General features: G+C 42.0%; 1 protein-coding gene across 12 annotated transcripts; it reads left to right on the top strand.

Moving 5' to 3' along the window:
• Nucleotides 1–425: 425 nt before the first annotated feature.
• On the top strand, nucleotides 426–48,510 carry LOC113520470 (dystrophin, isoforms A/C/F/G/H-like). 12 transcript variants are annotated; one of them, XM_052899458.1, is made up of 31 exons: nucleotides 426–554; nucleotides 5,544–5,750; nucleotides 25,152–25,213; nucleotides 27,125–27,217; nucleotides 27,831–27,969; nucleotides 28,573–28,694; nucleotides 29,374–29,572; nucleotides 29,781–29,929; nucleotides 30,009–30,424; nucleotides 31,437–31,609; nucleotides 31,915–32,081; nucleotides 32,184–32,498; nucleotides 32,683–32,961; nucleotides 33,124–33,271; nucleotides 33,355–34,095; nucleotides 34,462–34,604; nucleotides 34,705–35,092; nucleotides 35,219–35,348; nucleotides 35,430–35,574; nucleotides 36,317–36,469; nucleotides 36,553–37,008; nucleotides 39,802–40,272; nucleotides 40,976–42,217; nucleotides 42,605–42,829; nucleotides 44,092–44,310; nucleotides 44,432–44,560; nucleotides 44,732–45,079; nucleotides 45,568–45,699; nucleotides 45,782–45,957; nucleotides 46,637–46,930; nucleotides 47,583–48,510. In XM_052899458.1, exons 2-31 carry the CDS (start codon nucleotides 5,630–5,632, stop codon nucleotides 47,989–47,991), a joined length of 8,184 nt encoding a protein of 2,727 aa, XP_052755418.1. In that variant the 5' UTR covers nucleotides 426–554; nucleotides 5,544–5,629; the 3' UTR covers nucleotides 47,992–48,510. The 12 variants fall into 12 exon arrangements, with proteins under 12 accessions (XP_052755418.1, XP_052755417.1, XP_052755408.1 ...); XM_052899457.1 differs by having other exon boundaries at nucleotides 5,325–5,750; XM_052899448.1 differs by having other exon boundaries at nucleotides 5,318–5,750.
• Nucleotides 48,511–55,086: the final 6,576 nt, after the last annotated feature.

The following is a 55,086-nucleotide window of genomic DNA, read 5'->3' as shown; positions in this document are numbered from 1 at the left end:
AACCAGACAATTAAGATCCCAGTGTATAGACATAGAAAAACAAATGATGATACTTAGAATTAGTACAGCCATACTAGAGCCAATTTTGAAAAGTTTACTTCGTAAATTATTTCAACTGAGCATCGAACACTGGGCCTTTTTTACGCAAAGTAACATGCACACTACTGTGCCTCAAGTTAATTAACTAACAGAAGTAGCATCTGCTTTGATCAGATTCTAACCGTACTGCATTCTAAATGTGGATGCATCGATAACTAATAAATGACTACCTATTAGTGTCATTGTGTGTATGTAATGAATTGGTCGACTGATAACGAATAATAATAATAACAGATAAATGAATAAAAGCTGCACCTGTGACGTGTTTGGTGCTTTAATTATCAAAATAATGCTTATCGATAGCCGGCTGTTTTGTTTGACAGTCGCTAGTTGCACAGTCAACCGTTGAGACGTAATTTCGCGCGCTCCGAACACGACGCGCCGCGGACTTCGCGCCGTTCGCGCGCATTTGACAATTGACTGTGCATGCACACAAATTATTACCAGTGAAATAGGTATTATGATTGTTTCACGATAAATAACATGTTGTGTCAGTGATAAAAGGAATTTATTGGTTTGTTCGTCCATATCTAGGCCAGCAGTGCCAGTTCCTGATTAGATAACGTTATAGCCCTTACTTATTTTTGTGTTTTAATCGATGTTTTAAGTGTGCGCAATAATACTTTTTCTAAGTATTTTTTATACAAAATTTAAAAATACTAATATCCTAATATAATACATTGTTATGATGATATACGTCACAAATCAAAATATCAAAATAATTTACTACAGAATTCGGCGCAATTATTTTGAGAAACATTTGCACCGATTTCTGAGGTTCTTTTTTTTATGGGCGCAAATAGTAACCCGGCCTGCACTAACGGGATACGTTGGCGGAACACCAGTGAAGGGTGATCGATGAGAACGAAAACATGATAGTTTCCAGGGAGAAACGCGAGGAGGTCGACCTGGTTGGGTATATTGCTAGCAATGGGATTCTCAGTCTCCATTATTAACAATCCGTCCCCCCCCCCCCACAATTTCTGAGGGTCAGTGGCCACCTTATGAGCCCAGAATTTTTCTATCCGAAAAATGAGCCTGTTCATTACTGTTAATAATGTCTAATTGTTAGAACAAATACAAAGTTGCTGCTAATCTTGCGGATTTCCGTAAAAAGCTGTCATATGAATAAATGGTAATCATGAAGTTTTAAAGATCCTATTATGAAATAGATTAATATATTATCACGTCATATAGGGATTTATTATACAACTCGTAGTCCCGAATTTTGGCATTACTTAAAATGTAAATTGGAGCTAAATATACAGGAAAAGTCCATACTATCTAGAAGAATATTATATGGACATTTGTTACATAAGAGAGAGCCTCAAGAGTTATTTTTCAATGGAGCTTTTAAAACTACGATGTGAAATCTACAATATACAAATATATAATAAAAAAAATATGTGTGCAAGGAAAAATAAAAACGCCGCAATAAACTTTTAGTAACCAGAATAAATTTTCATGCTTCTTACTTTGGAAATTACAGGCTTCCATACAACCATTGACCTTAATTTACACTTAATCGCGAGCGAAGCCGCAGGTAACAGCTAGAATAATATAATATAAATACCTGCCGCGTGTAATAAGTCGTGTCTGTAGTTGTGTCAGTGTTTATGGTTGTAATTTCAGTAAGTACGTAGTCAGGTACAGTGTACAGTGTAGGTACGAGTACAGCGAGTCCGCAGCTAGCGAGGTGATTGCTTTGTTATGAAACCATGAACTTCACGCTTATTCTCATTTGCCTCACAAATCGATGCTACAATTACTGCCTAACTATATTTATAATTTGAAATTTAAAACCATTTGTTATTTTAACGAAATGTCTAAAATATGTGCTCTGTTTTTAATAGAGATATAAACGTACACACACAAATATATGAATATTTAATACAGATACCTACTCAAAGTGAACATTCCAGTTTTTTTTTTGCTACATTTTATTATAGAATAGGTAGAATGCTTTTAGCCGAATTTTGATTTATGAAGTAAGATTAGACATTTTTTACTGTCAGTATTTTTGTTACATTTACGATGAAGTAAAAAATTGGGATAAATAATTATGTAAAAGATATGAGAAATTGTGAAATAACATAATTGCTCCTTATTAGTGTACAATCATAAGAATAATAATGAATGATTCACCTTCCATAGACCAAGGTTCAAACTCCCACATGATCATCATCAACATATCAACCTTGAAATGTCCACTGCTGAACATAAATTTCCCCCTTGGGGGGTTTTGCCAGTAGTTGCCACGATTGGCAGGCGGATTCGCAATCGCAGTTTGGCTTTAGAGATGTTTTAAGTCCCCAACCTTCACATAATGCAAATATTGGTATAAATACGATTCTCTATTTACGTATAAGAAGTATGCTTTTACACAAAAAAATGCAAGAAAATATGTCTGTCACTTATCTAGACCAAAATAGGGAGTACAAGCACTAGTCAATTAGCGACAAGACGGTGCTGCGGTATTTTTTTTAAATTTATAATGGTTGAGTATTTCAGTGGTGTAGCGAGTGGCTAAGATATGTGATAAGAGCGAATTGCACGACGGCTACTAAAATGAGATAACAGTAATTTGTAAGTACAGTGTGCATATCATACATACGTAGGACGAGGGATTACTTTACTCTTTGCGTAACATTGTGTTGTGGTCTCGTCGCTGGCGGCGCGGCGCGGCGGGTCAACCTCACCGTTGCCACACGGGCATATGTTGCGCGTTTGTATAACAACATCTGCACTCTAAAGGACACTGCACTTTTATTGCGACCTGTAATTGGTCTCTAATAATAAAACATGAAATAACGTTATCTATTGTAGATTATTTATAAGCTGCATTTTGCCGATTAGCGGCAAGTGACATGAATGACCGTGGATTAGTCTCTCACAGATCCATCTCATCATCCACAGATATGAGAAGCGAGGACTGTTTTAATGATAAGTAGGAGAAATTATGTTATCTTATTTCGTAAATAATTTAATATTAATCGCCCATATCTGGCCTAGACTATAATAATAAAGATTAAAAGAGATTGTTTATTGTTACGCCTAGACTAAATGACGAATACTTGATATTGAGTTTGATAGACAGATAATCTGCTGAGCGCTCAACTCCAACAGAAATGAAATATGTATTTGGCTTCATCGGGTGCGGTGTTTATCTGGTAGGTACATGTGTTGTTGACCAACTTGATAAATATGGACGTTAAAAGTTTCATGATTATCTGAGTAAAATAAGTAATTAATCAGATACATAGGCATCTAGGTATTGGATATAAAAATAGACTCCTTTTCAACTTAGAATCCCTTTTCTCCTTTAGAGACTATATTTATTTATTTTACTCTTTATGACACTAAAATCATAGAAATAAACAATGACATATAAACAATTCAACGGAAATACAGTAGCATGACATACAGGTTAAAATATACATATAAAGGTACAACAGGCGGTCTTATCGCTAGGGATAATTATGATTTTTTTCCGTACCTCTTTTCTCATGCATAGGAATAAACTAAAAGGAATCATAAAAAAGGTTAGTTATTTAGTTAAAACTTCAATAATCTAAGCTTAGCGATGATGAGTCAATAGGTACATCAGACAAGACTTATCTCTTGAAGAATATTAGATAGATTAATGTTCGTATACTGAGAAGTGAGAGTTGAAAATAAACGGAAAATGTCAGTTAAACATAGGCCCGGGTGCGCGCGTACTGAATATTGCGTCACGTTATGTTGTGAGAGCTTGCGACTATTGTCGTGACGTCGCGCGTCGCAGGCGCAGCGCGCGCGCACCGCCGCGGTCGCCGGCCGGCGCGGCGGCGCGGCGGAGGCCTACGCGAGCGACGACGCACCACCGCACCTGGGCCGAGCTGAGTAGTCTAAGAATGTTGTTCCACCGTGCCCGAGTCAGCCTGCTTGACCCTGTCCTATTTTATTTGTTCATTGCACTGACTACTGAATATTGGATGAATAAGATGGTTTAAACAGCACTAGGTAACTGAATGGTACATGTTTTAAATTAAATTTATGAATGAACCATCAGAAATAAAAAAAATTGGTTTCAATTTTTTTTTTTTATAAAATATATATGCTCACGGCTATTAATATTGTTTATTCTACTAAAACATACAGTAATAATAATAATTACAAACAATGCCAGCTGTATTCGCAGCCTCAAACCACACAGATATAGTCAAAGAAATTATTGGACTGAAGTTGCGGTGAACGAGCATTCAATTTGATTCGTAAATATTTCACGACGCACGTTTGAATCTGACGTAGCATACGTTAACATAGATTGGTAGCATAAAAGTAGTATGTCGGTATCTATCGGATTAATTTAATTCGTTAACGGACATTACCATCATTGGAACCCAGAAAATTTAGGCAAAAATTAAATTAGTAGGCATATCAATTTGTCTGATAATGTCAGATACCTGCTTTCATATGAGTTTTATCCATTTAGTTAGAGTACTTTATTACAGCCACGAAAACACAGCTGACAGGAAGAGTTGCAACGTAACATATGAACTCATACAGTATTTTCCTCTACGAGCACTAAAATAAAGACTTATAGTAATTTAATAATAGGGAACAAGTTATACTTGTGTAGATGTACAAAACCCGTGGGGTCTAGAAGTATCTACGTCAGAACAAGAAATTAAGGTTTTCTAGATGTTCAAAACATAAGTTTTGAATTTTTGAGTCAGATTACAACAAATTGTATAGTTACATATTAGTGTATTACTATTCGTGGGATAGGTAAATAGGTAGATGTGGCTGCCGCAGTTTGCGAACCGCGGACACAAGTGGGTTGCATCGCGGGCGGAACACGCGCCCTCACCTATGGATTCAAAGCCAGTTGTCAAGGTGAACTGCATACCTAAAAATAACCGCGATAGCAAAGTAATGGCCTAGGTGCGTGTCGTGTGCGCACCGCACCGCACCGCACCGCTCGCCGGCGAAAGTCTCGTGTTTTTGTATATTATCGCTACACGATCATTCTGTCGCGGTCAATAAGATACCCTTCACTGGCTTAGATGATCAGCTAGGCTCGACCTGTATCAGAATTCAATGCCGAAACTCTTTAAGTCTTTGAAGTCACTTGATAAACTAATATCTGCCAGTGCCCAGGTTCCCTTAGTATATATTTTATTTACAAATTTTTACATAATAGACTGTTAAATGAGTATACAATACTGACACATAGTTGCTAGGAATTCAAACCGAACAAAAACATCGAAACCGTTTATGTTATTGATATGTGGGTTAAACACGTCAATGCTGATGAATATTCAATACACTGAGTGAACATAGTGAAACGACGCACGCGCTATCTCTCTGCGCAAATTCTGTGGTGTGTGCAATGCGGTGCAGTGCAGTAGTGCAGTGTTTCTGAGTGTACTGTGACGAGATGCTCACAGGGCAGCTCGCAGGTGACTGGTGACGGAGGACCGGAGAGGCTGAGGGAAGGAGACAAGCACAGCGCCGTGTAGCAGCAGCAAGTCCTAGAGGAGAGGAGATGCAGTCGGGCTCCCCGCTGCTGGCGCACGCGCAGCGCAAGATTACATGGGTGGTGGAGGTGGGAGAAGTGCCCCACTACGCATACACACCGTACGAGAAACATGTCAACCACAGCAAATGTAAGTTCGTAAGAAAATATTATAATAATTAAAAATTATGACTAAGAGTTGTTATTGCCGATTATGTTTAAAAATTCCTAAGAAATTCTTTAGCCCTCATTCACTCTAGTGCTAATATTGGTGGGTACTTAATCTCCAATAGTGGGACGTTCAATTGTAACTAAAAAAAACATGCACAGGCACTAGGTAGTATGATATCTCTAAACTTTTAACATTGTAAAATCGGGCCTTATCGAGCGGTTTGCTAGCGCCATCTATGGCACATGTAAAGAATTTATACAAAGGGGTCGATTCTGAGGTACCATTTCTCTAAATTTATATCTAATATTTTAATTTGATAATTTTACGAAATGACTATTTTATGGACGATCACAAATTAAAATTATATTAATATTGACTTTATCTACATATTAGAAATTTAGTTCATATTGGTTCTTACAATAAAATTTATCTGCGATATCGAATTGAAATTGTTAGGAAATGTTTAGAGAATTGGCGCCTCAGTATCGAGCCCAATGTTTCTGAGACACTTAAAAGCCAATACGTTAGTTTTTTTATTTAAATGCCGATATCAATTTATACACTTTTTTTTATACAACTTAGAATGGCAAACAAGCTGACGGCCCACCTGATGGAAAGTGGTAACCGTCGCCTATAAACATGAGCAGTACCATGGACATAACAGAGTATACTGTTTCGCCAATGATACCCCCATGCGTTGCCATTCCTGAAGCCTCAGGTGTTATTCCTCTGTACCCAGTAAATTCACGCCATACCCCACCCTTCAAACCTAAACACAGTCATACAAACACAACTGCTTCACGGTTGAAACACGAATGGGACAGAGGTACCCAAGCAATCGACTTTTGTACAAAGTCTCCCTGTGGTACATTATCTTTAAACATTTATAAATCTGCAGAGAACTTTATCACATTTATTTTGTAACGTCATCTATTGTCAAGTTAGAGCGATACTCTATTTGACAAATAGATGGCTTCGGAATATGAGTTTTGAGGAATTATGCACTGAACAAACTTATGCTGTGAAAATTTTATAGAATTTTGACTTTGTTATGGTTTTATTTTACCTGCACTACGCATGCGTAAAAAGAAAATAAAAATAAGAGAATAAATCCAATAGGTAATATGAATGACTGTGCTCTATTACCTTACCCAATTGTTCGCAAGTCGAAATATTTTAATTATTTTAAGGGAATTGTTATTAAAGGGATCCTTCTTTTGCACTCCCTTGGAAATCATCGTGTTATCGGTATGCACTGGCTGGATACCAGGTAGTGATAATAGGTGAGGATAAAGTAAAGGTATACAGACCATCCTGACAAATTCATCAAGAATTAAGAATGATGATTTCCAGGATGCTCTACGTCTACCAATAGTACTAGTCTAACTGGACGAGAGATTATTAGTAATGGAGCCACTAGTCCCCATAGATAGTGGTATACCCCTTCAAATCGATGTATCTGTGGTCCCTTTCTGTAAACCGTGTGTGGTTAATTCTTGCTGAATGGGACATGAACATGAAGTTGACTTTATCGATAAACAAAGCCTTATTCACATCCACGAGAGTATAGGTACGGTTTAATTTAGGTTTCAAAAAATAAATAGACCTTTAACGTTTACCACATGAGATTTTTATTATTATTTTCAATATATTCCTATATTATTATAGTATTATATACTCTTGTTAGAAATTTTAATATCGCGTTGTGGGGGGAATGAGATTGTTAGTAATGGAGACTGAGAATCCCATTGCTAGCAATATACCCAACCAGGTCGACCTCCTCGCGGTTCCCCTTGGAAACTATTATGGTTAATTCCTGATGAATTCATCATGTTGGGCTAACTGGCCTGTTTTCATTTTCATCGATCACCCTTCACTGGTGCTCCGCCAGCGTATACCGGTAGCGCAGGTGAAGCTGCCATTCCATTTTCATCCAACAAAAATAAAATATCGCGTTGTAGCACAGACACACACACACATATACACACATACTAAAATAACAACTCCATCTAGTGGTCAACCTGAGGAGTATTTCTGTTGTTTCCATGGTTATTAGAATTTTACTCAATACGGATTATACAATCCACACAGCTTCATCCTCCACAAGTGGACCGCCATTGTATACTGTTAATATAATATAAGCGGGAGCACCATTTCATTTACATTAATTAAACAAAAACCAGGAGACCTCATGACCGAGAATTCCTTCCCTTCTTTATATGTACCTACGTGTATGCACCAGTACTCCGCAGTAAATTATCAATAACAGTATAATATTTTCTTAAATAATTTAATATTTTGTTCAACATAAAAGCGTGTAGTCGCTTCATCATGGCAAAACTAGTCATTTTGTTTTATAAACTACTGAATTAATTTTGATATATTTCTATGGAACAGATTGGTTCCAAAGTATATCCTTTCAAATAAAGAAAAAAGAATTTTCCAAGTCGGTTTGTAAATGGCGGAGTTCTGAGGTAACAAACATAAAAAAGAACCGAATTGATAAATACCTCCTTTTTTGATGTTGGTTAACAACATGCATTCGGCCATGACTGATTATTTCAATCATTGGATTTGTAAATGGAAATTAACAAAATAGATGAGAATATAAAAAAAAAAAATCAATAACTGGTTAGTTGATTATACTTTCAGATACTTTCATATTTTATTTTATTCCACTACCATTAGTATACATGTGAGTATCAATATTTGATACTGAGGACTGATTTAATAAATAAATATAATAATTGTAATCAAGTAATCAATGATACGGACTTTCTAATATAAACATCTAAATCAATAAAATTTTCGATAACTTGAAATTACTTCAATTGTTTATTTCGAATATCGCGCGCCGGTATCAAAACTTGTGTCATCGAACTTTAGAATGTTGCTAGATGAAATTTTTTATTGCTAAATTAGCAATATATAACAAGTTTAGCACTGAAAAAGAAAAGTCACATTTTTAATCGACTTCAAAAAGGAGGAGTTTCTATGTTCAACTATATATTTTTCTATTTAGCTCACCAATTTCCCCGTCAATTGTTCGATTTTGAAAATTATTTTTGTATTCGAAAGAATATTACTTCTCCTGAGGAAGAGTCATCAAGTCAGGATTTGATGATGGGATTTCAGAGAAATCAAGAGTAATCCTCAAATTTTATAGGCACATACATATTTGGTGTTGCATATTTTTTCAAAACTTATTCAGATACTTTGCATTTGGTAGCATTATTTCATGTTGTTAAGCGAATGATGGAAGGAACAACTTCTTAATGATTAGGAGTTAGATTTTTTTATATATACGTACATACATACGTACGTACGTAAGCACGTAACGTCCATTAGTTGTTGTACTCCTTTAGGTTATTCAGATGAGATAATGATGTAAGTCTTGACTCTATTATATTATAAACACGTATAAAGACCTTTTCTTAAGCTCTTTCAAGTTATTTGGCTAGTTAATAAAACACCTGCTTTATGATATTACTAGCTACCTACAGAGAGCATGATGTTACTAGAAAAGAGTATATTCCTTTTTAAAAGACCGGCAGCATACCTGCAATGCCGCTGGTGTTGTGGGTGATCATGGGCGGCGGTAGTCACTTACCATCAGGTGAGCCGCATGCTCGTTTGCCTCCTGTGTTGTAAAAAAAAAAGCTACCTGCTCCGGCTTTTACGGGGCAATATTTGTTTGTGTAATCTTTAAACTATTCGACACATTTTAGTAAGGCTAGTAGTTTGGCTGGTGGGAAAGTACTGCACTAATATTTTTTAAGAAACTTGATGTCGCGAAATACAAATCTTAGGCCTTTATTTTAAACCGTTCAGGCAGAGCACGCCATGTTATGGAATTCTGAAAAATATTTCCTTAGTCCAATTTACTTTATATGAGAAAGAAACAATCTTGTAAACAAACAACTTAAAATTAATATTTGAAGCCTATATTAAGTTAATTTTTATTCACTTATAGAATATTGAAGTTCGAATTCAAAATCATCACCATTCAAATACATTTTTTCACAAGCTTTGTCAAATTGTTTGATTCCATTGGATCTGAAATGTTATTGACTTAGACTGCTGATTGGACTGCTGGATTTGAAATGTTATTATCTGCTTAGAAAAATTCTCAAGAAACTCAATAGCTACTCTTTTAAATCTTAGTTAACAATATTTGCTTATTTAAATGTATTATGTTTAAAATGGTCATATATTCCGTAAATGCTCAGACTAACAACATGGACAGTTGTTCGTTCAGTTCATCATCCTAATAATTTGAAAGATAAATTAGATAGTAAGGTCTAAAGTAAAGGTAATCTTAATACATTTTATTGACGTTATTAGAGAACTAACAAAAATATAGTTTATTTTATTTTTAATAAATTGTAGCATTTAATTTCATTTAGAGTTAGCAACACTGAATCTGTCACTTGTGTTTAGTTTCGGTACTAAGTTGCTGTCTGATCGTCATAATGTTTTCCACGCTTTCTGTTAATATTCCTTTTTCGTGATATTTCTTGTGCTTAAAAGTGAATGAATTATTTAGTGATCGCTATCAGAGTGTGTCTGATGGATTGTTCTCACTAATTTTAGTTCTAAAAAGTTTGGATAAACTTTGTGCTTGGGAGTGGCGATTTGTGAGTGTGTGCGTGTTGTCATGTCTCAGAAGAACTTTTTATGCTTAACTTTAACTTGATTGGGAAAGAGTCTGGATATTTATTGAAAAAATGGAGCCGAGCATCGTCGGTAAGTACGCTGGAGGGGTGGTACCGGCCCCCGCTGTTAAGTAATTACTTAAATAAAAGTGTATTGCGCCAAGACCTTGAGTGGCGATCTACGAATCGACATGATGTGTTTTAAGTTAATGATGCAACGATTCGGGGCCGCGGCGACTCCCGCGCCGAGCCGCCGCCGTCGCCGTCGCCCCACACCGATGCCTTTATTTATGAGGGCGATTAAAATTCCCATATTACACCGTTGACACTATCTTATCGCTCGCTCTGTACACACTGTTGATAAAACTGAAATCCGTACCGAATTTACTCTCACCATCATGTTCATCGGTTACTTAATCATTTTGTTATATTAAACCAGAAGCTACTTAATAATACATGATTTTGAAACTAAGTTTAAAACAATTACGGTATAATTAAGATTTTTTTTTAATATTATAAATAAATAAATATATTTCTATTGAAGTATATATTTTAAATATAATTTTAGATTAGAATTTTTTTGAAGTCTGCTGGTCAGTTTGGTACAGAAAGCCTTATGAACAATTTAGTTTACTATTCCTTCTGGGAAGGAACTGCAGTGTTTAAAACTTTTTTTTTATTATAATCTTATATAGGCATAGGCACCCAGTAGTCCATTTTATATAGTTGTAATTTTTAATTGAATTTTTTTTATCATATACATATAAAAATTATAAAATCTCAAAAATAATCAAATACTTAAATATCTCAACTGCCCTACAGTTTACTGTTAGACACTTCTATTATGCAGTTTCAAGCTTCAAATAAGCATAGCTGAATAGTGTTATGTGAATGAATATTAATTGTATTTTATACCTATCTGCCTGGCTTTGTATGGATGCAAATATATGATGTACATAAAAACTTATCATAAACACAAAATGATAGTGAAGCTTATATCAAAATTCATTATTATAGTTTAGAAGAATGTATGACAGATGGTAGACAGGGGCTTTGTTTTATACCATTTAAACATAACATAATAGTGTTACAATTTCCTTTTCCTTGATGTATAGAGTGGCACATAAATTGATAGTCCGTTGGGTGAAAAATGATTACCATCACCTATAGCTGAAAATATAATAGTAGCTTACATCTGCAACTTCATTCATGTGACCTGGATACAAAGTAGCTCATATCCTTATCTATATATATATAGAATGGATAAGGATATATAGTGCCTGTATTCCAAATTTTATAGTTAATGGTTAAGCGATCATGACACCAAGAGGTAACAAACAAACTCACTTTCATATTTATGACTAAAGATGGCAAACTTTGTTAACATACATTCCATATTTTACACCCTTATTTCTTTTTTTTTATACAGCTTAGGATGACAAACAAGCTGACGGCCCACCTGATGGAAAGTGGTAACCGTCGCCTATAGACATGAGCAGTACCCTGGATATAACAGAGTATACTGTTTCGCCCATGATACCCCCCATGCATTGCCATTCCTCAGGACTCAGGTGTTATTCTTCTGTACCCAGTAAATTCATGCCATATCCCACCTTTCAAACCGAAACACAGCCATGCAAACACAACTGCTTCACGGTAGTAACACGAATGGGACAGAGGTACCCAAGCAATCGACTTTTCCCACCCTTCAAACCGAAACACAGCCATGCAAACACAACTGCTTCACGGTTGAAACACGAATGGGACAGAGGTACCCAAGCAATCGACTTTTGTACAATGTCTCCCTCTGGTAAAAATTCTTTATCTTATACCCTTTCAGATGGAATTTATCTTTATTATTATCAATAGCAAGTGTTCTAAATTTCTAGTTTAGTATTTTCGGCTCACACTAATGAATCAAATGGTCATACAATTAGCACGTCTCTGAATCATTATAGAAAAAGATATTTTAAGGTTTGTGTTCTACAAATACAGTGTTATAGTAACATTGTCTATAGACAACATGTTTCTAATTATGCCAATTAGTCATATAAATATTTCAATATCTAATATCTGGAGATAGGAGTGACCCAATAAATTATAGACCTATATCCATACTCCCAGCACTCAGTAAAATTTTTGAAAAAATAATCCTTATGCAACTTGTCAGTTATTTCAATTTAAATAATTTAATCCACAATAGTCAATTCGGTTTTTCCAAAGGTCGTTCAACTACAGATGCAGGTGCAGAGTTGCTTAGACACGTAATTGCTGCATGGGAAACTAAAATGGATGTGATAGGTGTTTTTTGTGACCTTTCTAAGGCTTTTGATTGCGTTGATCATAATACATTGCTAAAAAAACTTGCTTTTTATGGCGTCAAAGACAATGCTTTAAATTTAATAAAATCTTATCTATCTGATAGAATACAGAAAGTGAAGATTAGCAACGCTACGTCTGACGGGTCACTTGTGCAAATGGGTGTACCTCAAGGATCTATTCTCGGTCCATTTTTATTCCTAGTTTACATTAATGATCTCCCATATGCCATGCAGGATAGATGCGGCATAGTATTGTTTGCAGACGATACTTCATTGATTTTTAAAGTTAATAGAATGACTAATAATTATGACGATGTAAATAGTGCTTTGCGGCGTCTCCTGCACTGGTTTACAACTAACAATCTTATGTTAAACGCTAAAAAAACAAAATGTGTTAATTTCTCTCTATCTAAAAGTTTTAATACTAATTGCAATATTAAATTAAATGACGAATCTCTCGAATTTATAGAATCTACTGTCTTTCTAGGAATCACACTAGATAATAAAACACAATGGGGTGCACAAATTCAAAGCCTTGCAGCGAAACTAAGTTCAGCAGCTTTTGCCGTGCGTAAAGTTAGACAGTACACTGATACTGATACTGCTAGATTAGTCTATTTTAGTTATTTTCATAGTTTACTCTCTTATGGAATATTACTATGGGGAAAAGCGGCAGATATTAAGAATATATTCATATTACAAAAACGTGCCGTTCGAGCGATCTACTGTATGAAGAGTCGTGACTCATTAAGAGAGAAATTCAAAGAGGCAAATATTCTCACCGTTGCTTCTCAATTTATATATTCAAATATTCTATATGTTCATAAAAATCTTGACTTATTTCCAAAAAACAGCAATATTCATAATATTAATACTAGATTTAAAGACAAACTTGCTGTCTCCAAGTATCGTTTAGAAAAAGTTAATAGGTCTTTTATGGGAATAGGTATAAAAATTTACAATAAGATACCAAAGGATATGTTGGAATTACCCTTAAATAAATTCAAAACATCTGTTAAATCATATTTACTGAGCAAAGCCTATTACTCACTAAACGATTACTTGAATGACGAGTGTGCATGGCAATAGTTGTTCATGCACTGAATTTTCATTTAATGTTAGACATAGACACCTATATAAATATACATTGTAAATAAACTGGCTTTAAAAAAAAAAGTAATTCAATTGAGTTTCTTGCCAGTTCTTCTCAATTGGATCTATATACCGAACTGGACGGTAGGGTAAATATAAAATTATAATGTAAAAATTTGACGTTCATAAGCGGCTAAAATGTCCTACATGAATAAATGATTTTTGAATTTGAAAAATTTGAATCAATACTGTCATTATAGTATCACATCAACACTATTATATAATACCACTGGATGATATTCAATAATAGGTAATACACACAATTCTTTATTATCAAAGTAGTCGAGTCATTAATACAACCTTCAAAACTCTCCGACTGGTTTACATATTAGTAGTTACCACAAGCAATATGGAATTTAGTACAAAGGAATCTTGTAACATAAGAAAATGATAAATTATATTGTGTTTACATACTTGTTTGGCTGTGTGTTTATATTTTGATCATGCTGTGTACGCATATTTTTGGAGGGTTAGCTTGAACAAAACATTATTGTACTGTAAATTTATATAATATTGTTAATTCTCTGTAAAGTGTACCTATTGAAATAAAATAAAACACTGAGAAAACATTTTGTACACTACCTATACAATTCAAAACATGGTATATGGGTAAAAATACAAAAATTAGTTCTTATACTTTGTAATTGTTAAGTTTACTACAGTAATCTTTTGGAGGGAACAATAAAGAGTATCTGCCCTGTGCATCTGTGTTGCAAAAATATGTGCAAGGTTTAATCAGGTATTTTATACTTAATAATTTAGTTGCACACTGAGAGCTAGTTGTCACGCCCCAATTGTAGTGAAGAAAGCTAGCAGCTATGAAATCTTAGATGCAGCCGGCCACATCTTTCAGTGGATCATATTCTTCCTAAGGAAACTAGTTTGAGTACTTGTGACACTAGATACCTACATACTACTCAATGTGTGTTATACACCATGTGCATACAATATATATATATATATATTCACTACAATTGGGGCGTGACACAACTAGCTCTCAGTGTGCAACTAAATTATTAAGTATAAAATACCTGATTAAGCCTTGCACATATTTTTGCAACACAGATGCACAGGGCAGATACTCTTTATTGTTCCCTCCAAAAGATTACTGTAGTAAACTTAACAATTACAAAGTATAAGAACTAATTTTTGTATTTTTACCCATATACCATGTTTTGAATTGTATAGGTAGTGTACAAAATGTTTTCTCAGTGTTTTATTTTATTTCAATAGGTACACTTTACAGAGAATTAACAATATTATATAAATTTACAGTACAATAATGTTTTGTTCAAGCTAACCCTCCAAAAATATGCGTACACAGCATGATCAAAATATAAACACACAGCCAAACAAGTATGTAAACACAATATAATTTATCATTTTCTTATGTTACAAGATTCCTTTGTACTAAATTCCATATTGCTTGTGGTAACTACTAATATGTAAAGCAGTCGGAAAGTTTTGAAGGTTGTATTAATGACTCGACTACTTTGATAATAAAGAATTGTGTGTATTACCTATTATTGAATATCATCCAGTGGTATTATATAATAGTGTTGATGTGATACTATAATGACAGTATTGAAATATTTATATGACTAATTGGCATAATTAGAAACATGTTGTCTATAGACAATGTTACTATAACACTGTATTTGTAGAACACAAACTTTAAAATATCTTTTTCTATAATGATTCAGAGACGTGCTAATTGAATGACCATTTGATTCATTAGTGTGAGCCAAAAATACTAAACTAGAAATTTAGAACACTTGCTATTGATAATAATAAAGATAAATTCCATCTGAAAGGGTATAAGATAAAGAATTTTTACCAGAGGGAGACATTGTACAAAAGTCGATTGCTTGGGTACCTCTGTCCCATTCGTGTTTCAACCGTGAAGCAGTTGTGTTCGCATGGCTGTGTTTCGGTTTGAAGGGTGGGAAAAGTCGATTGCTTGGGTACCTCTGTCCCATTCGAGTTTCAACCGTAAAGCAGTTGTGTTTGCATGGCTGTGTTTCAGTTTGAAAGGTGGGATATGGCGTGAATTTACTGGGTACAGAAGAATAACACCTGAGTCCTCAGGAATGGCAATGCATGGAGGGTATCATAAGCGAAACAGTATACTCTGTTATGTCCATGATACTGCTCATGTGTATAGGTGACAGTTACCACTTTCCATCAGATGGGCCGTCAGCTTGTTTGCCATTCTATAGGCACCATTACAGGCAAGTGATCGGAAAATGTTCAGTTAATGTTCTTATTGTATAGATTTAGCTGTTCATCAATGTCTAATTTATATGCAAACGATTGTATACTGTCTACCAACGTAGATAAGAGAAAAAAATATTTTCCTTATACATTTTACAGAAGTGCACGATCAAAGAATATTATTTAATTTTAATTTATTTCATACCTAGCTAACAAATCTCAAAAAGTGCATTAAGTATGCATACCAATACATTTTGTTCAGTAATAATGCGACACTTCATTCGTTAAAATACACACGAAATGAATTGTAAACATTTTATATCTAAAATGTCTGATTTTAGAACGCGGAATCGCATGTTTCAATGATTTTGCTTCTCAACGAGCAGTTTTTGTTCCGCAAAAAAAAGCCAATTTCAATCGTTACAAATACAGGCAACTAGCGCGACCGTACATTTTATCTATTTTTTTTTTATACCACGAAGATGGTGTGAAGATTACAAAAATAATTGTAAGTACTGCTGGATATATTAATTAATTACACAACGCTATTTAATTCCAAATGAAGCAAAGCTTGTAATCTAAGCTTGTATTTGTTTGTATTTGAATTAAAAACTACCTTCTCTCCTTTGGTAGTCATTTAAAAAGTAGTGCGTCCGATGATGTGATGACTGTTAGGGATCAGTAGAAGCGAAAGGTATAGTTCGCTGATCTTAAATAATGGGACAAAGGCCAGGGAACGATGAATGACACTCGTACATGTTTGCATAATGTAATATACCATAGGTGTGCAATGTTTACGATATGTCAAAAACGTTGCGTATTTTAGACGCTTTTGAGTTGGACGGCTCCGTGTGGGCAGTCGACCCAGAGTTGTAATTAGTAACAAATATTTGCTTCATTTGTATAGTAGTTAAAATTACCAAAGAAAAACAATTTATGCGGATGGATTTATTTGGCGACACCATATGGAACTTGCAGTTCATTATGTATTTATGTTGGTTTAGATTTAATGAACATATCGCGTAAGCGTAACAAACTACTTTCAAAATAGAAGATAACCTGTGATCGCATAGATACAAACAATGGGACATAGATAAAATATTATGATGGGCGTGAGAATTTTCTTGCAATGCACTAGTAAGTGAGCTGGATGGGCGAGTAATTAATAAAAACTTGCGCGTCCCCCGCGCCGCGCCAGCCAGTCGTCAGCCTGTTGACGCAGTGATGTCACTTCGCCTATTACATTCATTGAGTGGTTAATTCCGACGGATTCCAAGATTATTGTGTAATTTTTGTTCTAAGCTTGATTCTAAGTTTTTATAGAAACAAAAATATAAGAAAGCAACTTAAGTAATTTTATCCAAGTACACAATTATAATATTAGTAGAATGTAAACACAGACCGATTGCCCGCTTTAGCGCTTGACCAAATTAAAAAAAAAACCTGAATTTACTTTTTATTCTAATTTACATAGACAAAGCCGCGGGATATAGATGGTCAGGAATGTAAAATGTAAAAAAAGTATAATACACTTGTAATATAAGTTATATGGTATTGTGAGGATCTGGCTGCTCCTGATTTGTAGGCGCTAGAGACGGATAATGGTCTTCATTGTACTCTTGCACAGGTTTGTTTCCGATGATCCCCCGCCCAGGGACCAGCGTGCATACAAACAAAGTTGTTGTGGTGTTTGTTATTCATGCGGTATGCCCTCATATCCTTACGGGTTGGCTTTATGGGCGACGCCCGGCGCTGGTGCTGTACGTAACTGTCCCGCGTACTCCGTATCAAGTTTCCGCATTATAATCATTACAGTCACTGATCCTGTGAATGGAGACTCGTAACACTAATCGGGGAAAATTTCCGCTTTCAAATTTAGGCGCGCATATATTGCATCACATTAACTAACTTGATTATAAAAGAGATTTTATATTGGATTATATATATATATATAATCCAATATAAAATCTATTTTTACAACGCGGTATCTTTTCCGCTTTCTAGTTTCGAATATTTGAAATCTATTGTTTATAAGTTATTTCGCCGTGTCCGTCCAACGGGGCAATCATTCTATTGAGATTATTGGTCAATACAAATTTTCTAAAATTTATTTGTTTAGTTGAATGTGCTTTAATTTTGTCTCCGCTTTTTATGTCATGGGTTTTTATTGTGGATGAATGAATGTAGCACGTAAGTGATCCGCTCATTCCAACGCTCAACAACTCAACGCTCGTTACGTGTTATACATAATCACTGATTAGATGGGGAAAGGGATTGTTAGTAATGGGGTCTAACTATTGCTAGCAATATAACCCATTAGGTCAACCTCTACGCGGAACCCATCATGGACAATTATTGTTGAATTATTTACGATGGGCTATGTATGGTTAATCTTACTTCATTCTCACTTATCTTCTCCTATTGGTATCCCGCTAGAGTATACCGATAGCGTAGGCGGGGTTACCATTCTATTTCTGTATAATAAAAAAAAAAAATTAACTAGATTGGTGCTGGTGTGGCCGAGTACATACAGCCGCTAAGTGCGGCTCGCTGGTGTTTAATGAAGAGAAATTAGTGCCCGGAAATAGTTGGCGCCGAGTGCTCAGTCGCCTCGGAATCTTGCGCATGATCGGATATCCTCTTTTCCTCTCACATAATAAATAAATATTTATAAGCGATATGTATTCCCAAACTGAGCAGAACTCTACTCTACTATAGGTACTAAACAACTAATAGAAATACATACTTTTTTTTTCTTTATTAACACATACATAGAAAACATTCACACAAATACAAACAGATATGCCTGTACTTATTTATTAAAATGCTTTGTATTTATTGTGTGGGGATCACATTTGCAACCGTCGTAAGGCGAGGGCAGCGTGTATTTAAATGGGTGATAATGGAATGGTAACCCCGTCTGCGCTAACGGTATACGCTGGCGGGGTACCAGTGGGAGATGATAGATGAGAATGAAAGCAGGTCAGTTAGCCCATCGTGAAGAAGTTCACGAGAAGTAACATTGCAAACCGCAATAGCGACAATTCACAGATATTTAAAAAAAATATTGACGACCTTGATGGTGTAATAGATCAACCCGCTGCCCTGAGGGGAAAGGGATTGTTAGCGATGTCCAACAGCCCCATTGCTAGCAATCTTACTAATCAAGTCGACCTCCACGCGGTTCCCCCAGGAAGCCATCGTGTCATCGGGGTAATTTTTAATGTAATCGAGTGTGAGTAGACTTTGCCTTACTTTATATTTGACGTCTGTTCGATGTTATTTCGATTTGATTGCGTCAAAAGTTACCGCGAAGGTCTAAAGGAAGCATTTGAAGTGACTGTCCCCAATTAAGTTTATCGTGTTTGAAGTACTCGTAAGTTTATTATATATTTATTTATTTATTCATTAGTACAAATATGTGTACATGGCGGACTTAATGCTAAAAGCATTCTCTCCCAGTCAACCATAGGGAAGTGTCGGAATACTCGAATGCGGTACTAGTAATTATTGATATACATACATATTAAAATTACATATATAAACGAATAAATATATATGAATAACAAATATACTTACACATATATGATATATACTATATTATACACGAATTTGGGAATAATATAAAGCACTTATTGCTCGAATAAAAATAAAAAGTGAGCGTGAACGCTTTGTATATATTGTATTTTTGCGGAGCACAATTTTAAGTCATAATTTAAATATGTAGGTATATTTGATTGTATATAATGAGGAGCACGCCAGTGTAGCAGAGGGCGTGTGCTTACCTACTTAGACGTCATGTGGCATCGTACTTTCCCTTTTATTAGAAGACGAATAGCCGTGGCCGCCCACACGTGCATCGCCTGATTTCGTTAAATTGCGGGGGCGGTGGCTGTCTCTCGCCGGAAATATACTTTTGTCTTATGCTAAGCTCCTGGAATTGTTACTCAATAGAGGCACAATATATTATTCGTACGTAACCATAACGTCTTTGGAAATATATATATATATAAAGTCTCTAATGTAAAAAATGTACAAAATTATATGAATTCTTAATTATATGAGGCGACTAAAAGAACTTAATGGTGGAGAGATGGGCAGCAGCATCCCTGTTAAAACATTTCTAAAGCCTAACTGCAGTTGCCAAACGACCTGCCAAGCGTGACAACTACTATCAAAACTCCCCTTATGGGAAAGGCTTATAGTCAGCAGTCGACCGTTAACGGCTGAAATAATAATAATTTATATGTTGGCGTATTTGTATGTTGGGCCTCTATTTACTACGTATTGTCAACTCGTTGCACTGCATCAATAATGAATGAATGAATTATTATCAGAAAGGACGTTATATGAACGAATAAATCGATTCGACTATAAGAGAGTCTACTGGTGTCCTATAGTACTACAGATCAAAAATCGATTATTTGATTAATTGTTCCGATTTCTTACTAATTTCATTTAGATAGTGTTTTTGTGATAATTTAAAAAAATTCGGTGAATATTTTATAATTTCTATTGTAACGGACTACTTGTCGTAGCATTTTAAAGTAGTGTAATGTAGGTACTGTATCAATTTGGGCAGCTCGTAAACAATTGTAGAAACGCTAAATGAGTCGCGTCGCGAGCTGTGGCTATTGACCGCGGAATAGACATCAACGGCTGTTTACTGCGAGCTTGCCGATTACAACGCTTCTTTATGACACAATTACTGAATATAGACTGCGCATACACAATAATAGAACAATATACCGCTACAGTCGTAAGCTTTCAAATTGAAACTAATATTTATATCTAATATAAATAAATACTTTAGATACGTATATAGTGCATATAAACGTATGTACTGGTATATAGTGGCTATGAAACTGAAACATTTAGTGTATTTATTTATTTATTATTCACTTGAAACATTATCAGAGGGAGATTGTACACCTGTCCCATTCGTGTTTCTAGTAGAAACTGCATCACGGTAGAAAGTTTCTACTAGTCGTGTTTTTTTTTAATGGATGATAATGGAGTGGTAACCCCGCCCGCGCTAACGGTATAGACTGGCGGGGCACCAGTGACGGATTATAGATAAGAATGAAAAAGACAGGTCAGTTAGCCCATCGTAATGAATACACTTGAAATTCATCGCGATCATTTCCAGGGGGTACCACGGGCGGTTGACCTGGTTTGATATATTGATAGCAATAGGGTACTTAGTCTCCATTACTAATAATCCCTTTCCCCAGAGCAGTCGTGTTTGCATGAGTGTGTTTCGGTTTGAAGCCTGGAAAATGACAGTGAATTTACAGGGTACAGACGAATAACACCTAAGTCCTCAGGAATGGCAACGCATGGGGTGTATCATGGACGAAACAGTATACTCTGTTATGTCCATGGTACTGCTCATGTCTATAGGCGACGGTTACTACTTTTCATCAGGTGGGCCGTCAGCTTATTAAAAAAAAATTTATAAGGAGGAGAATGTACCAAACTAAAAGTTATATCTGTCCCTGGGGATTTCACAAAATTTCACAAGTGTATCTGGTTCTGAAGTTCTAAATATTTTATTGAACGTAGGTGCTATTTTGCGGATGTATATGTGTGCGACTGTCAACACGAAGATTGAATCAATTCCTCTTCAATCAATCAATTCGAATTCATTTCCAATCAAATCAATTCTTCAATCTCTAACTGCCATTTCATTCATGCATGTTTTGCCACACGTGTTCATCTCTGAATGAAGGTATCTTAAGACAAATTAATAGGTCGTTGCTCGCAGCCTAGTGTTAACCGTTCGGCTGACTGCGAATTTCTGAAAAAAAAAAACTGCTTATAATGATAGTGGTCAATCTTCGAGTGCGGGCAGTCGCACACATACTAAAGGTAGCGGAATTAAACAAAATAATTCTAATCAAATAACGATTTACAGTTATAGACAGATATTGACTTATTGTGTTCGTGAAATAAAATTGAGTCATATTCAAGTTATGGTGTCAACGTTTACAACATTCAGAATAGGATTTCAATTCCACTTTGTTTATTTAACACATATGACGTATATGTCTGTCTAGTCTACACTGTGATGATACAAAATGCCATTTGCGCCCGGAACACAAATTTGCAAACTCAGTCTTATTCTATGTAGGTAGCTAATTATTATCACAGTGTAGGAACTATGAGTTACTTAGCACCTAGGGAAGACTAATATAATACTGTTTATTATTAGTATTTCATACCAGAGGGAGACTTTGTACAAAAGTAATTTGCTTGGGTACTTCTGTCCCATTCGTGTTTTAACCGTAAAGTAATTGTGTTTGCATGGCTGTTTTTCGGTTTTAAGGGTAAGATATGGCGTGAATTTACAGGGTACAGAGGAATAACACCTGAGTCCTCAGGAATGGCAATGCATGGAGGGTATTATGGGCGAAACAGTATACTCTGTTATGTCCATGGTATTGCTCATGTCTATAGGCGACGGTCACCACTTTTCATCAGGTGGGCTGTCAGCTTGTTTGCCATTCTAAGTTGTACCATAAAAAAAATAGTACAGCAGTGTTATTACTTTATCTATGTTGCTATCCAAATGCACATATTCGTGAGAAAAACATTACCCTTACTTTGTTTATTAGTTAGCTACGTTGAGTTACAAGAGGATAGTCCGCTTATGGAATCAGACATAGCCTTAGCTAGCCCAAGACGCCACAGTGCCATATCAGACGCAGGTGCTGTACGTTTTGGTGTAAACGATGCCTCAGTGCGGCGTCGTGTCGTGTGCTAAATGATGTACGAAACAGCTTCCAGCAGGGGGCCGGCCGCGGCGACCTTGCCGGTGAATACTTATCTTACTCGACCTTACCGTATTGCGCGTCCGTGTCACATAATATAGTATGAATAAAATTATGCTAACCGCGCGTCTCGATTCGCATTGAATTGTCTCGGTTAATAAATATCGAAAGATCACTCATTAATATATTGCTCGTCTCCGGCGCCGTATTAATATATTTATTAAAATATATTACGAGTACATCTCCTTTAAAGTTATCGGTAATCCTCGACACATGTACACGCCGACATATGCCGTTCAGAATGTGGAGTAACTAGTCTGTCTCTTTAGAATCACAAGTCAAATCAACATGTATTTTGCAGTAGGAGGATCTAATGAAGGTCGCCTTTCAGAATTGGCAAGATGTTGCTCGTACATACGTACAATAAAAATTGGTGGAGCGGATCAGCCGAGCCCGTTGGCTTCCGCGGCGCGCACGCACCGGCAGTTTTCAACGTGTACCCATATAACGTGCTACACAGCTCGTGACATTCTCTACATAAATTAGTTGATTACAATTACACCACTTGATTAATAGTTTGAACAATATCCGCAAACATACTTTTCAAATTAAATCCCATCGTTATCTGTAATAAAGCGATGCCCGTGACATGATAACTTTACTGAAGGCTTGGGAGACGTTATTCCATGGAAGTGCTGAATGTGAAGACAGTGACAGTGAGCTGAGAATATGCATACACTAATCATTTAGATAAGATAGATAAAGCATTTTATAGAAAGCTATTTCTGTAATAACACCTATAATAATAAGTTTTTTTATGCAACATAGAATGGCAAACAAGTTAATGGCCCGCCTGATGGAAAGTGGTAACTGTCGCCTATAGACATGAGAATATTACCATGGACATAACAGAGTATACTGTTTTGCCCATGATACCCCTCATGCGTTGTCATGCCAAGTGTTACATTATTCCAAATGGTGACAGAGTAAGATAATGTCATCATTTTTTTCATCTCGAGGATTTCGTAAGAGTCGCCTAAAGGAAGCACCGTACACCGTGCTGGCGAAGGAAAACTATAAACGAAATGCCTAGTCCTCTGGCCAACGTGGTAATAGCTTCTAGTGAACTCCTCTACTGAGGATAGATCGTGCCCAGTAGTGGGACGTTAATGGGCCGTTATGGTATGATGATCTCACTGATTACCTGATCCCACAGAAACAACTCTAAAATTGAATGGGACGAATTGAATGAGAAATTAAATTAATATACTTTTATTATTTGTTAATGTTTTTCTTTCCCTTGAGTAATATTTTTTTTTGTATGTTTCTAATTGAACTGTCAAATCTTAAAATCATTAAACGATATTTTTTAATGTAAGTAGTATATTCATTTATTTTAACATTTATTATATAAGTAGGTAGGTATTATATGTATTTATAGTGTATGTATTTATGTAATATTTTATTATATATTTTAATATTTTATTTAACTATATATTTGTTTATGTATTAATAGTTGTAGCACTTCAGCTGCCCGCTAACGAAATGCTTTCTTACTGTACTGGGTTGACTGGAAGAGATCTCTGTCAGAGATAAGTCCATCCTTGCTCACAACATTTATAAATAGATTATTTTATATGTAACTTATAAGTGCAATGAAGAATATATACTATTTGGTTGCATTTAGGTCGTTCTATTGTTTTGTAACGGATGATAATGGAATAGTTGCCCCGCCTGTGCTAACGGTATACGCTGGCGGGACACCAGTGAGGGATGATAGGTGAGAATGAAAAAGCAGGCCAGTTAGCCAATCGTGATGAATACACCTGAAATTCAGCACGATGGTTTCCAGACCTGACAGGGTATATTGCTAGCAATGGGACTGGTAGTCCGCATTACTAATAATCCCTTCCCACAGATCGTTCTATTGGCAAATGAGTCCACGTGCGGTGTTTATAAAAATATTACAAACATGGATAATATAGAACAATTGAATGTGAAAACTGTACTAAGTTTGCTGAAAAGTCACAATAAGGGATATAATAGTCGATGGCCTATACGGGTGGGTGGTGTTATCGCCTCTTGTTTGATGTTGTAATTATTATTATTGATATTGGGAATAGCCTTTTCTCATATTTAAAAATATTATAAAACACGTTTCAAATTTTGTCTATATGAACTAACTTAGTACATATTTACATGTATTTTAGTTATGGTATATTTACATTGAATACGCGTGTTTTAATGATTACTATTTTGTTACAGACGAGAGGGAGGATGTCCAAAAGAAAACCTTTGCCAAGTGGATAAATTCGCAGTTAGTGAAGGTAAGACCCTCCACCTACTATGTCGAACGCAAATAATGCATATAGGATGTAAGAGTGCAAAACAATAGTACATTACTGCAGCGGCCAACAACTGAGGCATTGATGGACGAACGTACAAATGTGGGCCGAGGCGTAGATGAGGCACCATCAATGCCTAGTTGTGGCCAAGGCTTGTATAGTACTTTTCTCAAACAATGCGCGGAAATCAAAAATACAATTTTACTTTTTAAGTTCAATGACGAATAACGAACAATAATAATTTTTCACGCGCCATAATGTTCCTTTGTTTTTTTTTTTCAATAAACAGCTTTCTATTTGCAAGCCAGTTCGAAATTTAAATAAAACCTTTTAATGGTTACCTCCTTGGTAGCCATGTTTCGCAGTAAAAGGTCACTCCATTTTTAAATTACAGGACAGATATGAGTTTACATAGTAATTTATCTGGCCGCAAAACGACAGATATGGATTTTCATACAACTTTTGCCGGCCGCTGCCCGCATGTATCTGGCCAGTACGGCAATTTTGATTTATCTCTAAGAACATTGTCAAAATAATGCTCACAATTCCAAGCATATTTGAGAAAATTATATTTGCATAAAAACCATCACTTGTTTTTACATTTTATTTCCATTACATTAGCTACATCTTGCCTCCTGATATGGAGAATTTTTAAGCTGTCCTCGTAATATATGAATGTCTGAAATGGAATAGAGGACGACGGTTCTACGTAGTCACTGAAACACAAAGTGATAATTTTTTATAATCAATTTTAATTTGAAAAATTCGGAGAATTATGCTGAGATTTAATCTTAGGATCTCCAGGCCGTAGTCAAGGGTTCTACTGAGCTATCATTTGAATAGCTCAATGGATTTAAATGGATTTTAATAGACAGACTGACCATATATCATTTATTAACACACATAATACTTTACGCAGAAATGGTGCAATAAGTAGAAAATGTTTGGATGTTTGTTGTTCTATGGGTAGTAGGTATGAATGTGGTAAACAAATATACATTTGGTTAATTAATACATAGAATATATTTTATAATAAACCATAGTTGGCGTGAAGATAGTAGCAATAAGAGTAGAAAGGATGCGTGGTGATTAATGTGCGGCACGGTGGCCGGCGGCCGGCGGCCGGTGGCCCCCTGTCACATCACATTCAAATTGAGGACAATTATTATAATTAGAGACGTGTCCACTTGCAGTCCACGCTGTACACGAGTACACCACGCTACCACCACGCCGATTGTTGAATGTGCTAACATGTTATACAAACATTTACTATTTTGTTCTGCTTATCCCAATAGGACACAAGCGTGACAGATGTGTATGTATATATTGAAGAAGTTGACAATATTTCGTTGCAGCAGAAAGTAAGCATAGCTATAATAATATAGTTTGGCTACTTGTATTGTATTTCATAAACCGGCGACGAACATGTGTGAGGATACTGGTCTCTAATACGATAATTAAGTAATAAAAATAAATAAATATGCATTAAAGAAGTCTATACTTTTACACTTTGTATAATATTATTAACATCTTTTAATGTTACTTTCAAATAAAAGTAGGAAGAAGCTCGAAAAATATATATTAATATTAATATGTCCGATGACAACTTGTCTGCATGGATCCGTTTCAAATACTTGTGCCATAAAACAGCTTGCTTGTACGCTGTATTTCGTTTGAAAGGTGAGATATGGCAGTAAAAATACTGGCTATTGTTACTTAAAATTAATTAAAATAAATGAAGTATTGTTACGCATGCCATAGAAGTCGGGAATGTGCGCAAGTATGAATGCGCAAGCATTGCTAAGCGGCCACCGCCGCCAACCCCAAAGATGATATCGTCCTCGTCATCGTACAGTGTATCGCATAGTTGACGTTGATTTGTGCTGGTTACAGAATGACAAGCCGCTCGTGACAGACCTGTTCCTGGACCTGCGCGACGGGGAGTGCCTGCTCTCCCTGCTCGAGATACTCACCGCGCAGCAATATGTCAGTTATTTGTAGTATATTTGAAATTGCTGTACATATGATATCATAGAAGAGTCATTATAAATATATATAATATATTTACATTTAACAATAATTGAAGCACCATGTGACGATGCTGTGTGGTCTAAGTATAGAATAAGCCACTCCCTCCATTCCCGTGGGTGTTGTAAGGGGCGACTGAGGGAGGGCGAGGGATGGGCAGCAGCGCCCCTCTCAAAACATCTCCAAAGCCTAACTGCAGTTGCCAGTCGTTGCAACTATTGACAAACCCCTCAAGGGGGAGGCTGATGTTCAGCAGTGGACAGTTAAAGGCTGGTATGATGATGATGAATTACCACGAGAGATTGGAAGTCGATGAAAAGATGGAAATAGTTAAAAAAAAGCAAAATAAAGGACAGTTAAAGAAAAGTAAAAGTAAAGATAGAGAAATATTGACTGTTTGTCAGTCGAAATTTCTCAGGTAGCTGTCATAGTTCTCTGATGTGATAGTCTGCTAAAAGTTTCCATTTGGAAGCCTGGGGGTCAAAGAACCTTTGGTTTTCCGATCGTATTCCATGTGAATTGTATTTGTTGGGAGAATATACACGATAGTGATGCGGTGTGGTCGGTGCAGAAACGCGAGCGGGGCCGCATGCGCGTGCACCACATCAACAACGTGAACACAGCGCTCAACGTGCTCGACGCGAACGGCGTCAAGCTCGTCAACATCAGCAGCAACGACGTCGTCGACGGGAACCCCAAGCTTATACTCGGTACCCTTGCATCCGATCTCGTTTATAAGATATACATTGAAATTCACTATTTATATCTAATGTTAAACAATGACTACCGTGAGTATTGTACTTGTTGTAATTATTTATGTCGGCTTTATTCACGTTTTAAAATTTGAGCCCGATTAGATTTTAACTCAATAAGAGCTCTTATTCACGAGCTTGGTTCATGGCTGTGAAGCAAGCGACAATAAAGTGGCTTTACACATATATAAATACAACTAGTGGCGGCCACCGCGCCTTTTTCAAAGCACTTCCACGCACAACCACTCTTTGGAATCAACTTCCAGCAACAGTATTTCCGAACCGATATGACATCGTAACCATCAAGTAAAGACCATATTCCTTTTAAAAAGCCGGCAGCGCATCTGCAATGCTGTTGGTGTTGTAGGTGATCATGGGCGGCGGTAGTCACTTACCATCAGGTGAGCCGTATGCTCGTTTGCCCCCTGTGTTGTAAAAAAAAACTTAATAATTATTTATAAGTTAAATTGTCAGCGTTTCCAATAGAATTTAAAAGACCTGTAAATTTTTAAACATGGCTTAATGTTATTATTTACGCATTCTAATTATAATTATGTGCAGGTCTAGTATGGAGCATAATCCTGCACTGGCAGGTGCACTACCACCTGAAGGATCTCATGTCAGAACTGCAACAGACCAACCTGGAGAAAACGCTGCTGGCCTGGTGCCGTACGCATACGCAGGTACGGGTTTGTACCGTGCGAGTACCATGTGCGGGTTGCTGTAAGCTAAGGTAGCTTACAGCACACACACTTAGGGAACTGTATATTATGTATTCGAAGTCTCTTTTGGGAAAATATTGGGGTACTAATTGTATTATCTACAACAGCATAACTTCGGTGAACTATGCTCGAGTAGGTACACAGGTACCCATTAAACAAAGTCGTCATGTCGTAATTGTACCTCACTACTGTAACTTGTACTATTAGTAACATATTAGCAGTATTTGTAACATATCTTTAGAAGGCATATACGTTAATATTGTATTGTATTTAATGTTTGTTATATCTATAATATAAAAATGAATCGCTGAATGGTGCTAAGCGCAAATTTCGAACCGATTTGGCTAATTCTTTAGCCATTTAAAAAATTGCCTGAAACAGTCTAAAACAACGCTTTTCTATACTCCCATACAAACTATTATTTTTTGACATAATGTAGTTGTTGACTTATTAACTTTCTTTTTTTATCTTACTAGCTGACCCGGTGTCCGGAATAGCAGAATAAGTATTAAAAAAACTAAAAAATTCAACTCTTAGGCCGTACGAAGTCTGCGGGGTCAGCTAGTATGTTATAGTGCAATATGGTGTTTGTGTTCCTATAAATAAATGAATATCTGGTGTGGGTGGGTGATGCCCCCAGAACTACACGGGCGTGGACGTGAAGAACTTCACGTCGTCGTGGTCGGATGGGCTGGCGTTCAACGCGCTGCTGCACCGCTGGCGGCCGCAGCTGTTCGACTACGCGGCCGTGCTGGCGCGGCCCGCGCCCGCGCGCCTCGACCACGCCTTCGCGCTCGCGCACGCGCACCTCGGCATCGACCGCCTGCTCGACCCCGAAGGTAATGCATCCGTCGCCAGCGGCATACTCGCCTCCATCTCCAGGCGATTGTCCGGGCCAGTGGGACTGCAACACTTACAGTTCGTTTTGACATCTACGTGACGGTTTCCTTAACTTTTTCATATGAACAGTGATGTTTAATCAAACATTTTCGTTTTTTTTTTACTCAGCTGTGTTCTACTAGTATACCGTAACATGTGTCGTTTCAGACGTGAACACCCCGAACCCGGACAAGAAGTCGATAATGACGTACCTGATGTGCCTGTTCCAATCGCTGCCGCACTCGAGCGAGGACGTGGGCGAGGTGGAGAGCGTGCAGTCGGAGGGCAGCACGCCGCTCGCGGAGCCGTCGTCCGACGTGAGTTGGTATTCAGCAGCGGCCGCCCAGCGGCAGCGAGCGGTCGCGGGCGGCCGCTGAGCTGGCGTGTGGTGCGCAGGCGCAGGCGGGCCGCAGCCGGCCGCTGTCGAGCGCCACGTCGGCGTCGGGCGAGCTGGGCGGCTACGGCAGCGCGCTGGAGGAGGCGCTGGCGTGGCTGCTGGACGCCGAGGAGCGGCTGCGCGGCGCGCCGCCGGCCGCCGGCGAGCTGGCGCCGCTGCGCGCGCAGTTCCACGAGCACGAGCGGTTCCTGCTGGAGCTGGCCGAGCAGCAGGCGCGCGTGGGCGGCGTGCTGGAGGAGGGCGCGCGGCTGCTGGCGGAGGGCGGGCTGTCGCGCGAGGAGGCGGCCGAGGTGCGGCTGCAGCTGCGGCTGCTGGGCCAGCGCTGGGAGGCGCTGCGGCTGCGCGCGCTGCGCCGCCAGGCCGACGTGCACGCCGCGCTCATGCGCCAGCAGCAGGCCCACCTCGATGACTTCCGGTATTTACACCACGTGGCTTTGTCGCCCGCTCGACCATTTTTATCTATTTGTAACAGGAAAACCGACGTTTGTTTACGTAGAAATAACGACAAGTTGGCAGTGATGAAGTCCCTTAAGGTTTTCGTCAATATATACAGTGTACAAAATTTGACAGTGTTTGCGTCAAAAAAGAAGAGAATTATTTACTTAATTAAAATTGATTCTTGCTCATCAGTGAATTTACAGGGTACAGAGGAATAACACCTCAGTCCTCAGAGGAAAGACAACGCATGGGGGGTATCATGGGCGAAACAGTATACTCTGTTATGTCCATGGTACTGCTCATGTCTATAAGCGACGGTTACTACTTTCCATCAGGTGGGCCGCCAGCTTGTTTGCCATTCTAAGTTGTATAAAAAAACAGAACTACACATGGCAAATGCCAATGTTCGTATAGCATTATTGACAATATTATCATTGTGTGTATCAAATAATAATTTTGAATGGTGTGTTATTTCTAGATGTTTCCTAGCTACGTGATGTTTTCTTAAGTTGATCCTTAAGCATACAACTGGAGTTATGGTTGTTGTATTATACTGTAATGTATGATTTAATGTATTTGGTGGAGTTCAAGTGAAGTCCAGGTGGTTATTGGTGCAATAATTATCGAATTCTTATAAAATAGACTGCAGTATAATAATATATAAAAAAAAAAATCATATCAGCAGCGGAACGGCAAACTAGAGAAATTTACCTATATCGTTAATAAAAATAATAAATAATGGTGGTCGCTAGTACCACTTTGGAAGTTCTCTAAGAATTATATCTATTTTTTTTATAATTTTTATTCAAATAGACTTGTATACAAGTATTTCTAAATCGTTACTTTCTCAACAGTTACTGTTTTAAATTTCTGTTAACGTATATTTACTACGAGTATGAGTATGTATATGTATATATATATATTTAGTTAAATGTATACTATGGCTGAGATTACGCTGGCTGACTGGGCGCGTGTATCGTCCCGGGCAGGCAGTGGCTGACGCGCACGGAGGACCGCATCTCGCGGCTGGCCGCAGCCGCGCCCGCCGCGCGGCCCGCCGCGCTGGACGCGCTGCGCCGCGACCTCGACCGCCACCAGCCGCTCGTCGACGCGCTCGCCGACTGCGTCGTCGTCGTCGACGACGACGCCGCGCCCGACGACCGTCAGTATCACGCACTCGCACACGCGCACACCTCTCCGTACTGGGGCGGTGCTCGCTGTTAATTTATGTCTATCCCTGGGGACCGTTGATGTCGGAACTTCATTCTGGAAATTTGAAATGAATAGAATGGGAGGGGCGGATAGTCCGAGTGAATGTTCGCGACACGACAAAATGGCACCGCATGAAGGATATCGTGGACGATACATTAATCCACGGTGCCGTTCATGTGTTCGTCGTCGTATGAGGCATCAGCTCGCTTGCTATTTTAAAAGCATAAAAATCAAGGGAGGAGTGTTGCGGCGCAGGCGCGGCGGAGATGGAGGACCAGCTGCGCGCGCTGGGCGAGCGCTGGGCGCACGTGTGGCGCTGGGCGGAGCAGCAGCGCGCGCGCCTGGACGCGCGCCGCGCGCTGCAGCTGCGCCACGACCAGCTGCTGCGCGCCTGCCAGCGGCACGAGCACGCGCTCAAGCAGGTCGGTGTCGCCTCCCTCGCCTCCCGCGCCTCCCGCGCCTCCCGCGCCTCCCGCGCCTCCCGCGCCTCCCGCCCCGCGCTACACAGCACGCTCGCGCCGCAGATGGAGGCCAACCCGGCGAGCGAGGTGGGCGAGGTGCTCGAGCGCATCGTGCAGCTGCAGCGCGTCTCGCACGCGCTCGCCGTGCAGCAGCGCGCCGTCAGCGACCACGCCGAGCGCGCGCTGGCGCTGGCGCGCGACTGCGACGACGGCGGCGGCGGCGGCGGCGGCGGCGGCGGCGACGCCGGCGGCGGCGGCGGCGGCGGCGGCGCGCCGGCCGAGCGCGACGCCACGCTCGCGGAGCTCGCCGAGCGCGCCGAGGCGCTGCATGACCGCCTCGACGCGTTGCGGCTCATCGTCGACGTGCAGGCTTCCAGGGTACCTCAGCTCTTCGCTATAATACACTTTTATTAATACCGGGGCAGTTGTAACGTGTAAAAAAATCTGAGACCTCTTACTGATCTGTTTAATGTACACAGTAACTCGTTTGATAATCTTTTAGAAAATTGTATAGAAAGTACAAGAAATTGTGCATTAATTAGTTTAATTTACCGTATTCCAGATAAAGGATCTCGGTTTCGAATTCGACATTGACACGGTAGAGGAGCCGTCGGCGGAGGCGGAGGCGGGAACGGTTGCAGAGATGGAGAGCGGGGCGGCGGAGGAGAGCCGCACGGTGACGACGACGCTGACGGTGGCGACGTCGCACGACGACGCGCGCTCGTCCAAGAAGATGCGGCTGTCGCCCGAGGCGCACGCCGATGCCGACCGCGCCGATTTCCAGCTCGGCTACAAGGTCTTCGACGCCTGGGCTGACGGCGCGCAGGCCGATTTGGACAAAGTACGCGGTTTCTTTTAAATTTTATCAGCTTTAAAAAGAAAATCCCCATTTAAATAAGAGCAACGAAAATCAATAAATAACATTTATTAAGTTGCTTGCTTCTCGTCCTAGTGTTTACTGGATGGACGGGCTTAGTTTGACGTTACACATAACATTTTTCAGTGCAAGCGGGAGCTAGAAGAGAAGAGCAGCAAGAGGAAAGAAATTCCCCCGGTGCTGGAGCGCATCGAGAAGGAGATCGAGGTGCAACGCGCCGACTTCGCGCACGTCGAGGAGATACAGCGCCGCCTGGCGGACAGCGGCCTGCGAGGCAAGCCACTTCCGTGCAGTCCACCTGATGTAACATTACCCTACGCGACGAATATTTGGACTGATATTAATTCATTGTTACAGAGGAAGCAAAACAACACGCAACGAGCATAAACGAATTGAAGAAGCGCTGGGAAAACATTCAGCAATCATTGCTGGAGATACGAAATACGATGAACCTTTTAGAGGATAAGGAGAACTACTATAAAAATGTAGAAGCTTTTCGCAACGAACTGGACGAGATTCACGCGTGGAAAGACAAGATGCTGACCGACTCGCCCACGAATAACCAGCTGATACATTTGCGGAACAAAATCCGCACAGTGAAGCAGCTCGAGATGAAGCTAAAGGAACTAAACGCCCAGTCGATAATATTGTTGACGAAATCGTTACCGAAACCGCACAAGGACGAAATCGAAACTGACTCGAAACGAATCAACGAAGCGTACGAGGAGCTGCTGACCTACCTCAGCAACAGGGAGGTCGAGTTGAAGCTCGCTCTCAACAAGAAGCCCCGCGCGGAGGACGAGTACAGGGCGCTGCAGGCCAGGATACAGAGCATAGAGAGCGAGGTCGTGGCGGAGCACGCGATGGTGACGTCCCGCGACCGGATGGAGCTCCGACTCGAGGAGCTGAGGAAGCTGCGCCAGGAGTACGAGCGGCTGCAGGCCAGCTACGACGCCGTAGTCGAGCAGCGCCAGGGGGACCGCCACCACAAGGGCAGTCTCCAGGACCTCAACCTGAACAACAGTCTCGAGAACCTGGTCACTCGGTTCGGGGACTCCAAGACGTTGCTCGAGCAGAAGATCGGGAAGTTAGAAAAAGGTAATATAGTAGTATCTTGCAACCATAAATAGACATTCATATACTGAAACATTAGATATTATAAATATTGTAAAAGAAAGTCATTATCAGTTAGTTCATGAAGTGTTACTGCAAATTCGCTTCATACATTATCTAATCCTTACTAATATTATAAACGTGAAATTGAGTTTGTTTGTTACCTTATAGCACCTTAACGACTTAATCAGTCGTTAAGGTGATTAAACCATGAAATTAGGTATTATGTATGGGATAGAGAAGGATATAGAATTTTATCCCGGCTAGTAAATACATCAAGTTCACGCGGACAAAGTCGCGGATAAAAGCCAGTTATCTATAAACTGAACTGTTAATTTATGTTGTCACCAGGTTTAGAGCTATTACAGCGGCTGGAGGAGGAGAGTGCAGCGCTGCAGCGCTGGATGGAGGGCGCGCAGCGGTTCGTCGACGACAACGAGTACGTGCCGCTGGGCGAGCTGCCGCGCCTCGAGGAGCTGCTTCACACCAGCAATGTGCGTGCTGCACCAATTGATCACACGGTTATTCTTTTTCGAGCCTGAGCTGTTTTATAAAAAAGATTATTTAAAAATTGTATTTTATTTGTACTTGCAGAAATTCGACGCAGAAAAAGATAGTTATAGAGAAAAATTGGAGGCAATAGAACAAGTGAAGGAAACGATTTTAGAAGATTGTGACGATACCGTGTCAAAAACGATACAAGCGGATACCAAAGAGTTAAGGAGACAGTTCGAGGCGGTCACGGAGAAGTCGTTCCAGCTGAACGAGAGTCTCCGCCGAGCTCTCGAGAAGACCGAGAGCGTGTTCAGGAAAATCGGCGAAATCGAGGAGTGGCTGCAGGAAATCGAGGAGCAGATTCCCAAGGAGGAGGAGTGCAACATCGGCGACTCGGCCGAGCTGTACCAGATGAAAGTGCGCTTCCAAACTCTCAAGGACAAGTGCGACGACAAGACGCAGGAGTTCAGGAACCTCAACGAGGCCAGTGAGTATAGGCTTCGGTGAAGAGGCATGCGGCTCGGCGCCGAGAGGCGAATGTAGTTTCCTCGCTATACTAGTTTAGGGGAATCCGTAGGTAGTTTTAAAACGTGAGTGGCGTGGTGGGCCGCAGGCAACGACGTGCTGGTGGCGGCGGGCGAGGCGGAGGGCGGCGCGGCGCGGCCGGCGGCGCTGGCGCGGCGCGTGACGCAGCTGAACGCGCGCTGGAGCGGCGTCACGCACGCCGTGTACGAGCGCTACAAGTGAGTGTGGCGTGCGTGCGTGCGTGCGTGCGTGCGTGCGTGCGTGTGTGGCGACGTGTGACCGCGTGCGTGCGTGCGCAGGGTGCTGGCCGAGGCGTGGCTGGAGTCGGGCGAGCTGCGCGCGTGGCTGACGCAGGAGGCGGCGTGGCTGGACGGGCTGCAGCGCCGCCTGCGCCGCTCGCCGGACGCGCCCGCCGACGCCGAGGAGATCGCCGACGAGCTATACGTAATTATGCAAATCTCGCTCACGTTCCCTACCGTTCCACCCGCACCTATACGTATACGAATAAGTGGCTAGTACCTCGTCGCGCTTGACGCTTGTCTACGAGCTACTTGAATGTCTTCTGAGAGGATCCGCAGCGTTTCTTAAATGTCAGTAAACTTGCTTCTATATAAAATGTATTAAACCAAAAGAATTTCATATCATCATATATATCATGAACTTTATTTTTAAATGAATGTTGTTAATATGAACGAATGTTGTACTTAATGTTTATATGGAAGGTTTGTGTCAAATATAGAGATGGGCGTCGGCATTAGATTTTCGTACAAACGCTCGATATTATTCTAGATTTCTTATTGTATTTAGGTATTTACGCTACATCCCTAACGAGCGTCCCTGGTTTAATCCACTAATTAAATCTACTCTTTTAAAAAGTTAAATAAGTGATGTTTCAAGTGTTATACAGGTTGAAATAGAAATGATGAACTTAGAATATTATCTTTGCTATACGTGGAATATACTAGGATAGAAATTTTGAGAATTAAAAATTTTAATTCTGTATACAAATGTACAAGGATGGAGGCTTAGAATAATTAGTCGCTTATCCACCTTATGGATTTTTTTTTTTGGGTTCACAACTTCAGTTTCGACACTTTATTAAAAGGAAGCTTACTATTTCAATTTCAACCTGCGTTGTACGCGCATCGTCGCGCGAATAATACAAACGGGCGCGGGGTGGGAGCAGGACCTCGAGAACTACATCCAGAACCACAGCGACGAGCGGCTGGCGCGCATCCAGGACGTGGGCCGGCAGCTGGCGGACGCGCACATCATGCGCGGCTGGGTGCGCGCCGAGGTGGACGCGGTGACGCGGCGCTGGGCCGAGCTGCGGCAGCAGGTGAGTGTGGCGCGGTGCGGTGTAGAGTGTACTAGTGGCGGGCCGGCGCGTACTGACACTGACTGTACTGACACTGGGCGCAGGCGGCGGCGCACGCGGCGCGGCTGGAGCGCGCGGCGCGCGACGCGGCGCGCTCCGAGGTGTCGGTGGACGGCGTGCAGCAGTGGCTGGACGCGCTGGACGCGCTCGACGCACAGGACGTGCAGGACGTGCTGCCCGCCCAGCGCGCGCGCCTGGCCGCCGAGCTGGCGCAGCAGCGCGCGGCCGAGCGGGCGGCGCGCGCGCAGGTGGCCGCGCACCGCGCCGCCGGCCGCCGCGAGGCCGCCGCGCGCCTCGAGGACAAGCTCGACCTGCTGGCGCGCCGCCTCGCGGCCGCCGAGCGCGCGCTGCAGCCGGCCGCGGCGGGCGCCGGCGAGGCGGCGGCGCGGCTGCAGCGCGCGGCGGCGCGGCTGCGCGACGTGCAGGCGGCGGCCGACGCGCTCGCGCCGCCCGCCGCGCTCGACCCCGACCACGTGCGCCTGCAGCTGCGCCAGTGTCTCGTGAGTGCCACCCGTTCCTATCTCATGTTACCGAGCCTAGTGCGAGTAGTAGTGGGCCGGAGCCTCCCGCGCTCGTTGTTAAATAGTACATCTCGAAACATATTTATGATCAACTAGCGACCCGCGATCTAGCGACGACGATCCACTATCATAAAAACCACGACCACACTGTCAAGAGTGTACGACTGAAAAGAGAGAGCGACCCGCACCGGCTTCGCACGGGTGCAGTGCTAATACTAAATGTACCTACCTACTACAAAATGTCCTTATAAACAACGTTGACAACTTTTTTGACATTAGACAATACAAACACGATAAAGTGCTACTCGACGCGCTATTTATAGGCCCGCACCGCCGGCCGGGCCGGTACCGCCGCATCGCTATGTTCCTGCATTTTAAATCTGTAATATTTTCGGAAATATTTAAATTACGTGCTGTAAAGGGCCATATTGATCTATATTAAATGGACAATATATTTAAGGTACTTAATTGGATAAAAATTAATGCTGTATTGCTTAAAATCACTTTGTAAATAAGCCGTTTTTTCCCGTAAAATGCAAAAAATAAAAAGTGGTTGTTATGGGTTATCCTTATCCATATACCATTTTTTGTTGATCTTTTTAAGGTGTACAATACTGTAGTATATTATTTTGTTTTATCTCGTGGGGTTCAGCCAGCGTTTGCAATGTAAGCGCAAAAAGTATGTTTATTTACGACTTCACATTAGAAACCTCTAAATTTATCAGAGTTTCTCTATAATATTATTTATGTATTATACATATAAACCATCCTCTTGAGTCATCTATCTATTAAAAAAAGTCAGTCTATCTATTAAAAAAACCGCTTGAAAATCCGTTGCGTAGTTTTAAAGTTCTAAGCATACATAGGGACGGACAGACAGCGACAGCGACTTTGTTTTATACTATGTAGTGATGATTACTGTCATCATCATCTGATGATGATCGTCATGTATGTAAAATAATATAGTAATTAAATGAAAACGTCACTTTTTTAAATAAATTAAAAATTAAGTATACAAATTTGTCGATCCAATCCTATGAAGCAAATATGTTTTGAGTCCTATAATATTTTCATAGAATATTTTTTTAAAATCTAACAAATTTTGACAGCCACCAACTTTAATTTTTAATTACTTTCAATTGAATTCTACTTGATTCAATTCGACTATCTTAGTTCAATACTGTTCATCTCTGTCCAACTCTATTCGTCTATGTTCAATTCTGTTCAACTTTAGTAAAATATCTAGATAATTCGATTTTTAATAAAAAATAAAAAAAAAATAACTCGGATGATCTGAAACGATGTATTTGTAATATGGAAGATATTTAAAAACAAAATTGATGTAAGGTTTTAATAGGAGGACTAGAAACTAAAATAATAATCGTGTTTGTCTGTTTGTTTGATGGCACCAAATTGAATGCTGTTTCACTTGTGCTCCTGCAGGACTAACTTAAAAACTGGTATATGTTTTATCTCCATACGCCGTCTGGAAGTGGCCTATTTTATTGATTTTTTCCTAATTCTAAAATTCGCAAGTACCTTGCTACTTGTAATTTAAACGCCCGTTCAAGTAACGTACAAGAAGCTAAACATTTGACAAAGTGGCGGGTGGTTCTATGCCGCGGCATTCTATTGTGTTGCACTATTGTGGTATCAGCATGCGACCGACATGTTACGTAAACACCATTAGCTCTGCCTTGATCACTTCCGGTAATTCGACCTATTTCAACTGATTTATTGAGACCACTATGTTCGTTACCATTGTACAGTGGTCGGCCACTGCGAGCAGATATGCGACGGCAATAGTTTGTGCTCGTTCGCCGCGACCGTCAACCGTATTGCTTTGCTACAGAGATGAATTAGGCGAAGTCACTCGCAGCCGTATTGATGTGCCACGTAATGATACTCGTTTCATAATCGCACTATGTACTGGTTCAACAAGATCGCGTGCGGCCGTCCCTCCCTTGAAAGGATTCTGATCGAGCGCGGCGCTACGTTCCTAACTCTGCTCTCGGATGTGACAGATCGATTTTGCACCAAAGTGGAATAACGATACTTTTATACATGTACAACTTGGTTCGGTCACAGTGAATAGACAAGAGAATGTTACGACATTTTTTGTATTTATTTATTTACTTTAGAAACAAGTAATCGTGTCAATATAATTTTAAATATATTTCTAAATTTAGACTTAGTTTTCTTGCAGTATTACAAGTATAACGAAGCACAATTATTCAACTGTTTATTTAAAATTAAATTTAAGATTTACATTCAGTACATTTATTTATCACTTCAATTACAATCATGTAAATAAAAAATGGAACGGTTCACTTACTTAAGAGGCAAACACAAACAGAATCTAAATGAAGGGAGCGAACAACTCGGAAATAGATCCACTTCCAGTGGATTTTCATTATAAAATTTAAGTTTTTATAAAGCTAGTTTCAACATAACATATTTGAATATTTTTTTTTTGGTTTGTCGGATCGATCAAGGGCTCGACGGCGTATCGCGTAGGGTATATTTCGTAGCTCGCGGTCGATTGCACGCCGTCAAACTGCGGCGCTCGGTCAGGCCGCCACTCGTCGCGTTCCCGCGACTTCCGCCCCCGGCCGCATCTTGCAGTATTCAGGTTTAAAGGCGTAATTTTATGGTCGGCGGCCCGCTGCGAAAATGAGCTGGGACTCGATTTGCCTGGTTCTCTTCCTGAGCGTAGCCGCGTACGCGTGGCTAGCGAGGAGGCGGCCCCCGTCACCGAGCCGCTGTTCGCAGAAACTGTACCGCACGCTGAGCGAGATGAAGGCCGAGGTGGAGACGATAATCAAGAGCGGCAGGAAGATGGTGGAGGAGGGCGCGGTGGAGGAGCCGCGCGCGTTCTCGGCGCAGATCGACGCGCTCAAGGAGCAGTACAACCGGCTCGGCGCCGCCGTCACCGAGGCCAAGGCGCGGCTCGAGGCGGCGCTGGTGCGCGCGCGCGAGCTGCAGGCCGAGCTGCACGCGCTGGCCGCCTGGCTGGACGCGCTCGACGCCGCGCCCGCGCGCCCGCAGGCGCTCGAGCTGGAGATGTCGCGCATGGCGGCGGCGCGCGCGCGCCTGGCCGCCGCGTGCGCCGCGCCCGCCGCCGCGCCCGCCGCCGCCGCCGCCGCCGCCGCCGCCGCCGCGCCGCTCGCCGCGCGCGTCGCCGAGCTCAACGAGCGCTGGGAGCGGCTGCGGCGCCGCGCGCGCCTCGCGCCCTACTCGCACGTGAGTACTCGCCGCACTCTGCCACGGTCCACCGTTGCTCCCTTGTACAGCTTGTAAGTGGCTTCGCCTCCTTGAATCACCATATGTATAGTACGGGATGCACGTAGTCGCTTGACGCCGCCCACGGTGTCTTCCCGGTTGTTTTTTGTCGTAGAACTTGAACGCGTATTGTGTACGTGTGTGAATTAAACGAGTACCCAACTAAACATACTAGCAATTTTCCAGTGTGATGTGATATAACAGAATGATTTTGAGAATGAGCGAAGCATATTGCGACATGCGGAACTGATTCTCTTCGTGTGGTCGCATCCCCGTGTACCTGATCGATATACGTACATTCGATTACGTTTATCTCGCTGCGTCAATGTAAATATATACTAAATGTAAATAAGAAAGGTTTCGGTGTCGGTCTAACTGTGTGTGGTGTGAAAAGATCGCTTGTTGTCTCACAGCATTAAACCATCTCACCCTGCCGCGATCGCCTCGAGCTTTCATTGGACTCACGCTGGCCGGGAATCATGCTTACTCACGCCCATCATTGAACCGGTCCGCAGCCGCTTTGGTGGAATTCATTTCGCATGTGGACGTCGCCGCGATCACTGCAGTATAAGAGAGTGCAGGGCGACGTGGAGTGCACTAACAATGTAAATACAAGGGGCGTCACTTACCTAGCATATAGTCGATGACCGGTTTGTGCTTGCAGACCGCCGACCCCGACGCCGCCCCGGTCGAGTACGAGAACGTGACGGACACTATCAAGAGACGGCTCGAGAGCCCCGTCGACATGCCTGACGCCGAGAAGCCGGAACTCAAAAGGTCTAGGATACCGTTGGCGTTGAAGAGCCCCGTGCCGATTAGGAGGGAGGTTAAAGAGAATGGCAGCAGGAGCCGCGGCTCGTCGCTCGAACGATCCCCCAGCAGGCCGCCCAGTGTCGACAGAGCCACTAGCAGGTCACATAGCGTCGACAGCGCCGCCGACAAGTCGCCCAACGGCGTTGACCGAGCGCAAAGCGTGGACAGCTCGGCCAGCCGTATGTCGGCCGACTCCATCGAGCCTGTACCCGCCGCGCCCGATCACAGCAGTACGTTCAATCTTCTCGAGGATAGTGAACTTTTTACGCAGATATCGGGCAGCGAAGCGAAGGCCACGCAGGAATCTCGAGCCGTGGAATCTAAACCCGTCCCGGAGTCTTGTCACAGGGTCGAGGTGAAGGAGCGCATGATAGTGAAGTCGACGGTCGGGCCCGTGGAGCCCGCGGTGACGTACCCGTCGGCCGTCGAGACCGTGGTAGAGTTCATCCCACAGACCGTCGAGACAGTTGAGATCGTCGATGACACCGAGACCGATTCGGTGACCGAGGAGAACGACCCTGACGACGATGACAGATCGCCCGCGAGCCTCGGATCAGAGCCCACGACGTTCGTCGTAGAAGTGAAGCAGACTGAGCAGCGCATGAAGCCGACGCTCGGCATACTAAAACACAGGAGTAGTAGCGGTGACACTGAGAAGTCGAAGCTTCCGAGGGTGTCGATCGAGATCCCTGACTTGATATCAACTGCTCATGTCGGTCGTCGCGGAGATGTATCGATGAAGACTCCCCCGCCGACGCCAATGGAGGAGAATTGTACCTTACCTTACGGTATGACCGCTGTTCAGAACTCGGTCCAGAGGAAGCTGTGCGGCGATGAGGTGAACGAGTACCTCATCTTAGACGAAGTACCCGGGGACCAGGCAGCTCTGCCTGAGCCGTCTCTCACGGAAGGAACTTTTGCTACCGAGACTAGGAGTGAAATACATAAGGAGCTGCCGGTAGATCTCGAGAAAGTGTCTACTCAGACGTTAAAAGTTGACGCGTCCAACACTACGGCAGTTGTCGACAAAGGAGAGAAGTGTACAAATATTGATGAAGAAGTCATATACTCAGAAGTCGAAGACACTCCTCAGGTAATATTTATGAGATGTTATCGTAGGATTATCTAGGTTTATGTTTCTTTTGACTGATATTCGTTTAAAGCATAGATTGACTTCTCGTCACGCACGAGTTTGTATTTTTGTGAATGCCGTGATGTATGTTGATGTTAGGTGTGAATTTGGCATCGTCTTTTTAAAGTGCTGGGGTTAATTTTTTGGCAGTCGGTGACAAATTATTAGAGTTAAAATATTATAGTATTTCTTTCCGGGATATCGTAGAAGGTGACTAGGCGAATGTCAGCGGTCGGCTGCTGCTTTGCTACAGTGATAATCATCGAGGCTAGGCATCGCGTTTCTTGTCATATGAAGCTGTGTGTCAAAGCTCCCGGTGCGGCGGTGTGAGCGCGCGGCGTGTTACAGGCGGCGGGGGAGGTGCAGGCGGGAGAGGTGCAGGCGGTGGAGGTGCAGGCGGTGGAGGTGCAGGCGGCGGGGGCGGGGGCGGGGGCGGAGGGCGAGCCGCCGCTGCCGCTGGGCGCGTCCACGCCGCTGCGGGAGGAGCGCGCCGTGCACGTGGTGGCCATGTCGCCCAAGCTGCCCGCGCGCGCGCACCACGCCTACACCACAGCCTGTGACGACTTCCTAGCTGTAAGTCTCACCTTGTGTCCTTTCTACTTTCCTATTGTATTACGTGTCGTATTTGTGCGGTCAAAATTTGCTCAGATCAACTGGTGTGGGTAGTTATTTTGTGGATGTGTCAAATCAAATCGATTGTTGAATATTAACGAGGAACAACTCGTTAACATTTTCCAGTAATATTAAAGTATTCTCTTCTAGCTATCTTCGAACGATGTACGAGGTCTGTCCGGAAAGTTCGTATAAAAGTGTTCTGGAATGCGAGAAAGAGGAGTGGGGAGGCCAGGTAAGCGCAGGACCCCTTCCTTATGTCCCTAACAATGCTTCAGTTCTGGTCTGACCGCCGTGCGGTGCGAACTGGCTTGTCACGCCATCTGTGAAGTTACCTCTTAACGAAACCCCGTCGGCATGGAGCCCGCTTCCGTTGAAGAGCAGCGCGTCGTAATCAAGTTTCTCTCGAAACTCGGCAAGAATGGCCGTGAAATTTTTGCCGATCTAATTCGATAAGACATCCGGGGAACCACGAACAAAAAAATCAAGAAAATCCCGCTCAAATGTCAAGACAATGTTGATTGTTTTTTTCGATGTTCGGGGGATTGTCCATCAAGAATTCGTCCCTCCAGGCCAGACAGTTGATGGAAAATTCTACGTCGATGTGCTCAGACGCCTCAAAGCTCGTGTGGCACGAGTTCGTCCAGAATTGGCGCGAGAGGGGCGTTGGATTCTTCACCACGACAATGCCCCTGCCCACACCTCTCTTGTTGTCCGTGAGTTTTTGAGTAAAAATTCCATTACGGTGACCGAACACCCCCTATTCGCCGGATTTGGCCCCGTGTGACTTCTTCTTGTTCCCAAAAACCAAATTGGTACTTCGGGGGCGGCATTTGGGGGACATAAATGAGATAAAAAAAGCTACGACGGGGCAGCTGAGAAACCTACAACCAGAGGACTTTCAAGGAGCCTTCTCACAGTGGAAACGGCGTTGGCACAAGTGCATTATGTCACAGGGGGAGTACTTTGAAGGGGATAAAATTGATTTACCTGAATAATTGTAAAATAAAATTTTTAAAAAACTTTTATACGTACTTTCCGGACAAACCTCGTATATGTAGTCACGAAGTGCCGCTACACGGTATATGTAAGACCGGGGAGTGGTATATAGTGGCATTCGTTTCGCGCAGGGATTTTTAAATTAGCAAAGGCGCGAAATATTTGGTAGTGAAGTTGCTGCTTGTTAGCTGGATCCGAGGTACAGAAGTGGTGTTCGTGTGCAGACGCCGTCGCCGGCGTCGAGCGCGGCGTCGACGCCGACGTCGAGCGCGGCCGCGGTGCTGGCGGACGAGGAGTCGGTGCGGGCGCAGCTGGCGGCGGAGCTGGACGAGCCGCTGCAGCAGTTCATCGCCGAGGCCGAGCAGCTGGCGCGCCGCATGGACGTCATGCTGCTCACCGTGGGCGGCGTGCACAGCGAGCGCGACCCCGGCAAGCGGCTCGAGGTATGCGCCTGAATGTCGCTAACGCGTACTCGCGAGTATCGATTTATAATATTTGTGTAAGGGTAGTAATTATTTAAAGCGCTAATTACTATGATTTTACGATGGTTGCATCCGGGTGCAGATCCTGAAGAACCAGCTGGGCGCGCTGGCGCCGGATGCGGCGGCGCTGATTTCGCGCGGCGACTCGCTCGTGTACGCGAAGCACCGCGACAACCCCCTCCTCGCCGATTACATACAGACGTACTTCCAGGTAATCTTCGCTTGTGATATTCCGCTACCTATGTCTAGAGATCGATATGCACGTGGTTGGTGGTTAAACGACCTATGATTTTTTTGTGTAATTTTTCAATGTTTTAACTCTCGTACTGGACACTCTGTACTTTTAGTGTGTGTTAGTTCGTACAGCGCGCAACTATTTCAGGACAACCTCCGGAACAAGTGGTCGATGGTGATGGGCGAGATCGAGCTGAAGCGCAACCAGGCGATGCAGGCGGAGGACGACATGAAGGAGCTGAGCGAGCTGGTGGAGCGGCTGCAGCGCTGGCTCAAGGAGATCGAGGCGCTGAACGAGGCGCGCGCGATGGAGGCGCTGCGGCGGCAGTTCGGCGCGCACGAGGCGGCCGCCGAGCGCGTGCGCGAGCTGAGCCGCGGGCTGCGCGCGCAGCACGTGGCGCACGCCGAGCGCGCGGCGGCCGACGTGCTGGCCGCCTGGGCGCGCGCCGCGCAGCTCTACGAGGCCGCCATCACGCCGCGCGACCGCCGCCACCCGGTACACGCAAATATGAAATATCAAAATATATGTATTCAAATCTTACCGTGACGCGCGGAATCAGCTGCGTAAAGTCACCGTCACAAGCTTACGAAACCCACTTAGCTAAGAAGCGCCGTTGACCGTGCGGTGTAGATATCCCGCGTCGCGGAGAGCACGGTACATTATAAAATTTTAAATACATTGTGCGGCGTCAATACTAAGAATAATTAACTAAATCTTTGTGGTGCATTTTTGATAAAAAAAATAACCTGCTACCTGATTTAGACTACTCATCTGAATCGGCTGTTTTCGTTTTGACCGACCGCCTCCACCCTTTATTCTTCTACTCAAAGGTTGTCTCGAAGAGGTTGCTTAGTGATAAGATTGTCTTTCGTACTACTTCTCATTAATATTTACTATATTCATTGTTTGCTGGGTGCAACAAAGTATAAACAGATAGATACCTCGGGTAGCATATCTGATTGTGCGGACGTACTGGCGCGCAGGAGGGCGCGGAGCTGGCGGCGCGGTACGCGCGGCTGCGCGAGGCGCTGTCGGCGGCGCGGCAGCTGCTGCGCGCGCCGCCGCTGGCCGGCCGCGACTACGACGAGTTCCCGCTGCAGGAGGACGCGCTCGCGGTCAGTAGGTCCCGTCACCCGTCACCCGTGGTCGCTACCCTACACTAGAGCAGAGCCGGGTGACAGTAGTGGCGTGTTGCAGCGCGCGGAGGCGGCGGCGGCGGCGCTGCGCGCGGGGCTGGACGAGGCGGAGGCGGAGTACGCGTGGCTGCGGCGGCGCGGCGCCGGCGAGGCGCTGGAGCGGCTGCGGCGCGCGCGCGCCCGCCTGCGCGCCGACGTCGCCGCGCTCGACGCCGACCTGCGCGCGCGCCGCGACAGGTGCGCCTTCCGCGGCGTCTTCACCAGCTTCCTGTAGTTACTCTTTCCCACGATTGTTTCGACTTCGTTCGAAAATTTTCTTATTGAGATTAAAGGGCACTTGGCACTCTCCGCCGTGGCGACTCACCTCGTCACAGCTCGCAGAACCCGCGAGGACGACGGTGCGGACAGGGGTGAGGGCGAAGATAGCGGTGACAGGTGACGATGGTGTTGTCGGGGAGTGATTGTATATTGTACAGTTATCGTTGGTCGTAGAGTCGTTCTATTTTTACTGTCTCAACTCCCGCTCGTACTAATGTCTTGACGGGTTCTACGAATTGTAACTTTCAGGACGAGACGAAGTGCTGTGATGTAGAGCACCACGCTTATCAATGTGTCTGTTTGTTTGTGGACCATGAGAAAGTCTTTGGTTCGATTGAGACCATGTGCGGTATTATAATTACTCTAGCGATGTTAGATTGACTATGTATATATATGGAAATGTATGTACAGTTGGTTATTTTTATGGCTGTGCGCGAAGTGTAGGAAGGAAATAGTTTGTTCAGTGGGAAGTTTAACAAAGTAAGGATTTGAAATGCATTGCAGCGAGGCAGGGGTGCAAGTGTTTCGGGATGGTTGGTTGTGGTGGTGTGCGTATGTGGGCGTGTTTACGAGCGGGCGGGGCGGGTGGCGTGCGCAGGTGGCGGCAGTGCCGCGCGCGCTGGGCGGCGCTGTACGCGCAGCTGGAGGCGGGCGGCGCGCGCGCGGCGGCGGCGGCGCGCGCGCTGGCGGCGGCGGACTCGCGGCGCGCGGCGCGGCGGCTGCGCGCGCGGCTGGCGGCGGGCGCGGCGCGCGGCGCGGCGGCGCGCGCGGCGGCGCGCGGCGTGCTGGCGGCGTGCGGCCCGCCGCTGGCGCGCCTCCTGCACGACCAGCTGCGCGCGCTGCACCACCGCACGCTCGCGCTCGCGCTCGCCCTGCGCGCGCTGCAACACCGGTGCGTGCCACTCCACCCCACTCCACTCCACTCCACTCCACTCCACTCCACTCCACTCCGCGCTACACTTGCGTTACCATCTCACTTTCTTATAGCACTGAAATCTTTGTTCTGCGATCGATATCAACTAACTTTATAGTATACTTAAAGTGAAATTAATACAATTTTAATTTGTAACGATTAATAAAACAATAAAATAAGTAAATAAGTAAATTATGAAAGCAAAAGCAAATTTATAGAAGCAATATCTCAGAATCGACCTCGTTATCTCCATATGAGAGTTTCTGCGATGCATTGTTAATAAATACATGCACATAATTTTTTATACATATTTCTTAGTAAAGAATAAAACTGAGTAATTTTTTTTTTTATATTTATACAATAAACAACTATAAATAAAAATAAAGGAATTGTATAACAACAAAAGCATATTCCACATACGTTTAAAATATTAATCGCATAAGAAATAAAATGTAGGAAACTGTCCAATGAAAAAAACACAATTTGAAAATACTGTCTAGAGATCCCAACGAAGTCTCGAATTTCATTTCAAGCATATACATAACTTATATACAAAATGTAACTCTTCCGTTAAAAAAACAGTCGGTCATAATAACTTTAATACTAAATACCTCTGAAACATGTGGCGCAGACTCCAGGAAGAGGGGAAAGATGAGGAGGATGAAGAGGAGGATGAGGAAGAGGAAGAGGGTGAAATGGAGGACGCAAATGTGGAGGAGGCGGAGGCTGCGGCGGCGGCGTGGGCGGCGGGCGCGCGCGCGCAGCTGGCGGCCGTGCGCGGGCTGCTGCACACCACCTGCGCCAACCCGGCCGACCGCACCAGCCTCGCCATCCGCCTCAGCCTCGTCAAGGTCAGTGCGCTCGCACCGCTTGCATGCCTGAGGACCCACTATTCTTACAAAAGATCCGGCTCGAAGTACCATAATTATTACTCATGCTCGTGCATGCTAGCGCTGATAAACGTTGTCAATCATAGTACTGCTAGAGAATGCCATACGGTATTGAACTTTAATGTACAATTGAATTGCGAATATTTTTAGTCGAGAATGACTAGTTCCGCAACCATCCAGGACTCTTTATCGTGAGCGATTATGGGCTTCGGTCCGTATGCGTATATTAAGTATACTATTTGTGCAAATATAATTTTCTAATGATGTATACGTAAATATTCATATAAAATAATCCATCCGTTTGTATCATAATCTGGCTAGAATTTGTACACGTTTTTTCTATATTATTCCGTAGAAGCGGGATAAATCACAGGCGAGCGTTCAACACGCAACAACTTTATTTTGTCACTCTCCTCCAATTATTAATAATAAGTTTACCTACTACAATTTCAACAACAAGCTTTTACCCGCGGCTTTGTCCGCGTGATCTAAACAGAAATCCTTCTCCATCCCGTATAGTACGTGTATACTAAATTTCATAATAATTGGTTAAACCGTTAAGGCATTAACAGGTAACAAAAAAACAAATTCATTTTACATTTATAACATTAGGATGAGCAATAGTTTTATTAGTTCCTTTACGTTGACTCTTAGATACTGCCCGCACAGTACGCCGGATTTTCTCCTTGGGGCCCTGAAACCCAGCCGACTGTGGTTCTGTTGGGAGTTAGTTTGCCATCTCCTCTCTTTAAGAGTGAAAAAAAAATCATTATCTTTTTTATACTTATTTTTTTTTTTATGTTTACAAAAATTCACATCTCTCGAATTCAACGATAAATTAGTCACGATGGTATACAGGAGGAACCGCGTGGAGGTCGACCTGATAAGGTTTATTGATAGTAATGGGGACTAACCTCCCCATTACTTGGTTAGTTGAAGAAAAAATCTCTGAAACCCTGCTCTATGCGACCATCTAGGCTCTATAGTATGGGGGTTAATTCCCTGTCGATCGCGACCTATACGATGGTAGAAGGTGGGCTTGGGCATCATATTGAACTTTTCCTAGATTCCTCTATTGCTGGATATGTTGCTTATTATATTAACATTCAGGATACTTTTACCTAATTCACGTGGGCAGTGTCGTGGATAGCTAGTGAGAAATAAGAGGCACTGTTTACATTCGAAGAATTCTTTGCCAAGTTGCGTACGTGTGTTGTACCGCGACAATAAATCAAAAATACACTGCGGTAATGGACTGCAGGATAAAGCACGTGATAGTTCGGTGCAGGCCGCTGGCGCGGATCCAGATCACTACAGTCGGGCCAATTTCAATTTTATTTCACTATTGTAAAGCTCAATTTTAATCGTCACTCTTTTTCACCCAGCACTGTATACTTCCAGCTATCTCCAGTTCGTGATTCTAGTTTGATCCTTTAATCCGATTCAATAAAGTTCATAATTCAAACCGGTGGTCGCGCGACAGTTTGTTTGTTTGTTGTGCGTCGTAATTGAAGTTTCGTTTCGCTTCCTACTTCAGATTTGTTTGATATAAAGGACGCGTTTGTTCGCGAGACTTGATGCTGCTGTTGGGACTTTATGGTATTTATATAGTTTGCTTTTAACTGGCGAAAGTTTACTGAAATAACTAACGATGCAGTAAATGTTTATTTCATTTTGTTGATTTTTATTCAAATTTATTCGACTTTTTTTATAGTAGAGGCTTAGTTTAATGCCTTGTTCGTTTTTGTTATAAAGTGCACTGCTGTTAGTTGTTTATGTCGTGTCGTAATAGGTAGTACATATTGGGTTTCACATTCGATTCTCTGTTCGGAACAAAACCTACTTGTTGTAGCAATGAGCCACTGGAGGCACTAGGTGTAAACATATAGGTATATCAAGATGGAAGAATTACAGTGTAGAGAGGTATAACACAATAGACCTGGAGAAAGGGATTGTTGGTAACCTGATGTAACTGCTCCATAGCTGTCAGTATACTATATCAGATGGACCTGTCCCATTCATGTTTATACCGTAAAGCAGTTGTGTTTGCATGGCTGTGTTTCGGTATATTTTTTTAATGGGTGATAATGGTATGGTAACCCCGCCTGCGCTATTGGTATACACTGGGAGGCACCAGTGAGGGATGACAGATAAAGATGAAAGTAGGTCAGTTAGCCCATCCTGATGAATTAAACTAGAATTAGTCACGATGGTTTCCAGGGGGAACCACGTGGAGGTCGATCTGACAGGGAATATTGTTAGTAATACGGCTATTTGACTCCATTACTAACAATCCTTTTCCCCCCGCTGTGTTTCGGTTTGAAGGTGATTTTATATGGCAGTGAATTTACTGGGTACAGAGGAATAACATCTGAGTCCTCAGGAATGGCAACGCATGGGGGGAATCATGGGCGAAACAGTATACTGTTATGTCCATAGTACTGCTCATGTCTATAGGCGACGGTTACCACTTTCCATCAGGTGGGCCGTCAGCTTGTTTGCCATTCTAAATTGTATAAAAAAAATAAAAACTTTACGCGGTTTCCCCCAGATCATATCGTGGTTAATAATTGTGAAATTTGTCACGATCGGCCAACTGATCTGCTTCATCCTCAACCCTCACTATCATTCCTCTGGTGCCCCGTCTGTGTATACCGATAGAGCAGACAGGCTTACTATTTTATTTCTACCCACTACAAAACCACAATAGCCCTCAGGACTGGCAACGAATGAGGTGTGTCGCGAGCATTACAGTGTATACTACAATGTGTGTGGTCCATCAGACGGGCCGTCAGCTTGATTACCATTCCAAGTTGCAAACCTAATGAATCTCGTTACGGAGTCCGGCTACTCGCAATCGGTCCGACCCATGTGCTCTCCGAGAGTTTCCAACGTGGCGTGTATCGCCCGCGGCATCTTTGTTTTTTTATGATGGAATGGTAACCCCATCCGCGCTATCGTATACACCGGCGGGACACCAGTGAAGTATGATAGGTGAGGAGGAAGTGGAGGTCAGATAGCCCATCGTGACGAATTCAACAAGAATTGTCCACGATAGGGCATAGTGCTAGCGATGGGGCTGTCAAACTACATTGCTAACAATCCCCCCCCCCCCCTCCCCCCCGCATGCTCGCGGCATCTGCGCGCTAATGCGATACCCACGCGATTCATTTAATGTATCGTATGTTTTGACAGTTGGGAAGTAAACACCGATAGTGGCATTAGTGTTACCGTGTAATTTTATTATATAATGCCACTTTGGTATGTATTTTAAATGTCTGGGTCTTGATTGTTTGAAATTTATGACTAGCTTTTGCCCGCAACTTCGTATGCGTGGATTTTAAACTAATAAAGTAGTCGATAAATTTTTATATTAGCTAAGAAACAAAACACCTGTACAGTGCTCGACGCAGTCAAGTTTTGATTTGTCGCCGCTTATCTCTATTTATGTTTGAGGGTAGTAGGTAGGTACAAAATACACAAAATTTACAAGTACTTTCATGTGTGAAAAAATTATATATATATTTTTTTATTGATATCAGACCCATTTTCGTCGCTGTACATTTTCAGTGATTCATGAAACATGTTGATTTTCAATAAGATAGAGCCAAGTGATCAGTCAATGTGTCGCCGCCACCGACGACAAATTTAGTGAGGTTTAAAAATAAAGTAGGTCATTTATATCTGTCGGCGCGGTGACAACAAAACGCGTAAATAGTACAATTACGCCATTATTGCTCGCGTGACGGGAAGTTACGTTACAACTTTTCTTTATTGAGGACCATGTAAGTTACCAGGATCGCAGTTGATTAGAAGAGGTGATGAGATTGAGTGATGCCAGCCCGTGAAGAACCTTTTTTTCGAGTATTTATGTTCATCTCAATGGTAACGGTCGATTTGTACTCCTAAATACCCTATCTGAGCTTACACCATACATACATTGAGCATTTTTTTTTATTTTAAAGTTATAGTATGTATTGGTAATGCAATTTGCTTTTGAATATTCTCACGAGGTTGTGTAAGACCATGATGAATGGATGCGTCAGTTTCACGAAAGAAAAAAAAAACATTAAAAATCATCGGAGCTGTCACCGTATTGATCAGTGCGATGACAGGCCTCGTCAGTGCGCTCGTCCTCGTTCGTTCATTCTTCGTTACCGTATTGATAAATTGCTGACGAGTTAATGACTTGCTGATGAGACGGGCTTAAATTATTCTGTTTATTTTATGGGATTTGAAGCTTGTTTATAAACGAACTCTTTTATTATTATTAAAATACTTAAAATTTAACTACTAATAGTATTTTGTATATATAAAAAAGTAAAATTATTTCTATCTGTTAAGGCAGTATGTGTAATATGTCTTTGCTATAATGTAGAAATAAAAAAATATTGTCTGGAAAAATATGGCGTAAAAAAAAATATACGGAAAATTATATCGGAAATTCGGCATTTTTAATTTTATATCAACCTCGGATTAAACACTATCAATTGCCCAATACTCGTAGTAGAAGCTGTGTTTAGTTTGTGACTAGATGACGCCGTGGCGCCGTCCAGTGGTATTTATTTATTAAGTAAAGCTACAGTTTATAGCATTTGTATTATTGTTAGTGGAACATGTTCGCCTGACGGAAATCATTCCTGTCATTTCTTTGTACAGTTGTAGTTAGTATATTTACGTTTTTTTTTTCAAGTAAACATTCGTTTTGTAATTCTTTAAATGTCTATAAATATATTAACATTATTCACCCATAAATTAAGGAAATAATCGAAACCTAAATTTGATGAAGTTGTATGGTTCTTTATTGAGATTCTGCATCCATCCACCTTTTGGCTATCTGTTATTTGTACTATCCCAGAAATTACATACGTACGCGTTTAAATGGGAAATAAATGTACCAAGTAGAAAGGTTACTTAAAGGACATGCGAACAGAGTAATTTTAATAAAAGTTTTTTTAAATGTGACCAAAAATTGTATGTAGAAACGAGAAACGTCTCAATTTATATTGTTTATTTGTTCGAGTTGTAAAAAATGCCATCACTTGTGTTTTGTCGGTATCAAATATGTCAGTCACCGGGCGTGTGTATTTGGTAAGAGCCATATATGGGTACAAAATTAAAAGCGAAATGTCAGTGTTGCGTGTAACGCACTGAGCAGTGGGATCGAGTCTATTTCTGAATCTATGAAAATATTCCTGTCCCATCGCTTGTTTATATCTTTGAATCGTAACGTCACAAGCGCCAACACACCGCCTTCGTACTTTAGACTTTACGGGTGTTGATGTACAGTGAAGATTAGTCTCCGCGAGTGTCGTTCCTAGTTTACACGGTGGGAATGAAATATTGTGCCGAACGTTGGGCGTCAGTTTCCCGGCCGGCATTTCCGTGAGTGTATGTTAGTTGGGTTGTTTGTTTGTGGTGGACTTGCCGCGACCGCGCCGCCCCTCGCTGTCAGAACTACAACTGTACAAATAAGAACTCGGCGCCAGAGTATGAATGCTCTGCTACCACGCTATAACCAGTGGCACCAGTTCACAGTGACCGTATTTTGTACCGTGGCCGCGAGTGATATCAGTAAACAGATAATAAATCCGTCAGCTTAACTATATCGACGTATTTCCATTATTTATTTTTATAAATTTGTACGTCACGTAATGGACGAATATGACGCATGTTATAAACAATGTTTGAATTGATAACAATATTCAACATCTGAACATATTTCAGATCAACTATTTTAAAAAAAAAATTTAATATAAAGAAAAAAAATATATACAGTGAATTGTAAAAAAAAAAAAATTGCTTGACATAAAACTGAGTGAGGACTCGCAGTTTCAGCAGTGCATATCGCTTTAGGTAGGCAATGACCCTAGGATTAAGAACTAGCTAAATTCAATCAATTAGACAAAGTTCCATCCACCGGAGCGACCTGATACTCGTATTATACAGGTGCGGTTAAAACGTTCTTGTTGTCTCTGTTGTAATAACAACATATTGTACTTGCAGGTATCTGTGACCACAATTGTTGTATCTAATATACTCATTTTTTAACAACAAATTATTATTAAATAACAACAAAAAAATTGTTATATCTGTATTTGTTGTTTCCACCTTTCGATTGTATTGAGGCACGATATTTATTTTTTTATATAAATAGTAAAAAAATGATAAATACTATATTGTATAAAAATACTTTATTTCTCACCGATTCTTCTGCGGGAAACTGTTAACGGTTACGTATAATTACTAACGTTTTAAATGTGAATGTAAGTTCGTTTGATACCTTATTTACGCCGTGTGGTCCCGCCACCGAATGGGCCACCGCTTCCTTTCCCGTGGATGTCGAAAGAGGCGACTAAGGGAGCATAATAGTCGAGAAACGGGCAGCAGCGTCTCTCTTAAAACATCTCTAAAAGTCTAACTATAGTTGTCAACGCGTCTGTCAAGCGTGGCAACTAGTAAAACTCCCATTATGAGGAAGGCTTATGTCCAACAGTGTGTAGTTAACGACTGAAATAATAATAATAATAAATAATCGATACCTCTTAGCAGTTTAACCAATCACTATGTAATTTAGTATACACGTACGTACTATATATTTAGAAGAACATAAGATACTTCTTTCTATCCCGGTCAGTGAACAATTCCGATTACGGAGGGGGGGAGGGATGGTTAGCAATGGAGTTTGACAGCCTCATTGCTAGCAATATGCCCTATTACGTCGACCTCCGCGTGGTTCCCCCTGGAAACGATCGTGAACAATTCTTGTTGAATTCGTCACGATGGGTTAACTGACCTGCTTCATCCTCACCTATCATCCTTCACTGGTGCCCCGCCGGTGTATACCGATAGCGCGGGTGGGGTTACCATTCCATTATCACCCATTAAAAAACAATTCCGATTACGTGGACGAAGTCGCGGGCAAAAGCTACTATGTTTTACTGAAAACTTTGTGTGTTAACTTAACCTGATCACGAATTGAATCTACATTCAACTTCATCATGTTGAATTCGATACGATAGGCCAACTTACCTTATCTATCGTCTCTCACGGGTGCCCCGCCCCCCGCCGCCCCGCCGCCCCGTCGGTGTATACCGGTAGCGTAGGCGGGGTCACTATTTCATGTTCACCTATTAAAAAAAAAACACCTCTCCCGTCATCTACCTTGTCAATTTTAAAATACTGAAGTTTAGTGTTGTAACTTCAGATAGGAAACTGCGACTGAGAGACTGACTGCTGAGTTAG

The sequence above is a fragment of the Galleria mellonella genome, unplaced genomic scaffold (assembly GCF_026898425.1).
Source record: "Galleria mellonella isolate WM207_F2 unplaced genomic scaffold, CSIRO_AGI_GalMel_v1 utg571, whole genome shotgun sequence".
Lineage (NCBI taxonomy): Eukaryota > Metazoa > Arthropoda > Insecta > Lepidoptera > Pyralidae > Galleria > Galleria mellonella.
The sequence above is the reverse complement of the archived record's forward strand: the minus strand, read 5'-3'. Positions and strand labels throughout refer to the sequence as shown.

Excerpts from the sequence above, each read along its gene's own strand:
- LOC113520470 (XM_052899458.1), top strand. The coding sequence starts at position 5,630 with ATGCAGTCGGGCTCCCCGCTGCTGGCGCACGCGCAGCGCAAGATTACA. Across the intron at positions 27,218-27,830 it reads TACTCACCGCGCAGCAATAT|AAACGCGAGCGGGGCCGCAT; the intron begins GTCAGTTATTTG and ends TGGTCGGTGCAG. Across the intron at positions 30,425-31,436 it reads GCCCACCTCGATGACTTCCG|GCAGTGGCTGACGCGCACGG; the intron begins GTATTTACACCA and ends CGTCCCGGGCAG.